The sequence below is a fragment of the Amphiprion ocellaris genome, chromosome 11, assembly GCF_022539595.1.
Source record: "Amphiprion ocellaris isolate individual 3 ecotype Okinawa chromosome 11, ASM2253959v1, whole genome shotgun sequence".
Lineage (NCBI taxonomy): Eukaryota > Metazoa > Chordata > Actinopteri > Pomacentridae > Amphiprion > Amphiprion ocellaris.
This window is the reverse complement of record NC_072776.1, coordinates 13,832,038-13,892,985: the sequence shown is the minus strand read 5'-3', so window position 1 is coordinate 13,892,985 and position 60,948 is coordinate 13,832,038. Positions and strand designations below refer to the sequence as shown.

General features: G+C 39.6%; 3 protein-coding genes and 1 long non-coding RNA gene across 5 annotated transcripts; 3 read left to right on the top strand and 1 right to left on the bottom strand.

Annotated features, from left to right (window-relative positions):
• Positions 1-2,207: 2,207 nt before the first annotated feature.
• On the top strand, positions 2,208-14,409 carry pou1f1 (POU class 1 homeobox 1). Its single transcript, XM_023291983.3, has 7 exons — positions 2,208-2,992; positions 5,320-5,481; positions 6,377-6,475; positions 10,876-11,136; positions 11,304-11,468; positions 12,154-12,214; positions 12,314-14,409. Exons 1-7 carry the CDS (start codon positions 2,857-2,859, stop codon positions 12,552-12,554), a joined length of 1,125 nt encoding a protein of 374 aa, XP_023147751.1. The 5' UTR covers positions 2,208-2,856; the 3' UTR covers positions 12,555-14,409.
• Positions 14,410-15,071: 662 nt separating this feature from the next.
• On the bottom strand, positions 15,072-26,649 carry chmp2ba (charged multivesicular body protein 2Ba). Its single transcript, XM_023291985.3, has 6 exons — positions 26,446-26,649; positions 23,294-23,385; positions 19,850-20,044; positions 18,554-18,656; positions 18,160-18,266; positions 15,072-16,871 (listed from the first exon to the last, which is right to left on the bottom strand). The coding sequence occupies exons 1-6, from the start codon at positions 26,477-26,479 to the stop codon at positions 16,755-16,757; spliced, it is 648 nt and encodes a 215-aa protein (XP_023147753.1). The 5' UTR covers positions 26,480-26,649; the 3' UTR covers positions 15,072-16,754.
• LOC111583065 (uncharacterized) lies at positions 25,246-30,317 on the top strand. Its single transcript, XR_002747382.3, has 3 exons — positions 25,246-25,423; positions 28,442-28,591; positions 28,690-30,317. It is a non-coding gene; the product is annotated as an uncharacterized LOC111583065 (long non-coding RNA).
• A 14,637-nt stretch (positions 30,318-44,954) lies between these two features.
• Positions 44,955-48,074, top strand: vgll3 (vestigial-like family member 3). 2 transcript variants are annotated; one of them, XM_023288404.3, is made up of 4 exons: positions 44,955-45,402; positions 46,323-46,671; positions 46,813-47,358; positions 47,474-48,074. In XM_023288404.3, the coding sequence occupies exons 1-4, from the start codon at positions 45,298-45,300 to the stop codon at positions 47,512-47,514; spliced, it is 1,041 nt and encodes a 346-aa protein (XP_023144172.2). In that variant the 5' UTR covers positions 44,955-45,297; the 3' UTR covers positions 47,515-48,074. The 2 variants fall into 2 exon arrangements, with proteins under 2 accessions (XP_023144172.2, XP_023144173.1); XM_023288405.3 differs by lacking the exon at positions 44,955-45,402 and adding an exon at positions 45,409-45,544.
• The last annotated feature ends 12,874 nt before the right edge of the window (positions 48,075-60,948 follow it).

Below are 60,948 nucleotides of genomic sequence, written 5' to 3'. Positions count from 1 at the left end.
TCATATTTAACTTTCTGGTGTTCAGAGAAAGTTTATCATGCAGGAATTCCACATTTCTACATTTTCTTTAATGATGGTGTGTACATTAATGACAGAAATATAAACTAAACGTTCAATTAACCCACGGTTTACTAAATAGCGCGAATACACAACATGAGTCCCATTAGAGTACTTCACATACTAAGGTCAAAACTTGATAATATTATAAATAAGATTTTTAGTTAAGGTGAAGCTAACTTGACAGGCACTCTTAAAATGTTCCAATTTGAGTAGTCTTGGTAAACATGATACTTACGGCTAAAAGGGAGAATTTTTCATGAAAAACTACATAAAAAGTTCACCAAACCTCATCATGGAATAACTGAAACTTTTGCAGGGCTTATGTAGGTGAAAGTAAACAGCTGATCCGGTAGGACATCCCTACCAGTGTGTGGCAATCATTTCTGATGCAATCTGTAAAAGATATTGCCATGTACATAATCACACAACAGCTACAATTTTTAGGAATGATGCACTTTCTTAAACAGTAGTGCATATTGTGGCTGCATTTACTGTTCACCCACACAGAGACAGGACAGGTCAGGTGAACACAACTTGCATGTCAGACATTGAAACACTCCATCACTGCTCATTCTTTTTCGCTATTCATTATTATTTAGCAAATACAAAGACTTATTGGTCTGTTCTTTGTCCTGGAAAGTCTAAATTCTTGGATTTTTTTTTTTCTTTTTACAGGAGCACACAGATTGCTGTAAAACAGAGGTGGTTCAGTCTGTGTGTGCAAAAATAATCCACCATTCACCGGCTGGGAAGATGGTCTTCAGCCTGAGTGGGAGTTGTTGGCTGAAATGAAAGACAGAGAAAAAAATATTTTAAGTATAATGCTGGTGTCGTGAGACTTTTTTTTTCCTGTTGTCCCACACTATTATGTTTAGTTGTCTTTGCAATATTGTGGATTCGGTTTCTGTTTATTTCCAAGCCAAACTGGTGAAATGAGATTTGTCAAAGTCTGTTTTAATTTTTGTGGCCATTTGTCACAAACACTTTCATTATCTGTGCTGAGACTGTTGTGCTGATTTAAGATTCACATTTAACGCGGTTCATCGACCTTTGGGTGTAAATTAGGATTTTAATGCTCACAAATGTGGCAATCAAATCAGAATAAGCAGATAATTTCATACAATAGCCTATAATGGAAAACACAGAGTTTTCAGCAGTTTACTTGTGTGTCAACATGTCACTGAATTTAAGCTTCGAATGCACTTTAAGGCAGGACATTGTCAGCAGGACTAAGTGCACCCGATCCAAATATACACTGTGCTTAAGCAAGTTGAATCGTGCCTGCCACCCACAAGCTATTTTCCACCTGCTGCCCACCTACATCAACAATAGTGGAGCAGAGCTGAGGATAAACACAAATACAAACAGACACAACAGAGCGCACATGGCGGCCACGCTCTCCAGATTAACCTTTATCCACCCTGATGAGACGTGTTGTCTTTACCTGGAGCACTCTGCATTCAACACAATATGGACACCATACTGCAACAATAGTAACCTTTTCGTCCGCTCACTCTAAGGTTTTCATTCTGAAGAGCTTTTAGTTCTGAGCGGACAGCAGCAAATAGGTCAGCCTAGTTCAACCCATCTCCCCCCTAAAAAAACACACAATTTGAAGCTGAAAGCTCCTGCAGGGCAATTTGATGTCTGTGGTAGAACAAGAGCACGTTTTACCAAGTTGCATTTTCCAAGGGTTAGTTGAGGGGACACTCATGCAAAATGAAAAGACAATTGGTTTGAGAGAATTTGCATCAACGCTCTGTGCCGAAGTATACTACCCATTATCACACAAAAGTTTCTGTCATTTTAATGAGCATTTTGAGAGTTCACAACAATTTCCCATTGCTTCTACACAATCCTGTAATCAGGGAGAGAGACGGAGCGAGAGAGCGAGAAGAGAGGAGGGGATCGAGTTTCTCAGCCGCTCTGTACCCTAATCCTGGATTTGGAAACGAGATGAGAAGAACGCAGGTAAGTACAAACACAAGCAATTACAGCACCGACGTGGAATTGGTAGGTGGGGGGTGAGCGGCTCGATAGGAAATAGGGGATCTCATAGGTCAAGAGGGGGTGGTTGGTCGTAGGTGGGTGGGATATAAATACCTGCAGTAGACAAGGGCAGAAAAATGCTGAGGGTATGACAGACATTGGCTTGCCTCCATCTATAATAGTGAAAAAGACAGGGAGAGGCTCTGTAGAGGCCTTAATGAGAGAAATCTGTGTAGCTGAGAGCCACAGTTCAGTAGGTGTAGCAGCGATTGTATCTTGAACCTGAAGCTCCTCACAATTCATCTGCGAGAGTCTTGATTCAGAGCAGAGCTGTGCCTAAATCTGTGAAGAGTTCTGGCTGAAGCGCTGACATGCATTTCTCTCTGAGCAAAAAAGTAACATCACAGTTTTCTACCTGCACATTCCCAAGTGACTAAAGGGAGAAGTATGCTTGACTGAGCCAGAGAGAAAAGGACGAGACAAGAAGACGATACACGAGGTGAAAGGAGGGTAGACGCAGCCAGGAGAAAAAAAAGACAAAGCAGAACAAGAGAAGGCCAAAGAAGACAAGACAAAAGGAATAAGGCAAGACAAAGTAGACATAACAAGTCAGAAGAAAGGAAGGCAAGGAAGCAGATTTAAACAAGGTGAGATTAGAGAAGACAAAGGAAGCAACAGGCACAGCAGCAATGGGAGGCAAGAGGAAATAAAGCAAGAGAAAGGGAGGTGAAGACAAGAAACCGGTTAAGGGACCACGTCAAAACTTCAATTTCCCATTGGGACCGTTCTAGACAGTCCAGGAAAAACATGGCATGTCAGGCATTTGGTGCTGACTCTTTCACCTCACTGACAGGGGATTCGCCTTTGCCAATCCTCATGCACCATGGCTCCACCAGTGACTGTCTGCCAACCACCTCCCACGCTCACGGCATGGTCTCTGCAGGTAAAGTGAGCTCTGAATGTTCGTCTATCTTGTAACGTTAAACAGCTTTCCTTTTGTCTAATCTCTTCTTTTTGTTGCTTGTTTGTTCTGCAAAAATAGCTTTGTCTTTTGCAAAGTAAGCGGCAAGTGGAAGCTTCTTATTAATGTGAACCGTAATCCTTGTAATGTTGTTGTGATGCTAAATCCCAGCTGCAGGAACACAGGCCTCTAGCACTTGCTTCCATCTTCCACTTGAGAAAAAGATATTGGCATTGTGCCATTTCTTGCTGTGTGCATGAACGCACTCTGGAGGGATTTACCTACTATTGATTGTACACATACATGAAGTCAGTTGCTCCTATAGAGCTCTAATTGACCCAACAGGGCTCGGTCGTTGCACTAGCACACACTTATCAAGGCATGTTGTCTTCTCAGCCAATGGGGAGAGTAAATTGAATTGAAAAATACATTTATTCAAATCCAATCCAAATTATGTAAATATATCTAATCAGCTAGTTTGGCCCAGCTGTCTCTACTCAGTGGATAATTGCTTCGAGGGTGTTTTATCAGTATGACAAACTCCCCAAGGTCTTTTTCATGATGGAGCATTGTGCAGAAAACTTCCTGGGGAGGCGGGGGGTTTAGTGCCTGCTGATTGTTATAGCTTAGGATCGACAGGATTAGATCACGCAGAACATTATTCATACAATGCATTTATATAGCAGCGGGGTAAACATAGCTTGTAAAGAGGATTTTTTTCCTCAAAGACTACACTGCAGTTCTGGCATTCTGCTTACGGACCTGTCTTCTTGTGAATCCATGATTGACATTAAATATGGTTGATAAAGCTTGTGAAATGTGTAATAATTAAATAAGTATTAATTATGGTACCATTGTCCTCAATGGTACAGCGGTTTTGTTGATGTTGAAGACAGCTTGTCAGTGGGACTGTACCAACTCAGAGGGTATCTTAACAACACCAGTAAGCATTTGCTAGCATTTAAAGTGAACATCAGACTGCATAAAGAGATAAATACATTGATATTTCAGGGGACGCTATACTAAAATTATAATAATACACTTAGCAAAGCAGTAGTTTTAAAGAAAAGCCATGGTCGAAGCCTGTGCCTTGGTTTGCTCTCATATAGTAATTTCACACCAGCTTTTAAAAGGTTGTGCGAGGTGTGATATCTGTCAAATGCAGCAGTTTGAAGCTCTACTATTATCTGATTCTAGAGTAAATGACATTTCATTGTCTTATTTAGAGTATAAATGAATTCAGAAGCAAAGCTATTTACATTATTTATTTCTGATCAGAAGAGAAAATCAGGGTTTTGGGAGTAAAGGTTTATTGTGTGTGAGAACATGGACATCATTCTTGTTAATGGGGATTCCGATTAAAAGAGTTCACTTGTATTGAAGTCTAAATGATAGATATTGTTGTATCATATGACAACACATACCAGCTATCAACAGTTTACCTATATAGCACCTTTCAAGGACAGATGTCACAATGTGCTTCACAATAAAAAGTAAGTAAACGACAGAGCAACAGACAATAAATGCAGACAATGAGGCAAGAAAAAAGCAAAAGCAAATATGAACATACACTACGGTTCAAAAGTTTGGGGTGACCCAGACAATTTCATGTTTTCCATGAAAACTTACACTTTTATTCATGTGCTAACATAACTGCACAAAGGTTTTATATTCATCAATGAGCCTTTCAGCACGATTAGCTAACACAATGTAGCATTAGAGCACAGCAGTGATGGTTGCTGGAAATGTTCCTCTGTACCCCTATGGAGATATTCCATTAAAAATCAGCTGTTTCCAGCTAGAAGTATCATTTACCACATTAACAATGTCTAGACTGTATTTGTGATTAATTTAGTGTTATCTTCATTGAAAATGTTTTTCTTTCAAAAATGAGGACATTTCTAAGTGAACCCAAACTTTTGAACAGTAGTGTATGTGTCTCAAGCTGATTTATAAAAATGACTTCAGTGATCATGAATGAAATGGAAGAGAGTTTCACAGCTTATCAGCCACAACCTCATAAAGTCACTCTCCTTTTGTCTTGAGCCAACAAAAGCTGTTCAGAGGAGCTCGCATTCCTACAGGTTTTATATGACTACACTAGTTATTAAATACAAGCAATGTTAATAAAAACAATCTTGAACTGGATTCTGACTTTGATGGGTGATGACAATACAATCATTTACCAAACTCCATCTTGCCTGTATTGTATTTAAAGCTATAGCTGCACTCAGATCAGATTCTGTCCTTATCGTCTCTCCAGTTTTTTTCCTCTCTGCTCAGATTGTAACCACGTTTGTCTCCATCAGTATCGTCTGGGCTGTCCCTGGGTCAGACCTCCAAGCGTCCCCACATGCATCTGTCCCCTTCCTCACTCAGCAACGCCCTTGGCAACACCCCCCCGAGCCTACATTACCCAGTCACCCCCTGTCACTACAGCAACCAGCAGGCCACCTATGGCATGATGGCAGGTGAGTGGAGGAGGCAACGGAGGAATTTGATGAATCTGGTAGCGACACAAATTGCTGGTTTATGGGTTAGTCAATCAACAAAATCAATATCAAGCACCAGCTGGCAAATGGAAGTGGTATTTGTTTTTATTATATTTATATCATCATTTATATTTCTCATTTATATCAATATTTCCTGCAATATCTTTTGGTTTGGGGTTGTCTGTGAATTTAAAGAATCAACTGTGGCCTTGAAAAAGTGACTCTGAGGAATTCCATTTTTAGTGACGTGTGCTGTCTGAATGATAACTTTGCTGTAATAAATTATTCAGGTCATTCCTGATGAAAACGTTACTTAGCCACAATTGCAACGCTGGCACTAAATAAAGAAGCCGATGATGATTCATGGGGAGGGTAATGGTATTGATCTGATAATAACATGCTGTAGATTACGATGACGAGTATGACCACAGTCAATGTGAACCATGTCTGCCCTTGGAGGGATCAAACTTAGTGTCACGCATACATTCTGGTGTTGCCAGATTTGCTGAATTATCCACTTTCAGGTGTGGACATTGTCTGGTTATAATTGTCATACTAAAAGTAATGTCTCAAATTTAGCATGCAGAAAAGATGGGTCTGACTCACTGATGACAGATTCACAGCGTGTCATGTGTCGATACACGAGTACAGTCAGGCTTTTGTTTGGGTTTCAAGCAGCTTATCAGATCTCTTATTAAAGAATCACACTTGAAAGTACAACTCATGCTTATTACAGTAATGCTTACCAGTGAAGGATATCATAGAGGCTTTGATGATGATTATTTGCAGACAATGACGATTACACTGTATAGTAATGATGATTTTTGCTACTAAAAGCCTCTCTCTCTCTCGCTCTCTGTTTTTCTGTCTGCAGCACAGGAGATGCTCTCTGCCAGCATCTCTCAGACTCGTATCCTGCAGACCTGTGGCGTCCCTCACCCCAACATGGTGAGTGGTGCAAACCCACTGCAAGGTAAAGATAAGAAGCACACACACTCCACACACACACCGACATGCATACATGCTCATCCCCTCTCCTGGCCTGACGTATCCAGTAAATTGAGCAGAAAATGTGTTTATTTTCCATTTAATTTCAAATCTGCTAACAGTCAAAATCAATTTCAGCCTTCATTACCTCGCTCGAGCACTTAAGCGCGCTTGTTAAACACATACTTTCAAACATGGCTTGCCATGTGCCTGGACTCCTGTCAGGACTGGAGTTAGACTGCTGGAAACTGTCAGGATTGGCAGTAATTTCTGACGGTCAACGTTCCAAAGAGGCTCATTTAAAAACTGAGCCTTACCTCAACTCATGCTGATACTATAGCCTTTCTTCACTTGCAGCTTTTCATGTTGAAGCTGTGCAGTAAAATGATTTTTCAGCGCTTAGCAGTTTAAGCAGGAGACATCCTTTAGAATGTGACAACACTGCAGTTCGTGTTTGCACTTCTCCAACAGATAGACTCTGTCAGACAGTATGGTGCTGCCTGCATACTGATTCTTTAGAAAAATGCAAAAATAATGAAGCATAAAAAAGAATAGAGATGTAAACAACACTTCAAGGTCTGAGGTAGATAAAAAGAATTTAACTTGCAATGCATTTCTTTGTTAGAGAAAGAATGACTGAACAATTCCATATGATATAACCAAGCGGGAGCAAATACAGATCAAAAAGCAGAACTATTAATGTTTGCAGAGGAAATAAAACAACTTCTCTGTAGACAGGCTTCTAAAAAAGTCAGATTTTAATTGATCCCCTTTCCTGCAAATGGTCTTATGGAACTGTATTATCTACGATGTCAGAGGCTGTGTTGAAATACATTAACATTAAATGGAACTAGTGTCCTCTCTTATTACCACCAGGCGGTAATTTGTCACGTTAATGATCCCAGTTTCTCCACTGCTAAGTGATCAAACTGCAGACTGAAGGCATCACAAATGTAACTGTCAGTCATTCTGTTTGAGATAAATGTGCAGCTTTTGTCTACAAACCTCAGGATGGGAAAAGGTATGTGGGATGATGAATGTTTAGGACAAAAGGATGCTGTTTTTGCTTGAAAAAAAAGGGAACATCTACAACAGTGACAAACCACTTCAGAAATATAAAAAAAAGAAGAAATCAGCTCTGATGAATCACAAAATAAGACGTGTTCAAGCCGGTCAGCAACTGCTGTAAGGACAAGGATATTTAAGATGAAAGAGCAGAAACAGAGTTAATATCATTAAGCAGTGCTCTACTAGTGTGAGCTGAGGTGAGAGAGAAAATTGCTCTTTTCATTCATCATAATAATGGATCAAGTGACTTAATGTAATGTGAAAGGTGTCGCCTTACGAATCCACAGTGGATTATGTCGTCTGTGATTCCCCTCAGTTGGTTTCTTTTACTTGATCAACGTAATTTTTAAGCTTCAGAAGGCAACACATACAGTACCCTAGCAGATTTAACAGCTGAAGGGCTGTAAATATTTCTAAGCAGTTGATTTGATGCCAAAATAGAGGTAAAATGAAGGTGATTATGTGCATAAAGTGCAGACATACAGCTCCAAATGCATGTTGGTCCTTATCTGTTAAATGTGTTCACAGACTGCTACTTCCTAAGACATTGAGCATCAAAACTTTACATTTCATAAAAAGTCGATGCTGTGATTTCATCATGATCACTGGGGAAAATACTATGATTGCAGCTTACAGTATCAAATCAGTGTGTTTGTCAGTTTGTTTGCTTTCTGTCTTTGCTCGGCGTAAAGCTGTTGATGCTGCTACACTCTCTGGACGCTGCACATGTATAGCAGCTGGAAGGTCCCTGTCCATGTACACAGAGGCTTCCGAGGTGTTTTCACAAAGCCAGTAAGCCCACGTGTTACGAACGGGGCTCGCTGCCCAGTCTGTCTCCACAGCAGTGTTCACTGCAGCATAGCTGTATGTGCACTCCCCCGGGAACATGAGTGCAGGCATCAGGTAGAGACGAGGAAAGGCCTCCTCTCTTTGGCCAGCACAGTGGGGAGAACGGGATGCATCCAGCTGAATCATCCAAGAACTGTTGTTGCTCTCAGGGGTAAAGACTTTGCCGCAAATCCCTTCTCACCGATAGTAAACAGCTTGAAGGTGCAGGCGTGCCGTGCACAGTCTGCTCACTTTTCTGCTGTTGATTTTAAGAGCGATATCTCAGTTGACAGCAGTTTAAGAGGCATCTACCAATTAAGCTCCATGGATACGGCTTTGAAAGCTACCCAGCAAAGGCAGACGTACACTGAAGCTGCAGCCTTAAGAAGCAATTTCAAGAGAGAGGAATTTCAACCTCTCTCTGACACCTCCAATGCAAGAGAAATTCACTGATGCATTCGAGTTTTAGACTCTGTCACATTACTCTCCAGCCTGTATATAGATTCAGCGGAACAATGCAACGGTTCAATCATAGCTTCCTTTTCTCCTCTCTGCTTTTGGAAGCCCAGCCTGCTATTGCATTTAGTATTTCTGTCAATATTCTGTATTCCAGCTGCAGCTCCGCAGTCCAAAATGGCTCAAGTATCGCTGTTCTCAAGCAACATTTAGTTAGATCAGGGTTTCTGTAGAAGCTTTTGTTCCAGTGTGTCATTTCAGGTTCAGTAGAAAAGACGTCAGTATGTGCTGCATGAGCTCAGTTTAAATGAGGGAAGCAGTTGTCGGGCTGCAGCTCATCCTAAGTGGATGTGTAGAAATACATAGAAATCATTGCTGTAAGCAAAGTCGATGAATGGTGAGGCCAGGGGAGCCTTGTTGGGAAATAAAATCTGTCACTCTACCATTTAGTACACCCTCAGTAATATTAATGGTGTTGACAAAATATTAGACACCTTCAGCTAAGAAGCACATAAACAAAAGATCCAAAATGTTGATAAATGTAAATCAATGTCTCTCTCAACCCCTCTGGAGCTGTTTCAGCTAAAAAAAAAAGGAGGATTTATTGCAAGGCTGCTTTAATTTTCACAAAATGTACCCAATGAACACCTGAGTGTTTGTTTGCTGTTAAAGAAACTTTCTCCTGTTTAGTATCTCTGCAAAATACTTAAAAATATATCAGTGTAACACAATGACAATCCAGTTAATCGACACTGGATCTATGAATGCTGCTTTTGCTCTCGAACAATAGTTTGCACTGCAACCCCTTTAACACAAGAGGGGAGTGTTGCCTTGCTCATTATAGGTAGTGTTTCAGAAATAAGGTGTGATAGTATAAAAAACTCATAATGGCAAAGATTGGATTGGACAAGTTGTTGGTTTCTCATGACAGATTTTTTTTTTCTAATGTCTGATCTTATATGATGTCTATTGATAGATTAGTTGGCATATTTCCTAGCACAGTTAATCAGCGCAATTGTTTTTATTTTCCATTGCAGCTATGCAAAGCGTTGATGCAAAGGATAGCATCACATTCCACATTACAATTAGTCATCCACCCATATGGTGCTCTGACAGTCACATGTCATGGATCTGTTGTTGGTGATTGGCAGCAGGAGCCACCAGCTCTACTCCATCTACCCACTTGACATTAACAGCCACCTGTAGAAATGATGAACAATCTGGAAAACCAAGGTTATAGACGGTGGTGTGTTACACAAGAACTGTATTACAAACTGGTTTTCATACGGTTGTGCAATGTTCATTTCGCGCTGACTAGAGACCCTTTCACACAAGTAGAAGAAGAGGACTCGGCTTTGTGCTGAAACACTGAAGCCAAGAATGAGAGGATTCTGTGAAAGGAAAAGGGTTTGATAAATTATGGGTAAGCTGGGATAAATAGTATTAAGTGACAGGGGAAAGAATACCTATTCAAATTATTTGAGCACTCATGTCACATTCTAGCTTTTTCAAATTCATCTCACCCTTTTATTTTTTTTTTAATCAGTAAATGGGACTGGCTTAGGTGTCATACCATCACCCTGGCAGAGGGAAAAAAAACGATTCTATACTATATAAATCTGTACAAACACAGCAGCGTTTGTCACTGTGTGTCTGTCGATAGTGTCCTCTGTACATGGTCAACATAGTGTTTCACAAAATTGAAGAAACAGAAAAGCGGAAGGGTTTGATTTGGTTTCACCCTCATTTCAAAGGAGTAAATAAACTGTCACTTTGTTACATTTATCTTGAAACACAATAGATTTTCTCTTCTAGTAAAATGAGGAATGAACAGAAAACTGAAATATTACTTTCTAGGTCCCAGCAGTAGTTTTTGTGTTTCCCAGGGGGACATTTTTTTGTGTTTAAATACAGGCTCTAAGGACACGTGGGAATAGCGGCCCTGCAGATTTCACAACATGTCTGCTGGTCTGAGGGACCCTCACCAACAATTTTCCCTCTTTCTGCCATCTCCCTCTCTCATTCTCTCTCTAGGGTCTCTCACGCCTTGCTTGTACAAGTTTCCAGATCATGGATTAAGTAGTGGTTCTTGTGCATTGAGCCACGGTTTCTCATCATTGCCCTCGGCCCTCCTAACAACTGATGAGGCCCCTGGAGGCCCCAGTGCAGAGATGAAAAGTGACGCCCATAGGAAGAACATGCGGGACCCAGAGGATGCCCCAACCATGGATTCCCCACAGATACGAGAGCTCGAGATGTTTGCAAACGACTTCAAAATCCGGAGGATCAAACTCGGTGAGTACGATCACTTTAAAAATAACTTAAAACCATCTCGCTGTCCAAATGCACCCATGAGACACCCTTTTACCACACATGGTTTTGTGTTTGTACCCACCTCGCAGCTCCTGTGTTTGTGTGTGTTCTATAAAGTATTTCTATTTCTGCTTCATTTTGACCTGCAGGCTACACTCAGACAAATGTAGGCGAGGCTCTTGCTGCGGTGCACGGCTCAGAGTTCAGCCAGACCACGATCTGCCGCTTTGAAAATTTGCAGCTGAGCTTTAAGAACGCCTGCAAACTCAAGGCCATTCTGGCTAAATGGCTTGACGAGGCTGAGCTGGCTGGCGGTGAGTCACACGCATCCACTCCACTCCATCAACCCCCATTTAGAGTGTTTATTTAAGTGTAATCTTTATCCAAACCTGCACTTTTGATTTTGTGTGACAGTATCTGTATCTTTCAGAAAATAAATACATAAAAAATCGGTATCAAACTCATGCTTTTCTTGCATGATTATGAAGATGGGAAAGTGACTTGGACATGACTTGTACTTGACTCTGTGAGCCGTTCCACCCGGGAGAGATTTTCTCTTCTCATATTGCTTCATTTGAATTATTTTTAGAGGTCTGAAAAGATGAAACTGTCTTGAATTCAACGAGGAAAAATAACAAGCATTCAAAGAAAAAAGTTAAATAAATGCATGTGTGTTTGGCAAAAGTTTCCACCTTCTTATAATCTTTTAATCTTCTTTTAATCGCCTCATGATCACCAGATTAATGCTGTGTCACCTTGAAATGGACCAAAGCCTCTAGTTAGGAATCAGAAAGTTTAAGAAAGCATTATGAAAGTCACAATTACATGATGATACTTCATTTGGCAATTAATAAAACATTAAATGCCCTGGAGTTCAGATTAGATTAGCATTCAGCTAATAAGTAAGTCACTTTATCACCTTAGTGCTTAAAAGATGTATCTTTATATCTTTACTAAAAAAGCTATGCTCATGTAACGTGTTCTTTGACTTTCCTGCAGCCTTGTACAATGATAAAATAGGAATGAATGAGCGGAAGAGAAAACGGAGAACAACTATCAGGTGTGTACCGTAAGGATCGAACATGAAACAACGCACTGTTCAATAACTTTAGTCTGACATGGTTTTCCTTTGTTCTCTGCCTCTTGTTTGACCCTGTAGCCTTGGAGCTAAGGAGGCCCTGGAGCGCAGCTTTGTGGAGAAAAGCAAGCCGTCCTCTCAGGAAATAGCTCGGATCGCCAAAGGCCTCCATCTTGAGAAGGAGGTGGTCAGAGTCTGGTTCTGCAACAGACGCCAAAGGGAGAAACGCGTGAAAACAAGCCTCAATCTCAGCTCTTGTTTGACCAAAATCAGCCCAAACTGCATAGCGCAGATGAGTAAATCACAAAGACCTATGACGTAATTGAAAGTTCACACTGAGAGTGTCAACTCTACGCTGACTGAGGCTCCTTTATGACCACAGCTAATGAAAATGTGATATTTGTCTGACAGCAATGAATCCAGTGTAACATGGGAGAATATTACTCAACAGAAAACAATAAAAACTTCCTTCATCCTGCATGAAGCAGCTGCTGAAGCACTAAAACTATTTCCCTGAATTCCAGTTCTCATTATATATCAACTTTAACAAACCCATCTCAATTTTGCTGTAGAACATGAGTAATTGTCAGCAGCAAATGTCTGTCTCCTTTGCACAGACATCCCTTTTTGCAGTTCTTATAATGCCGATTGTCTGATTTTTTCTTCCTTATTTACTTGAATAGAAATGCTTCTCTATAGTATTTTAATCCCACCATGTCCCAGGAAATTCCATTTAAAGAAAATACAGAAATGTCAAAGAGCAACCCAGCCATTATTTCTCCTTGTTTGAAGTTGAAACTGTGAGGATGGAAGGTTTTCATTAGCTGCGTATGAACTGCTGGCTTGATGCTGCTGCTGCCAGTCCTGACATTTAAATGCAGTGAATCTTGGCAGTGCCCAGATTTCTATATGAATGCTAAAAGTGTATTAACCAGACAGACCCGATCTAATTTAATCCGTCAGCACCGGAGTGCAGACGAGTGCTCGTAAAGATCAGCTCTGTGCCTTTCTGAAAGCAGGCCTTAGCAACACTGTCCTTGATTTTGTCCTTTGTTTTCTTCCATGACAAACTGAAAATTTCCCTGTCAATGAAACGAAGTATTCTACATGTACATCTGCATTTATTTAGTCGTGTGTGTGTGTGTGTGTGTGTGATTTTTATGATTAGAGATGATGCCTGTGTGTCTTTTTAACTGCCTGTCACTGACTTATGAAAAGTGTTTTCTTTAATTTTATGTAGCTGTAGTCCAAACAGTAATATATTTAAAGTTTCACAACAGCCTATTTATTTGAGAGCTAATATATTGAGTCGGTCTACTTTACTGTATGCAGCTTCTTTGATTTATGATCTAAAGTCAGGAGATATGTGAAACTTTTTGACAGCAAATGGATCTGTGGTCCACCGTTTAATTTTTCATATTTGTTGATGTTTTGTTTTTGCCATTGCTGCTTTGACAAAGTGTCACACAAACAAGAACGTCAGCCTGTCATGAGTCTGACCTGGTTGGGATGACTGATGTGAAACATCTTAATAAAGCAGAAACACCGTCTCAAACAGAACACCTGACAAATTCTGGTCCTAGTATTATACCCAGTGTTCATCAAGGTGCAGGGAATTAGTGTCCTGAAAAGCCAGAAGGTGATTGACTTAATGAAAATATGTCATAAAAGACTGTTAGACAGATTGGTATGAAACATCTTGATTCAGCTTGATTGGAAATATAAATATGCCAAAGATGGTTAGTACAAAGTTTTGCTCTTATTTTAAGAAATTGTCCGTTTAAGTTTCTAGTTGAAAGTTAAATCAGTTCAGCTCATATGTGGCAGACAGTTAACTGTGTCTACTGAAAAATGACATGTGCCATCTCTCATTTTTCCCGCAGTGCTGCATATTAACCTGCGAATACGTACATAAGGAGAGCGAGTGTGCAGCATGAACTGTACAATTCATGGGGGATTCATAAATAAAGCTACAAGACACCTTAATTCAGAAACAAGCAGTTTCTACTGTGACTAATGTACGGCTGTATAACCGGAGTGCTATCAGGGGAAATAAATGCAGTGAGGTCACTGACTGCTGTCGCATTTCTGAGCGTGCAGAGTGGAAAGTTACAGACACACTGTATTTAAGGCTACTAAGAAGTGTCTCACAGATGACTTAACCTTAACACTGCTGCTCTTAAAGATACACCTTTTAGATCTAAAACTGACTCCTTGTATTTTTCTTCACTTTTCATGTGTTCAGAGAACACTAGAAACTTATACCTTCATACAAACTTGTAGTTTTCCACATATATAAATGCATAAACCTGACACATTATTACTAAATCTTCTGTGAAAGCTCTATTTTCTACAGTCACATACTTTATGCTATATATATTACAGCCACTGCAAACCATACTGGTGTCTCTCAGATATTTGTATACTACTTCTTTCCAACCATTCCTGCCATATATCGACTTCTAGTTAGTAATTTATGATGTGCACATTTATCAACAGACGTTCTAAACTTGCTTGAGTCCATAACGATGAGCTACATTATCATTGCTCAGCAGTTTTATTGCAGATTGATTTTAATAGTCTGAGCTGCTTTACTCTGCAGTGATAACATCACTTTGACGGAAATTTATGCAAACTTGATGTCTGTTGTGAAAGATAAGCCAGCTTGAGCAACTTTCGAGAGTCTGACATTTATATGGAAATGAATGGAAGCCAATGGCTGTGTAGAATGGTAAAAATACTTCTACTTTACATTCTCTGCAGAAATGTATAATCTATGTGTATAACTTGCAGCTAAAGCTTCACAAAAAAAGGCTGCAAAACAATAACAGAGACCCACTAAGTTGTACCTGAAGAAACTTTATTCCTTATAAAAGTCATAACCCTTGACAGAGTCACTTTATAATGACTAAAAAGGAAACAAAAATGAGCTTACATACACCTTTTAAATTGCACTCGATGTCAAAATCTGTTAAAACATTGATTCTGCTCATAATTACAATAGACTGCTAAAAGATAGAGGAATGAATGATTTGCAAAAGTTCAATGAATTATGAATTGTACATGTCAGACACATGCAAGAATGAGACATTTTGTTTTTGTTTTGGCAAAGTGGATTGATAAGGAAACAAAAGGCCATAGAGAGAGAATGACAACATTACTATGAGAGGATGCTGCCATCACTCTCATGATGCCTGGAGCCGGCTGACTAACAAATCACTGTAGAGAAAAGTCAACTTCAGCCCTGGAGAAAAGAATGCACCTCTTAAATCACAGTGTCATTTTAGGAAACCTTTCCATCACTGTGTTGGAGTTGTGTGAGTGTTTTTTTTTTTTTGAGTGAGGCAGCTTAAAATAACAAATGACAGTAACTGCACAGCAGCTGAAACAGAAGAGGAACTGCAGGACCAGTGCCATCCCACAATCGCTGTGTAAATCAAACATCAACCGAGAAGCCGCAAAACTCATCTGATTACTCAGTAGCGTCAGACAATCGATTCAAACCTCATTGATATGCCAGTCTTTCATTAGTCCTAATTTCTGTTTAAGTTTGTTTGCACAGTCTGTACAGCATCACAACTTGAGTGGCACTAATGAAGTGCTAGCTGGTCTGCCCTCAGAGCAATGTCTCACCATTTCATGCAAGTAATGTGAAGGCCTTACTATCGCCTGAAGGCATCGATGTCAGTCACACATTTCACATGCACATATCTCTGTCCGGTATCTCTGGTAGCATATCTACAGATTTTGAAAACATGGTAATTAATTTGCTAGTTGACCAGTTGTTTCATTTGTTTGGTGACAGTGATAGGGTACGTGATAGTGTCGTCGATTCCCCAGGATGACAGAAAACTCAAACAGAGGCAATTCACCGGCAAAACACTGCAAACAATTTGCCTGAACAAGGATGGTGTGCCTCAAAGAAAGCAAATTAGGTGGGTTTTAGATTAACCAATGGCAAAGAAGATAGCAGGTAAAAGGTAGGAAAAATACAAGTTCCATCTGCTTATTGACAACCCCGAAGCTCTTTTTAATTACCATGTTGTATTCATGAAAACTCGCACCCATCTTTAATCACGTAAAAGCTGATAGATTTTAGGACTAACTCAAGATTGACCAAAACGTCAGAAAGGAAAAGCCAATTCCAAGATCACATATACGTTTGTAGCCCTTATGAAGACAGACAGGTGGTAAACAACAGTGTAGGTGGTTCTTCGGGTCAAGCATTAATTGTTGATCCACCTTCAAGTTGTGGGCTCTCTAATGTCATAATAAATATTAAATTTTTAGCGTAAATATAATCAGCTGTTCTGCCCTCATGATCTGTAAGGCAACTTGCAGAAGAATGTGAGAATATGTACGTGTTAATACACATCAGTCTGCCTGCATGCCTTTGAATGTGTGTGTTGTTTCACCTGGAGTTTTTGAGCCTTGACCAAACCAGTGTATCTAACAGAGTCTGTATCAATCAATGTTAAGGTTGCACTGGTTCGCAATGTGAACATGAATACAAGGAAGACAGTTAGTCCACTCCCAGAGCTCGGAGCTGTCTCTCGATCTCGTCATCAGAGATAGTAGCTTGCTTAGAGGAGGAGGCGGCGCTAGGCTCACTCTTTCCTGCAGCTGGAGCTCTCACCATCTGGAATCACGCATGGGCAGGAAAAAAAAAAAAAAAAAAAAAATCACATTAGCAGGCTCACCCATTTCAGATTTAACACACATACACACACATAATCACAGAATGTCATACTTGTTGTAAGACTGGCTGCATGCACAGCTGCACACTGCCACTACAAATCCAAATACAAAAGAGCTGTTCAGATTCAACAAGAATTATTGTCAATTACATCTTACGGAACTATTATTAAACCCAATACAATTTTAATGCATATATAATATGTGATGTTCCTTTAAGGTACTACAGTCAATCTCAGCTGTAGAGCAAATGGATATTATTTAAATTCTTTTGCCAGTGATAATCCTGCTCTTGTAAGACAAAACAGAGTAAGAATTGTCAAAGTTAATCTTAAAACTTTCTTTAGTCTCTTTTTTAAATTGCAAGTCGTCACCTTTGCTGGTCAATGATCAAATATTGCCACCTTTTTAACTGATGTTATATATTTTTTTACAGCAAACTAATTTAAGTACGTTGCAGTACAAGTATGTCAAATTGCCTTTGTATTTGTTGAAAAGAAACTGAAGTCAATTGCAGCATTTGTTGTTTTCCACACATATAAATCATTAAACACAGAAGAATAATTCCAGTGAACATGAATAAAACATATGGATGCTTATTTTCCTTATGCCAAGTTTTTCCAAACTACCGTAGTTTATGAGTCTTGTAACTTCCTTTCAGCTTTAGGCTCAATTGAAAAAAAAGAGAAGCTTTTCTTGTACTGCTTGATAAGAGGGCATTCAGGGAATTCTGTGCTCAGTCTTTCATAGCGATTTACCAGGAAATAATTACCCTCCTCCCAAAAATCAAAGACAGTTTAGTCGATTTTATTAAACCGCCTGTTTGCTCTCTCCAGCTGTGGGCCTCTTTATTGAGCAATTTGTGCATTTGTGCTTTGTGTTGTGAGAGGTAATAACTCATGGGTCCCCCCAGGGGGAGCCAGACACACGGCAGACAAACAGCCTGGCATTTACAAGGAAAACAGTATACAGAGCTAGAAAAGCTGAGGGCTAGCCCCACCATGTGGCAGCTGGAAAGCATTTTAACAGTTGAGTAAAAGCCATGTGGAGCACTGATTGCTCATCTTGCTCAGGGCTGTGAGCTTCATTAAGACCAGTTACATCTGTAAAAATGTGTGGTACTGATTCTTTCTCAGCTTCGCACATGGGTTTAAAGTGTATTCTGACAGAAAGTAGGAAGTTTAAGTATAAAAAATAGATAGTTTGTTTCTCTCTCATTTTAAATTTCTTACCTTCCCTGAGATCTCAATGCCAATCTCATCCAGGACCTGGTTGACAATGTCCTGAGATTCCTCTTCATCCCCAGACTCGTCAAAGATCTCATCCAAAGTGTCATTAACTGAACAGAGTGAGACAAAGATAGAAAAGTCAAACATACTGATTTTCGGTCACAAGTTTGGACTTCAAAGTCTGACAACTTCTGGCAAAAACAAACATTTTTTATTCACACTAGTAAACATGTTTTCTTTTTCAATATCCCAGTAACAATACTTTTATTTTTCTCTTTATCACTTGAAAACAGATTGCAGCTCACATCACTCCTCACACCACTCCTTGTATATCCTGACAGTCTGGTTTGGGTAAGCCTGTAAATGCCAGAGCTGTGTGCACATTATGTGTCCTTACTCATGTCCTCGGTCATGCCCATCTTCATGTTCTCTTTCTGGAAGTCCTGCATCGTCTTCAGCGTCTTCTGTGGATCCATCTTTTTGTTCACGGCTTGCATTGTCTGGCAAACATTTTTTTTAAAAAAGATCAGAGAATTTATCTTGACATTTTAGCTGCTGTGAGAACTGCTTGAGGGTGACTTCCTGTCAAGTTGAACATTTCAGGACGTACTTCAGTTTGATATAACATGACCTTTTTTGGTTTTCTTTTAACAGAATGGTAAAAAAACAGGACAAAAATAACCGCACAATTTAGCATTCATACATTTTTTTATGCAAATTTTCTTTTCATATTATATACTTTCCCAAGAAGTAAATTTCAAGTGATTTCATACAAATAACTATTCCAAAAAAGTATTACATCGACTAGAAAATGCTCTGGAACACTTGGTCTGCATTGATTGTGACATTAGGATAATAGCTGTCCTGAAATACACACACTAGCTCACAAATTACACAACCCCTTCTTTTATGTGAATGATCAACATAAACGTGGCTTGCTTTCACAGCTGAGCCTGACACAATAGCAAAAACCTGTCTCCATTTCACTGACAAACTTCTCTGAATTATGCTAACCTATAGCTTCTAATACCGTGGGAGGGAAAGTGCTGCTCTATTCACTGAAGACACTGAATCGAAGCTGCATGAATGTCTCTGTGTATACATAAAGTTTTTGTGCATCAGACATAAAACAATTAACACATTCTGCTTCACACAAACACAGCCTCACCTACACCTCATCACACTCCATTAATCTGAAGCCTCATTATATTTGACCTGTCGGTGTTTGCTAAGTCTTACTCTGTACAGTACATTGCTCCCGGCCAATTACCACCTGTCACACTCCATTAACAACGACGCTACGAGACGTGGACTTAAACATGAACAGATCCAACATTAATACTTCAATTACAACACTAAAATTTAGCTATATCTATATTTAAAGGTACTTATAAGTAATTGTAAATCAAATTGTGGGCAAAACTGTGAACAAAGGAGTTCTACCATGTCTACTTTTTAATGTACTGTTAGAACAGTGCATCCCTTTGTTTGCTGTTTGGCACTTTATCCATCTGTAAACAAAAAAATATTATGAAGACATAAACTAACGCATTTGTCGATAATGACTGTTTTGTTTGTTGTGAACAGTGCAGTCTATTTTGCTTTCTATATGAAGCAAACTTGTTGTCTTAATACATATTCCTTTTTCCAACACTGGTAGACCAGTTAAACTGAATAAAAGCTGGGATTTTACCTTGGCTGTGGAAGACATGGCACCAGCCATCTTCATTTGGGAGTTCATGACTTTGGTTTGCATATTCATGGAGGTAACCTTGGAGCTGACAGTGTATGTCCGGTTCTTCTGCTTCCTAAGCTGCACCAACTGCTTAGCAAGAATCTTACATGCCTCACGGTTTCCGCTCTTGGCCATTCTCTTAATCTCCGCCTCCTGGAGAGGGAAAAAGAAAGATTCCAGATTCAAGATTCAAGACCTTTATTTATCACAAACACAATTATACATAGTCTAATGCGCAGTGAAATGCATTGTGCACCTGTTCCAGACTGAAACAATAAGAATAATAAGAATAAAAACACACAAGAAATAAATACATATATATGAATATATACATATAGAAATAAGCAAAATAAAAATAAATTAAAATGTCAAATAGCGCAAAATAACATATACATACAAGGTGAAGTGTAAATAGTATAGATTAATTAAGTATAGATTTGGAAAGATTAAGATATGAGCACTGGGTACACTTTGCTGATAACTGAGCGTCTTCATTTACGTCCGAATGTTTATTTGTACACATTGTATGAAGGGGACTGAACGGTGACTCGGTTGTTAGCTCCGGTTTGCATCCCTGCATGGGCCTGGGATCTTACTGTGTGGAATTTACATGCTCTCCCTGTGCATGTGTGGGTTTTAACTGGGTTATCTGGCTTCCTCCCACAGTCCAAAAAAATGCTCAGGTTAACTGGTGATTCTAAATGGTCCGTAGGTGTGAATGTGAGTGTGTTTGGTTGTCTGTCTCTATTTGTAGCCCTGTGATGGACTGGAGATCTGCCCAGGGTGTGCCCTGCCTTCGCCCTAAGTCAGCTGGGATGGGCTTCAGCCCCCTCTGCAACTCCAAAGAGGATTAAGTGGTGTATAGATGGATGGATGGATGGATGGATGGATGGATGGATGGATGGATGGATGGATGGATGGATGGATGGATGGATGGATGGGCATATACTTCCAATGTGCAAACTTAGCATCTGAGTGTAAGTATGCATGTTCAGGAAATTAAAATCTTGAAAACTGGTTCATTGTTCATTTCAGCAAGTGGTAACAGAAAGTAGAGAGCAACAGCATCCTGGCTCCAAATTCTTATTTAGACATACTCCATATATCCGGAACAAATCCACTGAATTTGCTAGTATCTCCTGGTTTTATGAGTCATGCACCTAATAGTGAAATAAGCATTAAATTAAGAGATAATGTTCGATTGTATAAACTTAAAAAAAAACAAAACAACAACAACAAAAAAAAACAGATAGAGGGTTTATGGCCAACCCTGCCAAAACACTATACTGCAGATAAGCTGTGGCAAAGCAACTACCTCCCAAAACAGAAACATTCTCACACAAAGTAATGTTCCATGAAATGTGACAGTGTCTGTGAGCGCCACCAATTTTCCACCTCTTTCCGCAATATGACATGCTTAACCACGGCAGAAGTCACACTGAGATCCAGTAAAATCATGACAGATTGAGGATGGAGCTTTTTTGGTATCCATCGCTTGCCAGAGAAGCTTCTATTTTTAATAGCACATCAATCCATTCTGATACTGACACTGTGTCACTTCTTCTTCCATATTTCTCATGTAGTTAAGATAACACTTTGTGTCCACTCCAGAATAACAGTTTTGGTGGTACTGATGAGCGTCAATCAGAATATGTTCTTTTTACACACTTACAGTAGAAATACACACACATGTGAGTATGCATGCATACACATATACTTTGTATTGATAAACAAACATCTCCACAGAGTCCCAATGAGACCATTATATTTGTAAATATACACATGGTAAATGGAGTCAGAGATCAAATGTTTCTCCCTGGAAAGCAAATAAATGCGTTTAGCTTTGGTAAACATCAGAAATACACTGATGCCTACAGGGATCCTGTGTGTGGGCACGAGTGTGTGTGAGCATCCCAAGAGACGACAGCAGAGCTCCGGGTTACAATAACCTAGCCAGACCTGTCAGCGCCGCCACAACAGCACCAGCATGTCTTGTTTATTTCTTGTGTGTGTGCTGAAAGCATCCTCCTCAGGAAATAACAATCAATTATTAATGTTTGATAGAGACAAAGTAATAGGCTAGGCTTTCCTCACTCAGCTCTGTGTCTCACAAACACACACACAACAGGTGCACTGGGTTCAGCCTGTATTTGCCTCCTTGTCAACAATTCAAATGAATTCCATGGGGGAAAAATGACTTTCTAGGTAGAAAAAGCAGAGTAACAATAATAATGTCAACTGCAGTGTCATCTGAAAAACCTAAGAGTGCATTAACAGGAAAAAGACAGAGATGAGAGCAGTGGGACTACTGCTGATGAGAATGTCATATTTACTGCCCTGTCAGGAAAGAGAGGAGGAGGTGGAGGGGTGGGAGTGATGGATAGATAGTGCTCTCCTAGACATGAAGGAATGCAGCACTCAACTGTGAGGCTGTTAGGCTTTGCCTTGTAGAAAATGGGAAGTGTTTTATTGTCTCATTAAGCTAAATGTTACATAAAACTGACTTAAATTCCTTTTATCAACCAACATAAAGAAACTTCTTAATGAAAATGAACAGCAACACAGCTGTTTAACATCAAATTCAACTGTCATTACTAAGACAAATTTAATTTCAGCTTCACACGGTTCAAAGGCCCCCAGAAATTATTTTGCTCTAATTTCAACATTCCTGTTACTTTCTTGGTTTACCTTATCATCTATAAAAACGTTTTAAAAACAGAACATCTGGATATAAAAAGTATTCAATGTACGGGGGATAGCCTCTGCTCTGTGCCATTTTTGTTCAGCATATCTACGTATGTGATTTTAATCTCACTGAAAGCCACTGCGTTTGGGGAGCAACATACAGTCACCATTGTGTTAAACTACAAATATAGGTCATTATCATTTCTTACGCAAAAGATCTTTTATTCAGAATGGGCAACAAAGCTTTTAAAAACTCGACTAATTAGCGGAAAGCACTAATGAAGAACAAAAACGTGGTTTTCCCAAGGGAGGTAATTATGTCCTGTACGATACTGACTTAATACAACTGAGGGACGCAGCCAGCTTCTTTCATCTTTCAGAGTGGGGAAACGTAATATGCAACTGTGAATACAGCCTTTTCGTGTAAGTCTGTGTGAGTGTGTATGACAGCAGTCCCATTTGCCTGAAGCCACCATACCAAATCATTGCTGTCTATTCATTTAGACCCATTAGCCAATCAGGTTCAATCCCACATTATAATAAAAGGGTCTAATATGCATCTGGGGCTATAGCTGTGTGTGTTAGGGAGGCAAGGGGGGTCTTAATAAAGATTTGACGCAATATGCAGAAATCTGCACAAAAAAAAATGCTTTGCATGCAGATACTTTTGTTCCCCATATTTTATGAATGTGTGTAAGGGTGTGCATGCATTCCTACCAATTGCTTCTCTTGTTTCTCCAGCGCCGTTCTGTCTCTGGCAATCTGCCTCTGAGTGGTACGCATCTCTTTCGACTGCTCCTTGATTATATCTTTGGAGAGAGTGAGACAAAGAAGAATTCCAAATTAATACTTTGGAACAGATGCAATACCTGTACACCTTGCAACTGTTTTCATATACCAAAACACAAATATACATTCTTTGAACTGATGCAATTGCATATCAACTTTTACTCTGTACACCTATCCACAAGGTTTCTCCTGGTTCAGAATGAGACTATACCTGGTAGAAAGCATGATCAGTCTGTATAGATTAAAGGCAAAGAGTCTGTGTAGCCTTTTTTAACAGAAGTCTTTTTTTTTTGGACTTTTGTTTCTTCTGATCATTTGATAAACAGACATGCTGAGATAATGAAACCCTGAATAACAAAACAAGTTAACCTCTGCCCTCAGTATGTGCAGTTTGAATGATAGACTTGCATAGCCTACATAATCAGAAGCTGGCAGCTGAACAGACAGCACATATATGGACCAGCTGCTTCAATGTGGAGACCCATCCCTTTTCTTCTTTTCTTCTCCTGTTTGGTTTAAATGTGGACCACCCTCAACTGTATTTTCAGTTAAAAAAAACAAAAAACATGCTATAAATGCAACAGTAAAAACAGATCTAACACTGTTAAAAGATGATCATGTTTTCCACTTGTACATCACTGCACATCTAGAGAAGTGTAGTTTGAAAGGGCAGGGTCTCAGTCAGCTGCATGGCTTTGGAAGAAATGCAAAACATCTAGCCAGTGCCTTAACAGCCAGCATGTTTGAGTGCGCACCCAGAATGCATGTGAAATACAACGGAGTAGTCAGCAACACATGGCAAATGCATACCGATGCTGCCAACTGTGGAAGTGCTTTGACAACTACACCAATATTGAGTCAGCTCTAATCCACCCACACAAATACAAAGTGGCATCATGTGAGACGATGTATGACCCTGAAGTCACACAGCCATCCGAGGCTTCAGAGCAAGAGATGGCCAAGGCAGTCAGTGTAACAGAGGAACACCTTCAAGATCTAAATACTGTTTTGAGATTATTCTGAAATTAGCCGCTTTGTAACATAAATCCGATTCAGCCTAAATTCAGAAAAGCTGTTGTATGTTATGATGTGCAGCATCCTTTTAGCAGTTTTTAATCTGAAGGAATCTTCAAGGATCAAATACAGTAAAAATTAAGGATAGATAGATAGATAGATAGATAGATATCTCAACTTTATTTCTTTTATATATATATATATATATATATATATACATACATACATACATACATACATACATACATACATACATACATACATACATACATACATACATACATATATATATATATAAAAAATAAAATCAAGTCTAATAGGTCTTAGTTATAAAGCCCAAAATTACACATTTCCCCCTAAGGGCTTAATAATCTACACAACAGTCTCACCTTACACCCTCCTTTCAGATAAGAAAGACTCACAAAAAAACCCTCAGCAGGAAAAAAAAAGGAAAACTCTTCTGAAAGAGCAACAGAGGATGGACCCCTCCTCCAGGACAGACAGATTTGTGCACATAATTTCAGAACAACTGATAGGTTTTTTATGAAGACATGCAGAATTTAGACATTACAGTAGCAAAAACAGAAGAAGCAGAAAAGAATTAAACAATATGTTTCAAAACAACTTATATCCATATGCTACTATATAATAGAAAGTGTAACATTTTTGGTTAAAAAGTAGACCAAAGGCAGGAAAAAGCTTATTCTTTCTGAAAATTTCACTAACTATAAAGTTGGTGATGAGACGTCAGAGCGCTGGACCACTTGTGAGAGCGATTCCTATATACGTATAAGGTGACGTGTCGCTAACGTCTCGAAGTGGGAGGGATATCGTCCTACAAATATGCGCGATCTGAGCCCCCCACCTGCAAATTCGCTAAATAACCAGAAACCACTTCAACCACCTGACCCAGGGCAAAAACGAAAAACCGTGCCCCGAGACTGAGAGATGAGAAAAAGTCTGGACTTGAGATGGAAACTGCGAACAATCACAGCCGAGAAGACCTGACAATGGCTTGACAATGAGTGGAGGTAACGCAGCACAGTGAGTACCGTACGCAGATGATCGCATGGGTGAAACTGGAATGACAATGATGGGAGGAGAAAGTAGGCAGTGCTTTGAAAAGATTTGCCTTAACCCACAGTCTATTTTTAACCTGCAGATAATGGGCTGATATACTCTTATGTAATTTTCCACATAAATAAGTTTCACATACAGAAAGGGTGGAGTTTAGTCCTCCTTCCCTCCAATAAATGCAGGATGTCAATGTAATCAGATTTGAAATAGAACAATTGATTCATTAATTGTCACAAAGCAGTGATTGATTTTCCATTTTGACCTTGCGAGGCTGATCACCAAGCCTGAGGAAAAACACTGACATATTAAAATTGAAAGGGTTTTCAGCATTTTGATATCTGTACATTACTTAAATTAACATTTCAGACTACAATGACTGCATGACACTGATGTCATACTTTAGGAGCCTTCCTTGACATTGCACAACTTTATTACTCTGGTGGTAAAATCAGATTTTCCACAGTGTTGTCTTGAGAAAGAAACTGTGAGGGATGAAAGTGACACATGAATCAATCTGAATGAATAAAAATCAATGTAAACAAAATTTTTAAAACGTTGTATCTGCAAATACGTATGTTACAAAAATATATTCAATGTCTTGAAAAACACTTCATGATAACTGGGGTTTATGTTAGGCGTTTCTGTTCTCTTCATCTTAGTTCCAGTGTAGCATTACAGACACAATCGTCTACAGACTCACCATCAACAAAAAAATGAAGTGTGAACAAAGCAGCTACTTGTAACAAATAATATTATATATTTCTGATAAGGATTACATTGTAATCTTGCTACATATTTAAAAATAGCCTGTTCACCTAAGCTACGTGAAGATTGGCAGCGTTTCGTTGCCAGGCGTCAGTCAGTAATGTGACTGGTGACTCAGCTAGTCTGAGAACAGGTCAAACAAGTAAACCAGGTGCTGCTAAATTGAAGACTGTCCGCTCGGGCTAAAAACAAGTTAGCTAGCTTTTCACACAGAGCAAACTTACCGTCGACAGTCTTCTTCTTGAAAAGGGAACTCATGTCGCTGCTCTGTATCAGCCTAATTAATAAAACACAATTCCTGTACTGGTATACCGTCGTGTTCTTATCGTTAAAAGCGCCGTTTAGCCGTCTAACCGGGGTACGGTGGTGAGTTTAGCAGCCGCAGCTTCCTGGTTGACTTTCTGTTGTCGAGTTCCTCCCTCAGCTGACTGATCAACGGCTCCACCTGACGTCACGGCGGGACTCTCATGATGCCTTCACTTGCCTTACGTAAAATCCCCCATCGTGAGCAGAATAATGACTGGCACGTTAAAAATATTAGGTAAAAACTAGTTTAAAACGGGTTCCATGGGACAAAAAGTCTTACAAATACGGGTGTATTGGTCATTAGATTTTAAACCCAATAAATACTGTTCTCATGATTCTCTGCATTCGACAGTTCATCCTTTGAAAAATAAAATATTATATCATCCTTAGCAGTGACAGTAATCACAAACCCACTAGAAACAACAGAAGCTTTTGTTTATGCAATTCGCTTTGGCAAAATTTTAGTGACACATGCCAGTTCCACTAAATTGGGTCACTGGTTTCCATTCAAGTTATTCTTACAATATTCCTTATTGTACCTGAAGGCAGCACACAGCCAAGAATCTGTTAATAAAATCCTAATTGCAACAAAGAAATTTCCCATTTCCACATAATGATAGGGCTAGGCAAGCAAATGAAGTCACGTTTGTACTTTGCACGAATTTTGCTAATCACATTTAAATAATATTTAATCTAATTAACGTCTTAATTGGTTTGCCTCTGTGGGATTTCACACATTGTCTGTGCACATATCTGGAAGTTTTGTATGCAGCACATAAATGTGTAGGCTAAGGTAGGGAAATAATCCAAAAAGGGTGTTACTGTCTATAAAATCAACCCCACAGCATCATAAATTTCATTCTCAATTTCATTCCTCGCCTTCTTATCCCCAGAAGATACCGTTTCCGCACACCCCAGTTTGTATTCATGTATTCGTATTGTTTTATCTCGTATTGATGCTATGAGCAACTTTATGTGGGGTGGTGGGACTCTTGAACCATAACCAACTCAATTTTGTGGGCTTGTGTCAGCGATGAGGGTGGTGGGAGGAGGTAGAGGAGAAGATGCGAGGCGGGAGGGGGTGTCCTCTCAGAAATAGTGAGAGATGCCACGTTATGGCTGGAGCAGAGGAGAGAGGGGTGACTTTGAGGAGAGGCAGAGGAGGATGGGTAGCCCTCAGCTCTTTCCTTTATCTCCGAGGAGGTGCACGGTCGCCTGTGTGCATCGGCATGTCGTCCTGAGGCGTTGTTCTTGTTAAGGTTATTAGGGAAGATGTTTGGCGCTAATCAGCGGAGGACTACGGGGACCCCCACTAAACGGCCTCATCATCAGAGGGCCCCAGTGGTGATAAATCTAGCCCCAAGCACCCAGAGGGCCTGCTGCTACTAAGCCTGTATCTGTCTCTGGCTTTGTTGGTACAAACTAGCAGCATGTAAATCGATACTTGGGGGTCAAATTTGGGATTTTTTACTGCCTCTGATAAGTGTATTGGCATTTGATTGAGCCCGCACTGCAGACCTCATCAATATTCAGTGGAAGGACATTAGTTTGAGTTTATTCTGATGAATCACCTTGACTGGATAATTCCACAATTCCTGTTGCTAACGTGAAAACCATTCTTCAAGGGGGAGTTTTTCTGTATTGATCATTAAACATACACATATTATTCAAAAACATTAGGTTAAAGTTGTCCAATTTACAGAAATTGGACACTGGCACAACATATTTTGTGTTCATAAGTGCCATCAAGGAAAAAATGTCAATTAAAATGCAATCATACAACAAATTAATAGTGTTAAGAGAGGCTTCTTTTCTTTTGTCAGTTTCGCTGCTTTTCTGCACCACTTTCACACCTACTTTCTCCACTCTTTTCATCTATCTCTCTGTTCTCCTCTCCTCTGCTCTGTGATCTAGCCCTGGGGCGAGCAGACGTGTAATGTTAAGGCACTAACTACAGACTGAATGGACACACAGCAGAGCAAGACGTTCATGTGTGAAATGAGATCTGTGCACAATCAGTGGGAGTCGCAGCCATAAAAGTGCATCAAGCTCCTCTGCTTTAAGGTATCATTGAACAAATCGCACCAAATCCCTTCACTTGATGACTGTGGAGTTGTTTCGGTGTAGCAACAACTGTGTTTTTTTTTTTCTTCTCTTCACAGATGAACCCATTCATGGACAACCAAACATGAAATGTGTCAGCAACAGACATTTCCAACCCTTCTGCTTCTTCTTGTACACACAAAAAGTCGAAACATTTCCAATAAGTTCAACTCGACAAGACAGACAATCCTGGCTCAGTGATGTCTCATTTTTACAACTGAGGATTATCATCTGCTCCGTATATCAGCAGAACCACGGACTCATTATTTTTTTATGATTTGTCATTTGCAATAGAAATTCAACAAATCTCCCCAAGGCCCCTCAGTGTGTGTATCTCATTCCAATATTTTGCAAGCATAAATCCTGAATCATAATAGGATATATAATGTGAATATGAGCTCTATTATTCCTTCTAACCCTGACAGGTAACTATAGGCTGAAATATGTTTGTATGCAAACACAGAGAGACAGCGGGTTGTGATGGGAGATGTGGGATTTCAGCAGTTCTCCTTCACTCTGATGGATGGATGCTTCACTGCTACACAGATGGAAAGAGATAGGAGGAGGCATTGAGGACGCAGGGAGCATCAGGAGAGTACAGGGCACAAGAAAGGGATTGATCAGTCATAGAAAAAGAGATAAAGGACTGCTCGGACAGTGGGGGGTTAGTCGTGATGTGTGGTGATCAATTTAAAATTCTCAAACATGAAAGTTTACAAATGTGGTGCCAGTATGTGCGCAAATGCAGCACGTCGAGATCCACAAGATCAGTTTCACTCAGTGGTGCATTCTGGAGTGTGTCACCTAAAAAGTATTAGCAAAATATAAGCACTAGCTGGGTTGTTGTAATAACTTTGAGTTGCAGCTCAGGGAACTATAAGACAAAATAAGAAGACAAAGCTAATCCCTTTTGTGTGGGTCACACCCAGAACAACTATGGCTGACTAGTTCAACAAAGCTCTCACTGAGCATGTCTGCAAACATATTACCACCTCTTCATTCAGACAGGAGTGCAATTAAAGCAGAATATTGTGGTCATGGGAACACTTTAATAATCTCTATATCACACCTCGAGGAGTGAGTTTTGTAACATCCACTAATGAAAAAAAATGTATATATATTTTCCTATTCAGAATTGTTGTGCATTTTGCCAGCTGGATCAGGAGTTGTCACTTGTGTTCTTGCATGGATCATGTTCAGAGTTACTGATTTATGCAGCTGATTTTGTCATTTAATTTGTGGAATGGTTTGACATTTGGCAAAATAAACTTATTTCCAAAAGGTCAAATCAATGCCGAATTCAAAAATAAAGCTGCATCCAGGCAAGTTTCAACAGAAACTATTTCAGTGTATTGTGTTTGTTTAATTCAAGGATTATCCCAGCCAGCAATAAGTTAATTTCAAAGGGTGCTATGTGCACTTTTCCTTGGCCAGGGATAAAAAGGAGTTTAATTGGCAGGAGCTCGCTGGGTAAGGTATTTTTTGTCACATAACCTTTCATTAAATGAAATTTTGTCATTCACCACTTGGTTTTGCACAAATCAACAAGAAAATGTGTATTAGTGAGCTTAGAAGATGCTGTGAGGTCACAAAAGAAGGATGGGCTAGCATGTTCCTGACATTCCCATCCAAGTGCTTTTTACACTGCCAAAAATAATAAAAACGTTATTTAAAAAATAATAATAAAGATCCTGTTACATCTTCGAATTTGCAGCAAGAAGATCCCCGTCTTGCTGGGATCTTTCTGCATGGAGTTTGCATGTTCTCCCTGTGCATGTATGGGTTTTCTCCAGGTTCTCCGGCTTCCTCCCACAGTCCAAAAACATGCTGAGGTTAATTGGCAACTCTAAATTGTCCATAGGTGTAACTGTGCATGTAATTGTTTGTCTGAATATGTAGCCCTGTGACAGACTGGCGACCTGTCCAGAGTGTCTCTTGCCTTCACCCTAATGTTACGTGTCCACTAGATGTGTTTTTCCTGCATGTAAACGCATCACATCTGAATATCGCCCGCTTGGTGGGCGTGTACTTGAGCCCAGTGGCCGGTGTTCAACTCTCGGTGACCTTCATCTCGAACTATCCTGCCTGCCCGTGATTGGACAAACGCATCGACTCTGGAGCTGTCTGCTCCTGGATTTCAAGTCGGACCAACGTGGCGGCTCGGCCACAAACTTTCTCTTTTATTATGAAAACACTTCAGCGAAAAGTATTTCTGAAAGCATTTGAGGAGGGAAATCCCCTGTGCAGCAGCTGAATCTGTCCTCGTTTTAGTTCACCAACGGCTAGTTTAGAGGTTTGATGAAAGTTTCGCTATGCGTCGGACCTCCGCACGCCGCATCAAATTTGCAGAAATTAGAAGTCGAATCCATTTTATGCAAATAAGCTGTGGCCTGCTTCGAGGAGACGCACCGGATTGCAGCTCGAAACGCAAAGCAACCAGACCAGCATGCAAAGCGGTGCGTTGCACTTAGACAATGAATGGGATGCAGGAAATTGCTGGATCTAGTGGACACGTCCCTTCAGGCTACATGTTTCATTGCATTTCCAGTCTAGATGCCAAATTAAGCTAAACTCAAGCTTCACATTTTACAAACACATCTAAAAGCGGCATTGATCTTTTCATCTAACTCTCTGAAAGAAAGCATAGAAATATATTTTCAAAAAAACAAAGCTGTTCTTTTAAAAGCAGGATAACGGCTAACTGGGTCAACACACTTTTAACGCACACACTCTTTGAAAACGAATTACTAATGAGACATTTTCAGCAAATTCCAAAGAAAGTGTGGAAGTAGTGAAGAGGACTGAGGACATATGGAAGACAGCAGGTGGCTGCGAGTGAGAGAAGAGACAGAGGGAAGGTAGGAAGCAATGAAACGGTGGTAGCAGCAGGGGAGGCAGAGGGCAGGGGAGTCTGAGATGGTCTAATAAATCGAGTGAGTGACTCCACTCATTTTTGCCCGTGGGACGAATCTGGTCGCGCTCACCGGCGCAGTGCAGCATCAGGGAATTGTGGGTAATGAGAGATTATTTGCCCCTGTAGTGTTTGCTCATCATCATTGCCACCCCCAACCTCCCCAGCCTCCCAGAGAGCACACATACAGACACACACACACACTACTGCTACACACAAGCAGGAAGAAATACATGCAGGTGTAAGGCAGCATAGATACACAGAAATACATCATAGAAGCACGCTGTTGGTTTTGTGATAAAGGTCAAACAGCGAGGTGTTATTGTTTAAATCTGCTCCTGGCACCAATTTTTGGAAGTCACACTCAGTGAGGCACACACACACACACACACACACACACACACACACACACACACACACACACACACACACACACACACACACACACACAGACACGCAGGATTCAATGACACCCTTTCTTATCCACAGGTCCTTTTAGCCCGAGGATGCCAATCTGTCTGAGGGTAGGTCCTACATGCATCAAACCAGAACCCTCTTTTGCCCTCCCTCTCCTTTTTCCCTCCTGTTTTTGTCTCTCCGGTCCATGGGCCTTCCTGCCCTGAAGCCAGACTGTGGCCACAAGAAGTGGACTGGTGGTCCCAGCAGGGGCCGACGCTCAGACACACCATTAGCATGAGGGAATTAGAGTCATTACAGCTGGAAGGGCAATAGAGGACGAGTCCTTCGCTCTGCAGAAGAGGGAGGGAGTTTGTGAAGTTGTGTGAAGAAGGTAAGGATTTAGTAATCACGTCGTTAAGAGAGGTGTATCCAATTTAAAGATGATTTTATACAGTTTACACATGGATGGTCCTGATTCTGAAAAGGTAGATTAATGCTTTGAAATTGGCTTTTCATTTTTGATCAAGATGAAGACTGAATCCATATTTTGGTGATTTTACTAAATAACAGTCTCATAACAAAGCTGCACTGAAGGCAATAAGTAGACATGTTCAACAGATTCCAATGTCTTCTACCTTCCTTTGCATTTTCCATTTGCATTGCCTTTGCTAGAGAGCATTTTATTATTGTCATAGATAATTTGAACCTATTCTGCATTTTTTCCATGTCATTGTTTAAACCAGACATCAAATTGTAGCTCTGAAAACTAACAGCACTACTTAATTTCATACATATCCAAAATATGAACCCAAAATGTCCTGTACAATACAATAATAATACAATAATATATTCGATTTTTTCCCCCAATTTGCTGCGGATTTACTTATTTAACTTTTTAATCCATGTCCACTGTGTTTGAAAGGAAGAATTTTCTCAGTGTGACCCTCTAAAGTGGAGCCACATCTGTCGAGTGGATTCTCCTCCATGAACATGACCTGCCTTTGAGTCTCCATCATCTCATTAACTACAGCCAGGATGCCTGGGCGGTGTCCATTATCTTTACACATGCAGAATAGGAGTTAAAACTGGAGGATGGACCCAGTAATTATCTGCTTCTTTAGCAAGGTCAGCATGCCAACTCTGACTCCACTGGTCACTTTGTAACAGACACACTGTATACACAAGTACACACACTGAGAAGTAATGACTTTTCTTTGTCTACTCATTGCAATTAAAAATCTCATTTCCATTTAATAAAGTGTGCAAAATAAGGCAATAACAATGAAAACCCAGTATGTGAGATCACTGAGATAATGAGGCAAAAGTGGAAAACAAAAAAATCCGTTCTAACAGTTTTTTTCTCCCTCTTGCCTTAACATGTAAATTTCGTTTCCATTAACTTACAAATGACTGTCTTTTGCTCATTAGTGAGGAGCCACAGTGCAAATGATTCCTCCATGTTTTATTGTGTCTCTTAGACTGAATTACACATCAAGACTTGTGTTCTAGCGCTAAAGTAAATGGAAATCTTTTTGTGAATACAGTAAGCTGATTTTTCTTTCTGAATACGAGTGATCATGAATAAGAATCCACTCATATTGCATCACTCTGTGTGGCGGGAGATGCACTAACGATTCTTTAATTAGACTTAACCTCAACTCCTCCCCCACCTCTGATACACACCATGAAGAGGACTTATTTAGTTTGACAATACAGCATTCCTAAAGCAGGAACTGCAGTCAAATATCCACCCTGAATGTACAAACACATGCATTTACTGTTTACAGTATGTATGGGGTGTTAGAAGAGTTTGACTAATATTGTATATCAGATAATTTGTTCTTAATGCATATGGATTTTCACTGTGTTGTCTGTTTTCATGCCTTTAGTGAGAAAAAAAAGTTGTACAAAGTCAATCTGGGGATGTGGAGTGGGAAAGAGCTGACCTCTGCTGCCTGCTCCCCATCTTACCTCGACTTGAGAATAGAAATTCGATGCTAGATCAGCTGCTACTATCAGGACACATCTGAACTGTTAGTAGTCATATTGCATTATGGACAGTATGAACTGCAGGTTTTAACAAGAAAGAAAAAATGTGCGGAATGAAAAAGACAGCATCTGCTTCTGTTGTATCACTGTTAATCCATTTTTTTAAAAAACTGCCCATCCTGATGTTTGGTACAGTGCTTGCATTTGTAGGACTCATTTAATGTGTCAGAGGTAAAACGGTTAAATTAGGTGTATGATGAATGAGTGGTGTTCACTGATTGCATTTGTCACTTTTAAACAACATGCGATCATCTAAAGATTGTTTTTTAGGATTTTTCACGAAGAATGAAAAACAAAAAATATTTTAAAGAGGACAAAACATCATGTGATAGGAAATATTAGCAGATGACATTTTAGTGGGTATTTGTTGTTGTTGTTGTTTTTTTTACAGAAATTGATGCAAATAAGTTATGCCATGAACCATGTGTTTATAAATCTGTCAGCTATCTGTTCCTATGACATATACAGACCTTCAGCTTTGACTTTTATGAAATTTTAAGATACAAATGCAAGTTAGACATCAATTTCTGATGCACTTTTAACCACATTTCCCTTTGTCGCAGATTAATATATCAAAACCTTTCCAAGATAAATGTTGTTTTTTTATTGCTAGTCGACCCACTTTTAGCATCATGATCATGATCATCATCATGATCATCGTCATCATCAGGTCAATCTAGACAGCCATCCCAGGCAGGTGTGTGTTTCTATAGATTCTCTCCAGGGCAAAAGAATGATAGCAAGAGCATCACAAAACTCATGATGCTGCAGTCTGCCTAATGTGAGATACCATCATCAACAGCACTCAGCGATATCTCACACCTGCTTCATCAGGAGTGCAGTGCAAGGCTGAAAATATTAGAGGTTTTAATTAGAAAAGGCAATCATTTCGCAAGATCCTGCATTCAAGTTAGACTAAATGCATTGTATAATAATAATAAAAGCATTTTTAGTTGTGAGAGTTGCAAAACTTAACGCCTTTCAATGAGCTTTTCCTTTCTTACTGCTGAGACTCAGATCTAGGACATACCACTTGTGACCTCTTTTTTCAGTTTCCTGGCATGTATCCCCCCTAACCTAATCCCTGTTTCTTTAAAATGTGTCTGTGATCTGAAGTAGTACAACTTGATTAAGAGTGTGATATTTCTTCAGATCTACAGCACTGGAGGTGCTCCTCATCCTTTGAAAGAAAAGCAAACAATCCTCTAATGCCACTTTAATTTCTGTCCCGTCCCCTCCCTCTGTTTTCCCCCCTAAAACATCCACTAATAATCATCTCTGTGCCTCATTAAGGAGCAGAGGAGTGGAGGCACAGGCTGCTCCAGATGTTTGGTGGAAAGCCCCTCAGGTCTGTGTCAGAGAACTTGTGTGTATTCGATGTAGCACGCTCACTATGCGGTGTGCAGGAGTGTGTGTGAAGCACCATTATAAATCTGCAAGTTTCAGACTTCCTGCGCCGTCTCAAGGCATCACTCTGAGTGCTCCACTGCCCCAGTTCCAAAGCAAGCGAAGATAACAAGGAATGAGGTTTACCGTATGAGGACGCTAGATGGAGATGCGGACAAACTTTGTCATCTCTGCACAATTTTACAATCAGTCTCTTTGTCTGCTGAGGTTGTCACAGTGAGTGATGGCTGCAGATGAAGACGTTCATTTGGAAATATAGGTGTTTACTTCAAACTGTCACAGTTACAACTCTCCATTCTTGTTATTCTGGATAGGATCAATTGATTTCTTTGTTAATTAGTTAATTGTCATTTCACTGGCTGCTATTATCCTCTAAATGCCTTTAAATCTGAAGAACACAGTGAGCATATTTTAGCAATCACGGTATTACAAACACAGTCTGACAGTCTTCTAACTAATTCAGCTTTCCATATTATTGGCAATAATAATCAAAATATTTCCTTAATGGGAACTTAACTATTCTGAATTAATAAAAATTCTAAACATTATGCTAGTTCTTGTATTAGTGATTTTGCTCCACAACACTACCCCACTTTATCATCTTCAGCTTGTGGCTGAATAATTCACGCTGCCTTTGTGACATCAAAGTGAATGAAACATGAGGAAAAACGACGAGACTGTTACTCACTTGCCACAGTCCCCAAAGTGTCATCATATCTGGTAACTCAAGCATCATGTGGCAACAACAGCAGGCAGCAGGGCAGAGCCAGAAAATTAATAATAAATCTTCCTGTTGTGTTTCTTAAACATTTATCTTCCTGCAGATCACACAGTGGGGAAAATGCGAGCAGAGCTGCTTACTGATGAAATGTAAGCACGAGAGGAAAAAGTTATAGTGAAATGACAGAAAAAAAATATGTCTGTGCTTCAGACATGAAGCAGTTGTTAAAATAATTGTTCATTTCGTTGGTTTGCCTGATTTTTTGTCACTTTGTCTTTAATGCACAAATGCAAACAGTCCTTGGAAAGACCAGACTATTAGTGATGTATAGGCCTTTTTTAGTCAGGATATTTGTAATCACTGTTCCCCAATTGCGCACTGTTGACACGGTCTCCGCGCACAGAAAATCTGCGCTGCGCACAAAAAAAAATCCAACCTAAATTGTAAATAAAATAAACACGTAACAATTCATTCTGTTCTATTTTTCAGTGTGAGTCAGTGAGTGACCGGTGACTGGCTGCTGCAGCCAATCATGCGATTCACATAGTATTTACCATAGACTGTATATAATGGTATTTACGCAGCTAATCAACGTCAAGCGTCCTTATGTGCAGCCACCATTGTTCTCATAGATATGAATGAGTAGATAGGACACGCCCCTTTGAGCTGTTTGCTATGGCGAGGCTAAGCTAGTGGGGGCAAAGTTTCAGTGCATTCTGTTGATGTAGACGGCGTGAAAACGGAAACAACAAGTATGCCGGCTCACTGTGCTGCATACAATTACACACTACGTCGTACGATTGAGACAAGGAAACTTGGAATGACTTTTCATAGGTAAGAATAGTTTTTGGCTCTTTTTTCATTATGAAATCTTGTTGAGAGCTTCCAGTCTATGAGAGCTAACTAGTTAGCCACTAGCAAAACGCTAAGGCGAGCTAGCAGCTTGACAACCAAATACCAGACGATTAATAGTAGCTGTAGTATAGTTGTACAAGCAGTAGTAGTAATACTAAAAGTACAAGCAGCAGTAGTAGTATAAACAGCTGTCAGAGTCGTAGAAGTAGTATCAGCATTTGTAATAGTATTACAAGTTGTAGTAGCAGTGCCAGTATCAGCAGCAGTCGTTAGTGTACTACCACTACTACTAGTAGTAGTCACATTGCTATTACTACCACCAATACTACCAATAGTAGTTATAAAGCCTAACTCATATATATCCAGATTACCATCTATGTTCTTCCTCCAAACCCATTTTATGATTGGGACTACAGGCAGTTCTTTAGGACTGCTCTCAAATAATTGAAATGTTACTAAACAAGATTATACTTATCAAATTAAATAGCTCTGGTCTCCAGTATATTGGCGAATTCGGTTCTTTGTACTTAATTTATTAGCATGATTTCTTTTTAATATGTTGTCTACAGACTTAATTACTTCTCTGTCTACTTTTCTTACTCCATGTAGGTTTCCCAGAGACTATGGGTTGAGGAGGAATTGGAAGTTTGTTGGCTTAGACCTGGTGTCATTCCATCAGTGTTAAACTTCCCGGCTCATCTTGGAAGAGTACGTGCCAGAAAGACCACAGCCAAGCAGCCTTGAAATCTTAGGCAGCGTCTCCCTGAGGTGGATGTTGACGGTGTTCACAGTCAGGTCTGTAGAGGGGGGAGGCCGCCACTCACCTCCCCACCTACTCTCCGCCCTGACTCCACCCAGACTCCGCCTTGGTTCCACCCATGTGGTCACTTTATTAACTACGATGCCAAAGGGATGACGAAATTACTTCTTTTCTTCTGATCTGTAGCTCAGTGAGTTAAGGGTTTACCTGTAGAGCTGCAGGTCGCTGGTTCAAGACCAGACCCTTCTTAAATTTTATCAAAATCCTGACAAAGACAAAGAAAAATGCCAGTGGTGGGTCTTGAACCTACTACCTTCCACTTGGTAGTCTCTGTTCTTATCCCCTGAGCTACTCACTCACTTGTTTATTTATTTTTTTTTTTTGCATTTATCATCTATTTTTTTGCCATTTTCGAGTTTTTTTTAACTTGAGTCTCGACTCGACCGTTTTTCTCAGGAGGTTGGACTTCAGCCTTTGTGCTGGAGGGTTGAACCCTCAGTTCCAAGACTTTCAAAGCCTCCAGACCTCCCAAGTCCTCAGGACCTGAGCTTTCACACAGTCTGAGGGCTGAAATTTTCTAAGTCCCATAGTAGTTCTCTGTTACATTGAACTTCCAGACAGTCCAAGGACTGATATCTTCTAAGTTCCTGAGTAGTTCTCTGTTAGTTTGAACCTTCACACAGTCTGAGGACTGAAATCTTAAAAGTTCTTGAGTAGTTCTCTGTTAGTTTGAACCTTCAGACAGTCTGTTAATGTTTCGATTAAATCTTTAAGGTTTTTCTTTTTAAATGTTTTACCACCTTTTAATGTTTAATTTTCTTTTTAAATCCTTCATTGTATTTTCTGTGTAATTCCGATTTGAACTTTTAGTCTTTAAGATATAATTTTCTAATTAAACATTACATTTTTTAATTAAATGTTTTGTCTTTTTTGGCCTTTTATTGGATAGGTGTAGTGAAAGACTGACAGAAAATGGGAGAGATGAGTCAGGGGAAGACTTGCAGCAAAGGGCCACGACCGGGACTCGAACCCGGGATGCTGCATCAGGGACCAGCCCCTGTACATGGGTCACCTGCTTAACCCGTTGAGCTATATGGGCACCCACGTTTCGTCTTTTTAAGGGTTTAATAATCTGATTAAATGTTTTGCATTTTTAAAAATGTTTAACATTCTTCTTGTTGAATTGTATTTTTTAAATGTTTAATGATGGAAAATACTTTATCTGTAATTTCTAATATTTGTATTTTAAAAATTTTGTTTAATTTCATAATGACATGTATTGTATCGTGTTGAATGATCTCATTCCATATTTTGTCTGTTTAATATAATGTAATGTAATTTAATGTTTAACTATTAAACAGACAAAATATGGAATGAGATCATTCAACACGATACAATACATGTCATTATGAAATTAAACAAAATTTTTAAAATACAAATATTAGAAATTACAGATAAAGTATTTTCCATCATTAAACATTTAAAAAATACAATTCAACAAGAAGAATGTTAAACATTTTTAAAAATGCAAAACATTTAATCAGATTATTAAACCCTTAAATAGACAAAACATTTAATTAAAAAATTAAATGTTTAATTAGAAAATTACATCTTAAGGACAATAAAACTTCAAATAGGAATTAAACAGAAAATACAATGAAGCATTTAAAAAGAAAACTAAACATTAAAAGGTGGTATATGTACATATAATTTAATTGTATTTAATGTTTAACTCTATTAAACAGACAAAATATTTAATTAGATAATTCAACAACATACAATACATGTCATTATGAAATTAAACAAAATTTTTAAAATACAAATATTAAAAATTACAGATAAAATATTTTCCATAATTAAACATTTAAAAAATAAAATTAAACAAGAATATTAAACATTTAAAAAAATGCAAAACATTTAATTAGATTATTAAACCTTTAAAAAGACAAAACATTTAATAAAAAAATTAAATGTTTAATTAGAAAATTACATCTTAAATTTCTTAAATCTTTTTAATAAAACTTTTTAAAAGTTTTGGGGTTTTTTTGTTTGATTTAATTGCTTTTTGTTATGTAGTTTATTTCTTTAATCTTCTTTTTCTGTCAAGATTTTAACCCCAACCTTAAAAATGAAATAAACCCTTAAATCACAATGAAAATTCTTCTGTTGTCACAATCATGAGTTAGTCAATTATTCAGTTTATCAATTCAACTTTATTTGTTTAGCACCTTTTACACAGATTACAAAACTAAACAAGCAAAGAGAAAAAACTATGCTAAAACTAGGATTAAAACTCAAAAACATAAAAAACAAACAAACAAAAAGATTTAACATGGTAATAAAATATGTTGTGTCCAGGGGATGGAGGGAGTTTATTGAAGTCTTCTTGGGCTCACATGGGAAATCATTTAAAATATAAACTTGATAATCAGTCTAAGGAAACTGCAGAGCGACAGAAGAACCAACAATATCTCCTGTTTTCTCCTTTAATGAGTCGACTCTTCTCGTGCTTTCAGACCAAAGAACTACAGACTCTTCACAACCTGCTCAAACTCTTGGTACAGGACCTCACCACACGGGTCAAGAAGGTTTCTGTCTCATTTCTACTCTGAAGCTCACCTTCTCCTGCTCAAACTGCTGACAAATGTTTCTGCTGCTCTAAAGTCTGGTCTCCAGAACTTCCTAAAAACTCTCAAAGTCTCTTCTGCTGCAGGTTGCTATGTAGAACTGTTCCAGAAAACCTCACTAAACCACATGGAGGGGCCTCAAGATAGTCATCCAAATGAAACCATACAAAAACCAAACTAGCACAACCCAAACGCTAAAGTCTCCTGCAGCCTACCAGAGAACCTCTGAGAACAGAGAATCAGGACAGGAACTCTTACCTTCTAGACAACCAGCATTGGTTCACAAGAACACAGAATGTGTCTGACCAAAAACCTCTAAAGACTCACTATAGCCAAGATAAAGACACAACTCAGCTGTACCAAATCCACTAATCACTGCACACATTAGGACCATGTGCTAACTGTGGTTAAAGAACCACATTTACCAAGACAACTATCCAGTACAAAGCCCTAAAACACACCAAGAAACACATTAAAGTCTATTTTACTGCTGGAAGCTGCAAGCCAACGCCTAAAGAAAAAACTAAAGCAATGGAGCCAAACCCGATTCAGTGGTGAAGAGAAGCAGAGGAAATGTTTGTCTGCAGCTAAATAAAGCAGGAAGACACTGAGCTGCTCAGGTGTTCCTGATAACACTGAGCTGCTCAGGTGTTCCTGATAACACCTAGCAGCCACCTGGACAGCCAATAGGAACACAGCTTACTGGAAGTCCAGAGGGCTGGGTTAGTGAAGGAAATTTAGTTTAAAGTTGAAGCAGAAAGTTAACAAAGAAAGTTGAAAACCACCTTCTGATACCTGAAATATCTGAGTTTTCACACAAAGAACACCTGAACATGTCAAACTGGTTCCATAGTAGAACACTCATTGTAAAAACGTCATAGTATGGTGTGTTGCTCAAAAAACATTAGGACCCGGCTGTCAGGGGACAAACATGTAAGAAACATGAGAACAGAGAGAATCCAACCAGTAGGTCACAGTTTATCATCCCCCAGTCATCTCCTGAAGTCCATATGGTGAGAGACATCAGTATCTGGTTGTTAATTTACCAGAGGATGCTTATAATCATGCTGATGTGGTCTGTACTCTACAGTATTTTAGTGACTCAATAAATGCCTAAGTTGTTTTTTTAAATGCTTTTTAGTTTTTAATAAACATTTAACAGCTTATATGTAATCAATAAATGGCCTTTGCCTATCTTAAGAAAAATTCACTCAGAACTCTATGTTAACAGTACTAAATAAATCAATAAATACATGCATACACACAAAAATAAGTTAATACATTAACTGTGTTAAGATAAGATTTAGATTTTTTTTTTAAAAAGTTGTTTATGTTTTTGCAGAATCCAGTATTGCTCACTGGTTGGTCATTACATTTTGTTAGTTTGATTTCACTGTTTAAAATGATGCCACCTCTTTTCAGACAGAACCTGTGATAATAAAACAATACAAAATTTTAGTTCCGTGTTAATAAAGCACTTAAAGCTTTAAGTATGGCTAAATGTTTTTTTCAAAATTAAATATATCACTCCTTAGGTGGTAGTGGCCCCAAGTTCAGTAAAGTTGGAAAGATATTCACAGATGCCTCTTTCCCATTGTTGCAAGGCAGACAATGTGCTACAAGCCCGGTTTTATCAAAAGTAGCTGTCTTTCAAGCTACAGGAATAACATTGGTGTCTATGGAGTGAACAGGGTCCGTCTGCAATTTACAAAACCGCTGCAACAGTAAAGAGAGACAAATATTCAATAACTTCACTCTTATACATTGTAGTGTCACTAAAATCACTGCAGCCTTCAACTGGCTCCTGTTGACAAAGTGTTTTAACAGAAATGTAAATGCTGTAATATGATTCTTTTAATAAACCATGTAACTTGAATGGATGTGATGCTGGTGTGACCACAGTGCACACGTCTGATGTTGCTCACAGTGGTCCAAGGGACGCTCAGGGAGTTTGTGTGTTTGCTCAGACTCATGAAAAATTAGAGGGAACATTGTTTGTAATGCAGGAAAACGAAGGTGCAAATGATCTAATTAGGAATTACTGATTCATTTAGCATTTTCAGCATCCTGGTACTGTGCATGCTGGTTTACTGTCTCACTGCTATGGTTCACTGGGACATTTGAACATGACAAAGCCAGGGTCTTTTCCTACAATGACAAGTCCAAATACTAGTTGGGCAGTATGAGCATTTTTTCTACTGAATAGTATATGAGTGTATGTATGCATGTGCTGAGGTTTTAAAGAATATCCACGATTCTCCACATCTGTTTAGCCGTCAGCTCAGCAGCCCTGGATTCATTGCTGTATCATACAAATATCGTCCATAAAGGCACATTTTGCAGCTCCTTCATCTGACAGCAACAAAGGTCTCAGCTTGCAGTGTTACAATATTTATTACATTTTACAATACACTACAGAGAAGGTCAGTAGAGCAAGATAACTCCATGCTGGAAAGGAACAAGGTGTCGTCCGACTAATTAGCCTTCTGCCGGCCTCTTAAGCAGCCTCAGTTTTAACAGAGAGAACTGTAGAATAAGGGTGAAATGTAATTAAATGTTGGTGTGTAGCTCAGCAGGAATCAGGATAATTTGTGTAATAAGATGCAACTGGACTGTCCCTGTGGTTTAGTGGTCTAAGAGACTCATCATGTAATCACAGAGTTCCTTTTGGTCTCTTTTGCATCTTATTAAACTGGCTCTCCATGATGCTATACAGGATGAAGCAGGTATAGCAAATGGATGCTATCATGATACTATGTCAAAGTCGACATGCTTTTATTGTCAAATACTACTGTTTTAACTACCATTTTTTAAAATTTTAGCTTGACATGTACCCACTTTTTCTGGCACTTTGTAATTGATACTTTAGAAATTTAAAGAGCAGTATTATACACTTACAAAGATTTCCTTGATTCTGTTTTGTTATTTCAGGGTTGTCATTTAACCCATAAGCCACTGTGGCCATATCATGATGCATTCAGTAGGAATTATGTATAGAACTAAGACAGAATATGCTTTCCAGCTGTTCCGTGCTCAACAATAAATGAATCACAATGAATGCACTCCTGCTTTTCTATCATTCCAATCAGTGTTAAAGCACATGTTTAGGTTTTTGATACTGAGAGCTTAAATTTAGGTAGTTCATGTTTTCATTCTCTCTAATATATCAAATGTAATCTACACCCCACATGCTCTATCAAGAAGATAAGGATTGCATATAGTGCACCAGCATCCATAAAAACATTTGAGATAAGTACAATGGAAACTGTAAGAGTCCATTTTTGAACAATGCTGTTTTTTGTGTTCCAGTTTCTAACCATAATGGTCTCTACACCATTTTTTAAAACTCTGGAAACAAGCTGTTGACTGTAGAACATTTAGAGAATGGACAAGGATAATTATTGTCTGCTTATGAAGGGAAAATGGAAAATTCTAAGTTTATCCACACAGAGCAAAATGCTTTTGAAACCATTTGTACGACTTACTTATTCAGTTTTCTTTTCCATGACAGATGTTGCTTTGCACAATTCAGGGATCATCATTAGTAAATAACACTTAAATGACTGTGTTTATTTCATTGTTATATCAGTCAGTGACATTCACACTTGGAGACACTGCAGGACAGTTAGATGTCTTATCAGAGACACTGATGATCATGTCATGTCATTGGCCTTGTCAATAGGTGGCAGCAAACAACTCCCATCAGTCATTCAGTGAGTTTTGCTGAAGGAGGGAGCAAAGACACTGAACAGCCACACTATGGTAATAGTCAACAACCTGACCAACTACACACATACAGTTTCAATTCATAGAGATTTTTACATTTCTTACTGTTTATGTGATGCTTCTTAGGCCTTCATCTCAATGCAACAGTCCAAAATAGTTCCCTCTGACACCATTTTTACTGACCACAATGCACCAGCACCTCAGTTGCACCTGTTGTTCAGAGATGACTGCCAGGTCACATTGTCTGACCTCACAGGGCCTCATACATCAAATTTAAATCTGCTCTGTAGTGGAAAATTACAAAGCAGCCTACAAAAAAATGTAACTTCCTGCAGCATGTGGGCTTCTTAAAAGACATGTTACAAGATGATTTTTAGATCCATTATTTATTCAGTATTCCATTTTAATTAGAAATACTGGGTACATGGCTTGTTGTTTTTGTACAAGAGCGAAGTTAAATTAATAGCTGAATATTAATTAATATTTGTGATGAAAGTTTTGGTGAAGCAATATCTTAGGGGTATAACTGATTGTGGTTAGATCAGTTAACACATTGGAAAAATAAGAATTAAAAGGGGTTCCTAGGTAACCAGTCATGCGCTTGTGGTGACTTGGGCCCATTGCTTGCAATTCTAAGGTATGTTTAGTCCTGATGTCACACTTTTTGCTCAAATCTGAACGTGGCATACAATGACTTTACGACACTTTAATGCACACAACTTTTCTGATGGGACGTCGGCATTAGGAATGGAATCCCTAAAGTCATGGCAGTAACAGTGCCTGGCTAAACTCCCCTGCGCCATACAGGCCCTTCCCCGGTGGGCGTGCGTAACGGCCCCAGCCCTCTCTAAATATAACTCCCCTCCAAAACAGAAAGAGCGAAAAGGCAGAACGGAATGCTTACCCAATCAAAAGCACTCTGAAAACTTATTGGGGAAGAGTTTTTTTTTTTTTCGGATACAGCGTGTGTCTTATATCGTTTTGATCCAGTTGTGGCCCCGGGTGGTGCTGGTGGAGCGCACAGCGGGAGGCGCATTGTCTGTATGCAAACTGGACGACATGGCCATTGTATGCGTTTGGGCATATATGGAGCCACTGATGGCTCGGAGGACACAGCCCGTGTAGAGTCTCAAGGAGAGTCGCCCTCGGTCGTGATCCGCCCGTTTCTCTCCTCCGACTTTATCTTCTTCTTAACGGTTTTGCTCTGGCGCTATGAGTTGCCTGGATGTGATGTACCACCAAAGCTATGGAGCGCACTACCTCCCTGCAGCGGCGTATAAGGCGACCTACTATAACCACCATCAGCAGCAACAACAGGTGAGACACTCATCGTAGAACTTTTTTCCTGTGGCTGCTGAGAGGCGCTGACACCAGATAACCTCAGCTCGAGGATTTTCTTATCACTTGGGGAGACGGAATTAACTTCCACAAGGGCTCGTGTGACCTAGGGTGACGAGAGGTCTGTATTTTCACCGATTTAAATCGCTATTTCTGACACTAACACAAGTTTTAAAGGAAAGGCACCACTGCATGACTAGGAGGACAAAATGTACCAAACTTTGGGGGTAAATAAACCACATATAAATTGGACAGTGTCGGCAGCCCAGTCAAGCTGTAGGATTATTTGTAAAAATGTCCTTCAAAATTAGTCACTTTTTCTTCATTTTTTTGCCAAATGTTTTATCCTATATATATATTTCACCACATCAAACTTTCTTAGCACCCCATAACCACAGCCTCTTAGCATAAATTTTACTTTTGAATGATTAAATTCCAGTCTGGGGCTCGGTATTCACCTCAGGTCAGGCGTAATGACACGGAACTATTAATCCTGTGGTCAAATGGTGATGTAATGACAGCCGGTCAGTCACTCAGGAATGCAGATCAGGCACGCTGAGCTTTACAAATAGTTGGAATGCAGTATGGGAAAATAGAAAGTCATTTTCACACGACTCCCAAAATGCTTCCAGATAAAACAAATACTGGTAGAATGCAGTTTATATAGAGAAATGTGCTATATATGACACCAAAACTCTTTTTTGTGTGTGTGTTCAGAAAATTGTGTTATTTTTGACAAGTGTCAGCATAAAAACTGATTATTTTCTGTACTTTATGTCTATGATACAAACATAAAGAAACTTTAGTTTTTAAACTCCACTAAAATTGACTAACTTTGTTTACTCTTACTTAATCCTGCTTGGATGTGTCAGTTAATCTCTTTTTGTATCTCCCTCCAGAGGAAGCTGACTGTTTACAGTAAGATGCAGGAGTGTATGGAGCAGCAGCAGCAGGGAGGATCAAGAGGGATGCTGCCCAGGGATCAGGGCCTCCGGCAGGGTCCTGCTGCACCAGAATCAGGCCGTAGATGCTCACCCAGTTCGGAGCAAAAGGATGGCCCCCAGCCAGCGGAGGCAGAGTACCTGAGCTCCCGATGTGTACTGTTCACCTACTTCCAAGGCGACATCGGGGACGTAGTAGATGAGCACTTCTCCCGGGCTCTCAGTCAGTCCAGCACCTTCAGCAGCGAGAGCAAACCCATCAGAGTGACTCAGCCGTCTGCTTCAGCTGCTGCTGGCTCATGGAAAGGTGAGTGGGGCAGCTAATCTGACATATTAAACATTCACTGACTTAGTTTTAATTACCATAATAGTTCACAAACTGGACAGAAGATGATAAAACAATACTGTATGTCAGTGTTTTAAGTCTTTGTGCATTTGCTTATTTCAGATGGAGCGTCTCTCTCTGAGGGTCAGAGCAGCTCAGCGTGGAGCAGCGTTTATCCATCTCAGCCCAGTTCCTGCCTCCCCTCTGTATCTGTCTCAGTCCACCCAGAATTTTCCACCAGCCCCGTTCCCTTCAACCACCCGGATGGAGCCCTATGGGCCGGACACATGCTCTCCCAGGCCAGCCTCCCACCTCCAACGACCCTCCCCGACAGCTGGACCTACAGCCTGAGCCCCCAGAGCACGAGCGGCTACCCCAATGTTCACGACGTGTACCATCCTCACCCCCACCCCCACATCCACACCCGACACCATCACCCCGTGCTACATACGTACCCAACCCACAGCCCGGCGTTGGATCCCAGATTCAGTCCACTGTTGCTGCCTGGTGTCCGGAGCCAGAACCAGTCAGCCACCAGCGCGGGGAGTTCCCCGAACAGCGAGGGGGTGAAGACAGAGATGGATCCCAGCAGCAACAGCCCGGTCACGGCTCCCTCCATCACCTGGACCCCCTCTGCGCTCCATGGATCTTTGGAGGCGTACGACACAGGTAGCTATGATAGAACTTTGAAAAGCATTTATCAAACTTTACTCGCATTCAAACATGTGCAATAAGCGATCAGGATAACAGTTGTAATTTACCCTTGTTTTCTTTCTTTCTGCAGCTCTTGATCAGACCAAAGCAAAGACGTCAGTTTGGTTCTAACTGATACACTAGCAAAAGGACAATTCACACCAAAAAGGACCGACAATGTGGCTTTATCAATGTATGGCTGCAACACCAGCACTGTAATGTAAAATGTAGATATAGAATGCTAACTGTAGCTTAGTCTATCAGTCGTGCACTGCCCTCTCAATTGTTATGGAGATGAACTCAGGCTTGGACTTAAATGACGGTGATCTAATGCTTTGGCTGCACGTCAAGGCTCTCGAAGAACAATGAAAAAAGACTACTAGCTTTAAAAATGGAAGGTTTCTTCTTTGTCAGCAGAAAACACTCTTTCCTTTTCATGCAATGTGAGACCAAGTGGTTCTGTTTCAAGAGCTTGATTTTGATCCACACTTTAGTTTTGTACAGTAAATGTTGGTTGATGACTGTAAATTGCTTTTAGTGTGTGTACATTTTTGTCATGCAAAATTGTTGTTTTCTGGATGACTTCCGCTAAAATTGTTGCTTGAATGCTGCCTTTACTATTTTCGCCTTCTGGGAATGTGTAGTGTAAATATTGATACTGTATGTTTAAGTAATAAATTTGTTAAACTCAAGTTTCGAATGAAGTTTTTGTCTCAGGCATAAATCTACTAAATTACCCCTAATATCTGCACAATTACTTCCAACTAGATTTTTCTGTGTTCTAAAGGGGTTTGAACACATCAGTCAAAATTTAAGCACGTTATTCAATGACACCAATCACTGATCCCAATAGGCAGTGACTTGTTTTACACGTCACCCCAAGTCAGGATAGTGATGTTTCCTTTGATATAATCAAAGTCAGTTAACAAAAATAAGAAATAGATTCATAGCAAAAAATGGGAAAAATACTAACATTAGATCATAGTGTGTGGATGCTTTCCTGATTTTTACAATAAATCTCAGCTCTAGGATGTTTGTCATTGTTTCACTGAAATTGAAATGGTGAATCATTTCCTAATCTGCTGTTCTATTACTTCTTATCAAAGCTTAGACATTGATTGCTTAGACAAGCAATAACTTAAAAAAAAAGAATCCATGTAATGTTGCTTGAGTATACATTAAACCTAACTGCACGACTATAGGCAATGTTATTGTAATCTGAGTACAGATATCCTCTAGGAACACCTAAGAATACCAGCTGAAATGGTTGTTGCAGTGCTGCCTAGCAACAGTGCTTCAGGTATGAACACACATTGCATGTTTTGGAGCTAACAGGAGCTGAGCTGTGGTACCAAAGGGAAGTGGATTGCATTCCACAGACAATTATTGTAAGATACCATGATGTGTCTGTTTTCTGTTTCCACACAAACACACAGGCATTAAAAACACACACACTCCCAGACTGACAAATACACACCGAAGAATGCATTTCCCGTCTGGACGGGAAGCTTGTCGGGCCGGGCGGACTACTCACGCACACAAACACACACACTCAAACCCCCGCACAACAAGAAAACAGATTTCAGGTACAACAGTTAGGTTTTCATGGGTTGATCACAACATATCATGGTATGGATTCTTTGAAAACAGGCTGCTCTACACACATATTTTAGCCATGGTATGGTGCCAGGATCAACATTGTGTACATTTAATCATCTGACATAAGCTGATCCGGTTTGTATGCATGTCAGTGTGTGTGTGTTCTTGTTTTAATCATGATGTGGGGACATAATTTTGTTTAAACAAGGTCTGTTGTTGTGACCTGCCTCTCGTCTGGGGACAAATTCAACTTTTAAACCTAACTTTAGCTTAATTTTGTTTTAACGTTAAGCTGAGGTTAGGGCTAGACCATAGTTAGGGTAGGTCTCCAGATAATTAATACAAAGTCAATGCAATGTCCTCTGCAGCGATGGAGACATGACTGTGTGCCTGTGTGTGGTGAGTGGTCTGACCAGGTGGTATGATCAGCAGTACCAGCCCACTGACATTCCAGCCTCCGCTCCCACGTATCTCATTCTCCATCTCGACTAAACAGCAGGACTTTAAATCTGGAGCACAGCAGCTGCGTTTCCATCCAAAGTATCAACAAATCTCTCATATAATAAATGCCTCGCTCTGTCTCAGTTTGCCTTAGTTCAACAACAGAAAACTAATTCTGGATATTTGAAGAGGCTGGCAGCAGAGTATCTATTTACTGCAACCATCCACAAATGTGAGATAATAACCAGAGCATTTGTTCACTAAATTGTAAATGTTCCCATTTCCGTTTTATGGCCTTTTGTATTTTGTTCGAATATTTACAGCATTCAGAAGTGTCAAATGCCACAAAATAATAACTAAAACCCGTGAACCCAGGCATTTAAATAAGCAAAAGAAATAATTTTTTTGTTTGTTGTTTTGTTTTTTTTTGTCATGGGCCCTTTTCATGGCACAGATGTTACTAATGTTTTTCAAGTGTCCTAGTAAGCCTTGACTGTATAACTGCAAGCGCAAAGATCCAGAATCTGGCATTCGATTATTTTATGTTACATTATATTAATGTCAGACTATCTTACCTTATGTTAAAGTCTGATAGATAAGTCTCACCACTCATCAGTGCATCTTTGCAGGTAGTTTTTTTTAGGTTAACAAGGGCAGGTTCCTTTGTAAATGAATGGAGAGTGGGCTGTAGTTTCAATGGAATTCAGGACATAAAAACTGCATGAATTGGCACTATATGAATAAAATTAAATTGAACTGAATTTAATTAAATGCCAAATGCAATGAGAAATCCTCCAGCTGTCAATGTCACTCTTTGCTGAAGCTGTTAATGTGTGAAGGTTTTGTGCCATGTTCTCTACGTTCGGGTTCATTTCAGGAGAAAAATAAAAGGCTGCAGTTTGCAAGTAAGCTCCTCATTAGCATTAGCATGTAGTCTCTGCATCAGCATGTAGTGTACTTGCATGCTAACAGACATCCCACTGGCATCCTTGGAGAATCACCACAGGCACTTCCACTGCAGGAAGAAGAACACTGAAAATACAAAAACACAGACCTGGAAGTTGAATAAAAGTGCATTAATATGTCAATTATTAAATAACCACAGGGGCAGTCAGAGATTAAGGAAATGTTACACATGTTGCATTAAATTTTAATGGAAGTTTAAATAGGAGATGCTTCCTGCAGATAATAAAGATCTTCTTAAAACTATATGATGGGATCATCATATACACTTGTTTTTGCTGCCTAGGATCACCGATATGATAAAATACACAAGTAAATGAAATCATCTTTGTTTTTACCTTTGTAAACACAGATTGATGTATCTTTCCAAAAAGATCACTTTTATTCCTTTGCCTTGTTTGAACTCAGCATTGTACTTACATACATGACAAACCCAATTACAAGCTTAGACAAGCACACATACACAGACAACCAGGTCTCACTGGACCTGGACAAAAGACGCTAAATGAGTAAAGGTAAAAACTCGGAGCCAATTTGGGGTTGTATCTTTTCATTTCCTCATTGCCATGATTGCTTCTTCTGTGACCGACATCTAGGTCCTTTCTGTGACAGAGATTGGATTCATTTTAAGAAATGAAAAGAACTAGTTTGATTTTCTCTTTTATTTTCTTGGAATTCACATTTTCTGCTGACCCAGTGAGTCCCTCAGACTGAATTTCCTGGCACTGTCGCTCATCTGTTTTTATCCATTTAATTTACAAATGTTCCAGTGTGTTACAAATGTAATATTTACTCATTGTTTCTTGTGTCCTCTTTCATGCTGCCAGATGATCCATTTATTCTGTGTATCAGAGTACAATGCAATATTGTGTTTTAGGAGATACATGATAGTGTATTTTTCATTACATAATTGATTTAATACAAATACAGTAACTTACATAAGCTAATCAATTTTTACTGCTAAAATGTAGCTTTTATTTGCAAGTTATTTAAAAATCCTTTTGTTTTTATCAAAATGTGCTGAGAGATAGCTTGAAAAGAATCCTTTATTTGATGTGTGTGATCTTTGTCATAATGCAGCCACAGCAATGCCAAGCAGCAACCTCTAGGACTGAAAAATGAAACCAACGTGGAAATGCCAAAAACTGCAGTTCCTCAAACGATCACTTGAGGATAACTCCAAAAATTAGCCAGTCCTTGTAGACTCCTGTGTTAAAATGCAATGTTAAAATAGCAGAAGTAAACATCTTTATGACTGGAAAGCAGCCCTGATCCTAATTTCCCCATTTGTGACAACTGCACTATAGTTTTATGCAACTAAACTATTTAAAATGTATTAATGCTTAAAGTTATGCATAATTACACACATGGCCACTTTTAGGTGGGTGCTGTCACAGGACAGACCCTGGTTCAGAGATGTTTTCATTCTTGGATTAGTCGGGATTTAGGAGGAGTCAGGCACCGTCAAGATGGTAACAGCCAGAACCACCTCACTGAACTTCAAAACCGCTGTTTGGGAAACATACTGGCAACTTTGTGGAGTACTGTCAGTCTTTTTATATGCTCAATGGGCACAACACACTACAAACTGTCACCGTTGCCTCTAAAAAAAAGCAAAGAAATCTTGTGACACATTAGGAAGTTACAGAGGTATAACATAACAGAAAACTGATCCTGTTGGTTGTGTTTAACTTGTTTTTCAGATGTGGCTTTAGTTCAGTCCCAAAGGAAATGTTGGATTTGTAGACTTAAGTGAATTGAATTGAACTGAACTGAACTGAACTGAATTAAATTGAACTGAATTGAATTGCACTGGGTTCTGAAGAAACAGTGATAGAAGGGGAGATAGAAAACAGATGCTTAGAGTAGCAGACTGGAGAGAGTTGGAGTTCACAAAAAGAGATGAAAAGAAAGAGTGGGAGAGGAAAAGCTGATCAGTCATAACACGGTCCAGCTACACATTCCAGAGTAATTGAGCAGATGATTAGTCTCACAATCAGCAACACAACACCAGCTGTCTGAACACAAAACTATATAAATACAGAGATCAGGATGGAGAGGAGAGGAGAGGAGAGGAGAGGAGGGGAGGAGAGGAGGAGAGGAGGAGAGGAGAGGAGAGGAGAGGAGAGGAGAGGAGAGGAGAGGAGAGGAGAGGAGAGGAGAGGAGAGGAGAGGAGAGGAGAGGAGAGGAGAGGACGGTGAAGGCAAGTCAAGAGACACATGGTAGTCATAATCCCTCATCACATCCCTTTTCCTCCTTTTTTTCCATTCAAACATCTTTTTCTCACTTCCACGTGCCAGCTCAGTGCCTACAAATCACAGGGGTAATTAGAGCTAATTTGCCCTCCTTGTATGGGTATTAAGGGTGTTAGGGGTATTAGTGAAAAGCTCAGCTTTCACCACTCTATTTGTGTCAACAGGGCGGCCTAATGAAGCGTGCTGGGACTGTCACAGAACACTTGTCCTGCTGATTACGTTTGATTCACCAAGTCTTCTGTGTTTTAAATGAAACCTGATACCTCTTTAATAAATAACTAGGAACACCCAAGAAGCAGAGAATCAAGTGAAACATAAGATTTTCCTGATGTTCAGCTTCTTAAGTGTTGGTACCAATGCTTTACCATGAGTATCACATCAATGTTTCCACTATTGAATTAAAACTTGCTTTCATTTTTCCTCTTAACTGCCAATTATTTGCTTAATGTTGCTAGTCCAATAACCAAACCAGTACGAAAGTTCAGACAGGACTTACATTAAAGCTCTATAAGCTTTCTAATCAAATTTAGATTGGATTAGGTCAGATGATCACAGTTTAATCTAATTTAGTTTACATTAGTTTAAACTATAATGACACTATGGAGAAAGGTGGTCCCAGTACAACAGAGAAGGCAATATGAGGCAAAAGAAAAGGAAAAAGACAAAAATTTTAATGTAAAAGCTGTGGTGAATGTACAAATGTGCAATGCTTGCCATTCACATAATTAAGCTCCTTCTTGGAGCAAAATGTCCAGATGTGTGAATGCGAAACAGGGTTTTTACATCATTGTTTGAAATCATTGGAACATTGGGAGGTCAGACTGAAAAAGTTGCATCTTTTAAATACTTATTAAATAATGATAGCTGTACATTAGTTAAAGATGTAATAACTGATTATTTAACCACATGGGGGCAGCACAATGGGGAAGCTATTTGCACAACTTCATGCTTTGGTAAACTGAGGCAGACCGGAAGTCATTAATTTCAGTGCAGAAAGAATGATGGATTATTGCTCTCTTGCAGCTGTTGAAGCCACTGCTGCTGGATCAGATCATGGATACATCAGATTTTTCCACAGTCTATGTTTAAACCAGACCATCAGCTGAACAACAATTTGACATGGATGAGAGGAGTCCCTCTGTGCCCTTTTCCCCCCAAACTTAAATATGGTTTACTGGTGATGTCAGTGACAAAAAAAGTTAGCTGCGTGATAAGCATTTTCCTCCCCAACCGGCTCCCTTCAAAAATCTTTACCTCTCAAGATTACATAAATACTGTTGGACCATTTTGCTAATCATATTAACAAAGTTACACAAATCAATCGTCTATTTTTTGATTTTAATAACTGTTTTGCTTTTTTCTGTGCAGGTAGTCTTTGTTTGTCAGTATTTTTCCCTTTACACACACCTGCTATGCTAAGAAACCAGATTCATTATTAGAGGCTTAAAACTGTCAAAATAATAAAGTTGCAGATCAGAAAACCAAAACAATAAGCCGAAAGATGGTTGTTGTTGATTCATGTTACTATGAGCAGTTTCTCTCAAATCACAAACACTCGTTTTAGCTTTGTGAACCAAAAAATTGTTGGCCAGGGCAGCTTTAAATTGCTGTTTGAATTACTTTGTGTTGTAAGGCAACTTCATTGGACCAGTAAAGGGAAGTGATTTAGTGTGATTTAGTATAAGACAAGTATTGGTTTGAATGAGACAGTCAACCAACACGTTTCATCCCTTTAAAGACATCTGCACCACTGACTGCACTGTTTTGTCACAGAAAATTTCAACCCCTTGATTACATTTTCCTTTTTATCACTTCAGGATGTTTAATTAGGAACCAGTGTGAAAACTGGGTATTTATAACAGTTTGATCAGAGCTTATTTATACATGTAGTACCATATGGAACAAGGGAGGAAACATTTGCATAGCTCCATGATCCTCAGCGTGGCGTGCATGAGGTCTGTTGGAGCTCCAACAGCCAAAGCAAGGCTGTTAAATCAAAAATCAATACACACTTACACCACAGGGAAAGATCAACATTTCTGCCTGTTTACAATGTACACCAAGAACATCCACCCATAACACAGCCCAGCCACATTCCTCCGCTTGCCCACACACAGAGCAGCCAAGATACTGTACATCAGGATGCTCCCCCTCTCCAGATTTCTCAAGATAGAGCTTTGAAATTTCCCCTTAGTCTTTCACAGTGAGAAATGAAAAACAAATGTTGGCAAAATAAGCAAAACTAAACGCATACTCAAGGTAGCAATAGGGGCTTCAGATGGGTCCAAACATTACCATCCAGCTGCTAGAAACCAGCATCAGGCTCAGTTAGTTTGTTCAAAAATGGTCAATGTCGACATTATACAATAACTTCAAGGCTTTTATTTGCTTTTATTGGTTGTTGCCCAGTCAATTCACTCAACAAAAAATATTCCTCCATCAGAGGGAGAGATCTCCATTCATAAAGGTCGGAGTATAGCAGCAGCAGCAGCAGCAGCAGCAGCAGTAGGTTGTTTCTGTCAGCTCCACTCTGGGTAATGTGCCAGTAACCACAGAGGCCAGTACATAGCTGTCATTCCTCTGCTCACTGAAAGCACATTTAGCAACCAACACCTGTTTCCCCTGCTCAGTCTCCACTGTAGACTGCTCCACTGCAGCTCTGCCTGCATTCAGAGAAGTGGGGACTCGACTCATATGACTTTTTATATGCCAATACCAATATTTCTGGAATGTAGCAATGAGACTGTTTTTATTGCCAACACTTACAGTAGCAGTTAGCCCTTTCCAAGCTGCGACAACAGAAAAATTCAGTAACAATTCAATCTTAACAGGATGTTAAATCTTTGCTCTGGAAACTGTATGACATTCTTAGAGTTCTGGATTTGAAACTTTTAAAGGGACAGTCCATCTTAGAATACTGCAAAGGCACAAATGCCCACACACACACACACTTCTGTTCACACATTTTTTTTCTTCTAATTAGGTCAAAGCTGTGCTGAGTGTTCATAGAAAATCTGATCTATCACTCACCTGTCAGTTCGCTAATTGGCACCATCTACAGTTATAGGTCTAGTTATCATCACCATTAATAAACTGTCAAAAAGTAATCATATTTCATAATAACCTTTTATAGATAAACATCTACCGAGAGCAATGAGACTGCTATACTAAACACAATATGTATATCAAAATTGTGCTGGAAAAGAATCTAGAGAGAATGGGGGACTATTTTGTGTTCAGTAATACAGTAACATACTGAACATTGTACTGTTAATACAGTTAAAATGTCGGGAATTTCTCTTGATTTCTTATGTTGTGACTGCTTTTGTGCCAAATCTTTGCAGAAAACACTCAGCAGTGAGGAATTCTTTGCTGTGCCACCTGTCTGTCAATCATCCCGGCCTGTTATGTGACCCTACCTGCTGCTACTGTCCCATGCTGTCCATAATGGCCATACCACGCATACCAGAGCCACAGAGGGGCATTCCTGGTCCATTGACCCAGATCGTTGTTTCACTTTATAGCTGTCACTGGAACCAGGCCTTCACTGAGGACTGAAACAACTTACGGACGGTTTCCCGAAGGAAACGTGGAGTCACAAGCCGTGCAGTGTCACAAAATGCATTCAATAGGCCTTTACAGGTGACAAAGAATAGGTTTAATGTGTGTAAACTGAGGCTCAAATGATATCACTACAAATATATTGAATTCAAATTTTATGTATTTGCTCTGGAGTTTGTATTTTATGTTTTAAAAGGTTGCCAGTGCTGCAGTTTTTGATATGAGATGAACAAGCAGAGAAACATTTTAAGAATTGCAACATTATTCCAAAGGGTAATTTAGATCTTCTATTTACCAACAACAATGAACAGGGAATATATTTTAAATTGATTTGGCTTATAAGTGATTCAAATTTATTTAGTGTTATTCTAATTTCATTAAAATTAAACAGTAGTTTGATTAAAGCACACATTGATCACTGTTGCTCAATCTATGGTATGATATTTTAATATTTTTACTCTATTAATAGCACACAAAATGATTTATTTACTTACTAAACCAGTAATTTGTCAAACAAACTTTGTCTGTAATTTGTGTCAATACTGTTGTAAAAATGTTTTCCACCATCATTGAAAATAAATTCAGATTGATCACATTTATGTTGAAAACACCTCATAGTCCACCTCCAAACATTGCGAGGTGTCTCTTACTAGATGTACCACACAGGAAGTATAATATTCTCCAACATATTAATTTTGGCATCAGTGTGCAAATACAAATTGACTTTATATTATGTAAGATTAAATTACTGTAATCTGCTGTAATTTGAAGAGTAATATTGTCGTGTCTTAAAAGCAGAGCAAAAGTTCTTGTTAAACCTGCAACATGACTACAAATGCTTCATAGATGAAGGTCCATGATTTGACCTGAATTTCCAAGTACTTACAAAATGTGAACGGTTCGTTTTAACCATCCCTTAAAATGTACTGCTTGTGCACTGTCACTTGAAATTAGCACCTTGTAGACATCCTGTTTGTGTTTAAATCGATCACAACCTTGTGGACTCCTTTGTTTGAGGGCATAGATCAGTTTAAAGACTAAAGCAACTTGAACTAAAGGCCTTTCATCTAATTCAGGACCTCATCTTCGTTGAGGCTACCTTTTGGAGCACAAGTACAGGAGCTCATGATCTTCTTCATCATCCATCTGCTGTGACACATTTTGTGCATTTAAACAACTTTATGACTACAAACATCAACTTTAAAGAGGTGGCCGTTGTGATTTTTTTCAATAATATGAGCAAAAACAAACATTCACTGCATTTATCCTGCAAATTTTCATTATTTGGTACTGTAGTCCTATGGGATATGCCCATATTGGATATTCCTTCCATTAATATTATCCATCCATCCATTATCTATACAGCACTTAATCCTCATTTGGGTTGCAGGGGGGCTGGAGTTAATCCCAGCTGATTTAGGCGGAAGTCTGCCAGTCTATCACAGGGCTGCACATAGAGACAAACAAGCACACTCATATTCACACCTACGGACAATTTAGAATCACCAAGGAAGGAAGCTGGAGAACCTGGTGAAAACCCACGCTATGTGGAGAACATACAAACTCCACAGAGAGGCCCAGGCCGGGGCACAAACCGGAGATCCTCTATCTGTGAGGCGACAGTGCCAACCACCGATCCACTGTGCAGCCCCCATTAACATCAATAACATAGAATTTTATGTTTCTACGTTTGTTCTCCGAATAGTAATCTATGTTTTTTTTTAAATTACACTCCAAAGTTGTTTTACAGGAAGAAATAGGTCATTTGTGAATGCTGTAAAAGATGTTTATATACCAGCTACCATTGTATGCGTGTGTGTGTCTGTGTGCAGCGGTGTGTGTGAGTCTGTGTGTGTGATCATGTCAGTAGACAGTGTAATCTGAGGGATAACATGGTGCTTATCCAGCTGATCCCCCACCTCCCCGGGCTCTGACAGGTTGACACCCATCATTCTTCACATTAACTTTGCCTAATTGGCAGGTAATTCCCTCTCCCCCTGCCGGCCTACCACTGTTCCTGTATTGTTCACACTCAGCTCCTACTGTCTGGGTCTTTGTCCACCAATCTGACCATGCACCCGGTAGGCAAAGAGTCACTCAGCAGGACCTCTTGTCCAGCCCCAGAAACTCAGTGTGCCCCGTCACTGTGAGCTGGGGAAGTGAAGTTAGGAGCTTCCTCTGTGATGGTGACCCCCATGCTGGGAGGCTCTCCACGTGGCTGACAGGAATGCCGGCCCCAAATACTTTCAACCTGTCAGCATCAGCTGCCCAGCCACCCCTTTCTACACACACATCCTCAAAACTACATGAAGTGATGTGGCTGTTACACCAATGATCAGACAGATTTTAATTTTCCACTGCATCTTACAGAGTTAGAGAGCAATCTGTCACACTAAAATGATGTCAGTATGGCTATGACTTGAGATATTTAGTGACTTTTAATAATTTCATGGTTTATTTTCCAAGTAAAAGTTGGTTTAAAAAAGAACAGAAAAATACAAGCAGGGTCTGTTGAACACCAAAAACCATGTCCCAAAGCAGCACAAAGGCTTTTCTCTTTTTGATGTTAAAACAGTCTTTTCTTCCTCTCTGACACATCACACACTTTTGATGATGCTCGCTCTTGTGTTTCTTTTTCTGTTTCACTATCTAAAACATAAAAACACACAGATTCCAGCTGTACTGTAGCTCTCGTCCCACCCTGACAGTGATTGACAGGTGTTTGCAGAGCCACACTGGAAAGTGAGACACAAGACATATGGGAGTCCCACCCTCCTGTCACGTCCACCTTCCCATGAGTCCTTTGTGGCTGAGGTGGAGGTGGCAGGAGCAGTCAGGAGCTTGTCAGAGCAACAGGAAGAGGATAACACACTCTCATACAGACGCAGACAGCTTCCCTATCTCTTACAGGAACAGCCCTCATACACTCTCGCTGTCAACCCCCCTGTGAGTGTGTCAGCTGTCATTAACTTCCCAGACTTCCAGTGTGCAGGGGAGCTTCCCCTTGTTCCCTCCCCCTTGCAGGTGACTCTCACTAGGGGCTCCATGCTGGGAATGCCAGCCTCTCTGCTGGAGGCATCCATCCTGTCAACACAGACAGCCAGAGGCCCGAGAAACGAAAGTGAAAGACAGTTTATGGTTTATGTTTGTGTTGTTAATATTGTTATTAGTAGTAAAAATGCAAATAATACTTGAGTGTCTGCATATTTTTCCATATACAAATTGATTTATATGGTGGACACTTTATGTGTGTGTGTGTGTGTCTGTGTGCGTGTGTGTAAGTATACGGGTGTGTGTGGTGGGGAGCAGCATGTGTGGAATGTGTGTGTGATATAAAGGCTCTCTCCTCGTGACACAATGGTGTCTTTGACAGGCGGGAGAAGGGAAGGCTTTGTTTGGTGACACCACACAGTGTTGTGAATGCCCGACATAGCTGCCATTCCTCTCTCTGTGTCGTCCGCCAGGCTACTGGCTTATCAGGGATTCCTCTGCTTTCTATCTGCCCACGCACACACACCCCCAGTATGTGTGTGTGTGCCAGTGTGTGTAAGTGAGGGGAAAGAGTTTGTGGTGCAGAGCTGCTAACACCAAGGAAAATGTAAATGAGCCATGGAGGAGAACAGACCTTCTGTTAGGTTACATATCTCACCACAAGTGGACCAATTTGGCTGCCAGATATTCAAACAATCTCAAGTAGATGGCCAACATGGATTTGATTATGAAGCAAACTCGAAGTTCAAGGAGAATTCTGGTTCATTTCAGACTTAGAAACAATCAGAATCAGGGGTGATTGATAGAGCGATTTGGTGCCTTACAGTAAATGCTGACAAGTGGAGAATTTTTAAAGAAGGATAAAAAGATTTAAAAAGAAAGCAAGGGTTGCAAGTTAGTAGACAGTATTGTAAGTATTCCTAGGCAAACAAGGAACAAGTGTTACAAGTCAAATAAACAGCATATGTTGCAAAGCCAACAATTTTTATGTGCTGAAAAATAGTATTAGAGAATATTTGCAATATGCAGGAATGTGAAAATGTATTTTTTTCACCTGAGATTGAACAAAATTAGATAGCACATGGACATATTTCCCCATAGTGACTGTTGTGGCTTTATGAGTCATGCTTATTTTGTACTCCTCAATACCTTCTTAGGAATTTGAGGAAATGAGGGGTCACACCAAAGTGTGTGAATGGTGTTTGAGCTTCCTGTAGATTTCCATAGAAGCTTATTTTTACATGAATAATCTTAAACGTATGCCATATGTTTAAATGTCTGTAAACATAGAAATTAGTCACTTGGATGGCTATTTTACTTAGTGCTTTAGGATCTCCATCTGGAGATGTTTCCTGGCTGGCCTATTCTCTGGCAAATTCACACCAGATTGTTTACATGGGTGACTGTCTTCACAGGAAACTCAGCAGTTAAAAGCAATGTTGGATTTTCCCATGGATCATTATGGGACTGATAGTTGGTCAACTATTTGAACAGAATCAAAGGCAACACATGGACACTGGCGACAGTTACAAAAAATCAACAGGTTAATCCTGAATAACCTGAAGGAACTGGATATGTTCTTATGCTTACTGCTCTACTGCCGACTGAGGAGGAAAGGTTTTGCTGCAAAGGATGGCACCTGTCGATGTCTGTAGAATTTCCTTGTGTCTGTGAATGACAGCAATTCCAGCTGTGGAACAACAGGTAGGTGAATTTGCAGACTTTGATAAATATTTCTATCTTGGAGATGGTGTT

What these genes read in the sequence shown, in the direction of transcription:
- pou1f1 (XM_023291983.3), top strand. Translation starts at nt 2,857, where the DNA reads ATGGCATGTCAGGCATTTGGTGCTGACTCTTTCACCTCACTGACAGGG. An exon ending in CACCTATGGCATGATGGCAG is followed by an intron (nt 5,482 to 6,376) that starts GTGAGTGGAGGA and finishes TTCTGTCTGCAG; the next exon opens with CACAGGAGATGCTCTCTGCC. An exon ending in AATCCGGAGGATCAAACTCG is followed by an intron (nt 11,137 to 11,303) that starts GTGAGTACGATC and finishes TTTGACCTGCAG; the next exon opens with GCTACACTCAGACAAATGTA.
- chmp2ba (XM_023291985.3), bottom strand. Translation starts at nt 26,479, where the DNA reads ATGAGTTCCCTTTTCAAGAAGAAGACTGTCGACG. An exon ending in CAAGAAGAAGACTGTCGACG is followed by an intron (nt 23,386 to 26,445) that starts GTAAGTTTGCTC and finishes CTCTCTCCAAAG; the next exon opens with ATATAATCAAGGAGCAGTCG. An exon ending in GCATTGAGATCTCAGGGAAG is followed by an intron (nt 16,872 to 18,159) that starts GTAAGAAATTTA and finishes GCGTGATTCCAG; the next exon opens with ATGGTGAGAGCTCCAGCTGC.
- vgll3 (XM_023288404.3), top strand. Translation starts at nt 45,298, where the DNA reads ATGAGTTGCCTGGATGTGATGTACCACCAAAGCTATGGAGCGCACTAC. An exon ending in ACCATCAGCAGCAACAACAG is followed by an intron (nt 45,403 to 46,322) that starts GTGAGACACTCA and finishes ATCTCCCTCCAG; the next exon opens with AGGAAGCTGACTGTTTACAG. An exon ending in TGCTGCTGGCTCATGGAAAG is followed by an intron (nt 46,672 to 46,812) that starts GTGAGTGGGGCA and finishes TGCTTATTTCAG; the next exon opens with ATGGAGCGTCTCTCTCTGAG.